Here is a 72,089-nt window from a genome sequence, read left to right on the forward strand (position 1 = left end):
TCAATGGTACCAGGATCGATTTTAACTTCTGCCAACCATCTGTACAAAGTAGCCCGACTCGGATAGGGAAGGCCTATTTTGTACAAATGGTTATAAGCTCGAGGTCCGGCGGCATGGAGACATATAACAGCCGATAAGTCTGCCGTGTTAAAATTCACTCTTTTTCCTCCACTTTTTAAAATTTTAATTTGTGTCTCAGTGAATATCTTCCCTAAACTGTTCTCCAATTTCCCAAGCTGCTCTCGTAATTCCTGAATTTCCTTTTCCATATTACACATTTTGTTTTTCAGTTCCTGGATTTCTACAGCCAGCGCATGAGTGAATTCTTCGTTCCTGAATTATAAATGCATTATTATTTGCATATACTTGCATACACTAGTTGGCAAAATTATTTTGACGACCCCTTATTACTACAATTTTTTTAACTGGTTGAGTTTTATAGAATTTAATATTAATATTTGTTGTAAAAAAAAAGTTTAAAAAATAAGCAACAAAAAAAAAATATATATAACGCCATTTAAATGTTCGTCAAAAAAATTATGTCAACTAGTGTAAATATGTAAACACAATTTAGCTTACTGTGTTTGTGAACTGGAATCCGCAAAGCATCGTTTAACTGTTTTTGTTTGGGGTTCCTCTTCGTCTCTTTGGGGGACAGCATCAGCGTTGAGACGCTTTCTTTTAAATATCAGTCCCCTTTTTTGGGACCGACTTCCACTGAGAAGCATCAAAGTGGGTTTCGCATATTTTGGCGCTTTTTTTCAGGCTGCACCGAAGAACATTTTCCCACAATGTTCTTCTTGTGTCACAAGTTGGCACTTTTATTAAATTAACGCCTTCAACAACCGCTTTGCAATAACTGCAATACTTCATTTTTCAACACACAAGGGTTAACGTTTTGAAAAATTCGTCCGCGGACAACCTCTCACTTCGAAATCCCGAGCGCACTGAACCATAGGGGAAAAAACCCGAACGATTTTGCAGCCGACGAGACTACCTTGTATAATTCTACCATGGCCAGGACGACCCCGTTACTCGGGAACATCAGCTAAACAACAAGACATTGCAACAACGGGAAACGCGTCTGCAGAGGAGGCTTCAGGAGCAAAGGATTCGCGAAATGGCGGAGGAACGACTCTCGACGTATAGGACCAGTTCTCAAAATCGACAGGCCGAATCTTCACGACAGTCCCAACGAAATATGGATGCTAGAGCTGAACTTTCCGCAGACGAAAGAAAGGATCAACGAGGACAACAACGGCGAAGGAGCCGAGCATCAGCAAAGGATCAATATCTCCAAAACATAAAGAACGGACCTACTGAATGCTGCATATGCTGTGGAGGGACATTACTTACATCTCAAGTGAGTGGTTTGAATAAATGTATTATATCGTCTAAGTTCCCAAACATGAATGTAGGCAACGCACTTTATTTAAGTAGTTAATTTCCCACTCCCTCCGGCAAATATAAATTTTGTAGAGGTGTCGCCAGGCCGTTTCCAAAGGTAGAATACCATCACTGTGTCTTGGTAATGGTTTTGATTTTCCAGAGATTCCCGAGTGTCTCAAAAATTTAACATGTCTTGAAGAGCGCCTCATTTCTCCCCGAATTCCCTTTATGCGCATTATATCCCTAGAATATGAAAGGCAATGCGGACTAAGACGCGCTGTAGTTAATGTCCCAATTTCTGTACCTGATACAGTAAGTGCGCTTTCCCGCTCTTTTGATTCTACACATGTTATCCAAATTCACTTAAAGAGAAAGTTAGAATACTCCCATAATTTTATGACAGAAACAATTCGTCCGGCGAGAGTTCTTGAAGCTGTGCGATATTTAGTAAACACAGAGCTGTACAGAATGCACAATATCTCACTAATTGGTGATTGGCTAAATGAAATGAGAGATAGGGAGTAGTACCATTCATCGCAGAGGAATCTGACCGAGAAGAAGTTGAACAGCTTTTGCGCCTACAACATTCTCAACCAAACGACCATCAGGATGAAAACTTAAATCCTACTGGTCACGAAACGCTATTAGAAAATAACGGGAACGATTTTTAGCAATTGCTTTGGCTCCCGGGGGAGGGCCGTCGTCCAACAAATTTAACCCTAGATGACGATGCTGAAGAACTTTAATTTCCAACCATATCTTGTGGTGAAATTTTTGAAGGCCAATACCACCTACGCAAAAGAGCCAGGTCTCAAATTCGATTTTACGATCGTCGCTGTGCAGTTGTACCTAAAGTTCTTTATATGTACAAATTTTATGAGATGCAACACATTCAAAACTCAATTTCCATTGCCTTACGAAAAAAATCTGGTGCGGTAACTGCTGCAAACGTAAGAGATGAATCCTTTGTCGATAGACTGGTTCAGCATGACGGCGGATACCGTATTTTAAAAGGTTTGCGTTCAGCCTCTGCACATTGGGAAGCAGAAAAAAAGGTTATTGTAATGATAAGACAATTTGGCTTGCCTACTTTTTTATCACCCTATTTTTATAAACACTTGCCATCCAGATAAAATAGTTCGCATTGTTCGATTCAATAGAGAACTAGAACAGCTTCCAGGAGACTCAACTGATATTTTTGAGCGAAATTTACTTGATCGATATGTGCAAAGGCATGAACTATTAGAGTCAGTATGCCTTACAGAATTTGCGGCTTGGTACAAATTTTCTAGATTAAATACACGAGCAAATCCTTCCAACGAAGATTATGAAGAGCCGATGGATTTGGAACCAGATGACGAAAATTTGGCAGGCGATCAAAGTTACCAACTGGTAGATGGGACTGGGTGTGTAAAAAAACGTAAGCATGCCCTAATCCTCCGATGGGTCCGATTTAGCTTAAATTTTTCCCCATCCGACTATTTTCGAGAGCACGTAATGCTTTTCTTTCCGTGGAGAAATGAAGATACTGAACTCATATCAAACGATAACGAGAGCACCTTCAGAAACAACTATGAGCTAATTAAACGCAACAAAGCGGAATACGATGTTTTTGATGATATGGATTTGGACAGAGTACTTGAAGAGCTGTAAAATTTTGATAGACAAGAAAGTGGTCCTCTACCTGACCAACCTGCTTCCCAATTCCTAGATAAAGAGTTCAGAGCTTTGGCAGTGCCAAACGTTGGCCAAAACTTAAATATGTTTCAGGATGATGATGCTGCTAACGTTGAAGAGGGCGAGCTTCAACTTATTAGACTTCCGCCGTTGGTATCAGAAGACAATCTTTGCTCGCTTACCCGGTCGCTCAATTCAAAACAGCGCCAGTATTATGCTCATGTTATGCATAATGTAGCAGCAAAAAAACGTTTTATGAATATGTTGGCGGAGGGGCTGGAGTAGGTAAAAGTAGATTTATTTCTAATATATATCAGTTTATAACTTGGCGAGCAAGTGAATTTCCTGGGGCAACTGATTCTCCAAAAGTATTACTAATAGTAGAACGATGCTTGGTACTGTATTTATGCATAACCTTATACGTGGTGAAATTGACAGTGCTTACTTGTTAAGTAGACTAAATTTCTCGGTTCTAAGTAGATTTACTCGAAATTATGCTCCTTTAGTTTTAAATCTTTGTAGATCTAATTATGACGTGCATGAGCCTTTCAGGGCACTTTATTCGGACTATAATAGACTTTATTCTATAGTATCGTCTTCTGACTCTTTGGAGCTCCTAGAACGATTAATACTAACATTTCTGGCACGATGTTGGATCGTTAAATTTAAATTAAAAATAAATTTAACTTTTCTTTCCTTATCTTTCGGTTTTTAATTTTTTTCTTTTAAAAATCGCGTTAAAATTATCGCGAATCGTGCCGTACGATACACGGCGGTCGCCCCTCGGTCGGTTGGGCGGGTAGTGGGCAAATGGTGCAACTGGCGACCTCATGCAAATTGACAGTTGCATGGTAAACGGTTCGCTTTTAGTTACATGGCTGTGTATTTAGTTTTCTGATCCAACGGTTGGAGCTATTGCCAGATCAAAAGTGAGAAGAAATGAGCATCCGGATTGGACTCCGATAAAAAAGGTTTCACGAGTATTTCGATGTGGAAATTCAGAGCATTCTACAGTAGATCGCAAGCAATTCCCAGTTGTTCCTGCTGAGGCTATTACCATCCACAAAAGCCAAGGAGCCACCTACAGCAAAGTCGCAGTGCACCTCAAAAGAGGCATTAAGCGAGCTTCGCTTTATGTAGCGTGTAGCTGGGCAACAAGCGCATCGGGTCTTTTCCTAATAGGCGACTTTGTTCCTCCTACTAGATTTGGAGCAACAAATGTCCAAACTGAACTTCAAAGTTTAAGAGAGGAAAAGACCTTGACTACGCGATACGAATTCTTGGCCAATGACAATATGATCTCATTATATTACCACAATGTTGAGTCTCTTCGTGCTCATCGCGAAGATATATCCAACGATAAAATTATTTGTTCCGCTGACTTCTTATGTTTTGTCGAAACCTGGTCTCTTCCAAGAGAAGAGTACAGCCTTATAGATTTCAACATCATAGGAAGAATTGACAGCAATGGATTGAATAATATTGGAAAGAATGGAATAATTATTTTTGCAAAGCAGAGTATCTTCCATAGAGAAGTCCTTCTGTTTGAGACAAATAAGTTTTTGGATTCAAGGGCCACTTATCAATCGATTGCTTTTAAACATCTTGATACATCATTTATCATTGTTTATAGGAGTCTAGGCTAACAAAGTTATGTTTTTAAATGAAAAAATATTTATTTCCATATTTTCGCCTTTTTTCCTATAAATCCATATTTTACACAATCACTTGAATAAATCCATATTTTGAACATCAAAGTGTCTGAAAACTTATAGAAAGATAGGTTTGGCTCAAATATTATGAAATTTCTGTCGTTTGCCTTATACTCGATAATAAATAATGTAAACAAAACATCGTTGCGTCGTTAATCAATCAAAATATGTATCATCGAATGTAACAATTATGATGCAGTTTATATTTTAAGATTCAGTTTTTATTCCATATTTCATGCTTTCAGTTCTTATGTCTCTTAAATTCTAGTTTTGTAAAGTTATTGATTAATTCTATATCTCATTGATAGTTCTACAGAAGGTGACGATCTTATCCTGAATTTATCACCTGCTGAACTGAATGCATATGCAAATGCTCCTGTTACATCTTGCGATGTTGAGCGTTAATTTTCATTATATAAACACATATTGAGTGACAAACGTCGTAGTTTTGTTTTTACCAATCTGACACAACATGTCATATTTTTCTGCAATGATCTTTGAGACAAACGGCGCACTTTTGTTTGTAGCGATTTCTAATTGTTCATTGTCATAAGAAGTTAATATGATCGATATAATCGTCTACGTTTATCCATTTTTATACCTAAATTTATCCCTTTTTCGTCTATACTACCTATATTTATCCATTTTTTTCTATATTTGTCAACTTTTTCGTCCATATTTCGTCCATATTTCTCTATTTTTTCGTCCATAAATCCATACATATTTTTACGTTTTTAAGAACATTACTCTGTTAGCCCTGGTCATCATGATGGTGTTTTCTTAAAAGTATAGCATACAAGAAATTTTGCATAAGTATATAATTAATTTCTTGGATAAGGTAGTTTTACTAATTGTACAAGTATGTTTAAGTTGTTATTTGTGTTTATTAAAGGTTATTTAGTTAAGTAATTTTATAAATAAATGGTATACATTTTTGTCTTGGTATAAAATAATGTGCAATATAATATGTAAGTAGTTAAAATTTCCCCCTCGTGGATTGAGACCTTGTCGTGGTGTGGGGGCGGAGTACGTGAATTTCGAAATAAATTTCACAGAAACAAGCAGCAATCCTTTAAAATTAAATATATATTACATTTTACACAAGTTCAAAAATTGCAATTATAAATATAGCCATCCGAAGGGATTAACCCTCTTTTGAAATATAACAATCTTTAAAGAACTTTATATTCCAACAAAAATCATGTTTGTATGACAAAAAAACCAAAAAAAATAAAAAACAACGACGTTATCATTTTATTTCCATAAATTTTATATATATTTTTCGATCTTTCCTATGGCAGCTTTATGATAACGTAGTCGGATTTTAATGAAATTTTTTTTCGATTTAAGGGTTATTAAAAAAGTCCATATTTTAAAAATCATGCTCGTGGGATTAAAAACCACGATGCTATAATTTTATTTCTGTTATTTCTATATAGTTTTTTCGATCTTTCCTATGGCAGCTATAAGATATAGTTGTCCGATTTTTATGAAACTTTTTTCTCAATATAAGGGTTGTTAAAAAACTTGATGTTCAAATAATCATGCTCGTGGGATAAACAACGATGCTATCAATTTATTTATATTAATTCTATATATATTTTTCGATCTCTCCTATGGCAGCTATATGATAGAGTTATCCGATTTTGTTCAAATTTAATCCGAAATTCAATAACAGTTAGAAAACGCCATCTTGAAGAAATATAGTCGATCTGATTAAAAACAACAGAGTAAGAGTTTTTTATTTCGTTCTCTTGTATTGGAGCTATCCGATATCGTCGGCCGATCCGGCCCGTTCCGACTTATATACTGCGTGCAACAACTGCACAACTTTTGGGAAAGTTTCAGCACGATAGCTTTAAAACTGAGAGACTAGTTTGCGCGGAAACGGACAGACGGACAGACGTACATACATATTTCGATTCTGCTCGTGATGCTGATCAAGAATATATATACTTTATGGGGTCTGAGGTGTCTCCTTCACTGCGTTGCAAACTTCTGACTGAAATTATAATACCCTTTTGCTCTGCAAGGGTATAAAAATACTAATACTCTGTTAGTATTGGGCAAATAGACAACGCAAACGGTTGGTCACACTGAGGTCGTCGGACCCTATATAAACACGCTCACGGGGGGCTCATTCAATCATTCTTAGGTCTTCGCCTGCGGGTTGGACTGGACATCCATTTAGTGTTGTCAGAATATTTTTTTTACTTTTAATTATAAATATAGTTTGTTTTTTGTCCTTAATGCCCTTCACAAATTCACCAATTCATTTCCTATCGCTAAGTTTACAATCTTTAATTTTAAGAAACCTGCCTTCTAACTTAATTTCTTCCCTTTCTGGAGCTACATACGTTTCCTCTACCGTTCTTCTATAAATTCGTTCTAGAATATTTGTTGGCTTTCGGACCACTTTTTTTAATAACTGCAAATAGTTCTTAAACGCGTAAGAGGAACCTGCAATCAGATTTCCGATTTGATTTACAGTCTCTCTTACATAGAGTAGGCCATGAACATTGTAGGTAACACTGTTTTCGCCGAAGACAATGGGAAAATTTTCACCAAATAAATTTAACATTTGTTGAGCAACTTCAACATTATTTTTTCGGTAGATATAACAAAAGTGCATTACTTTATTGATTTATCAATTCATTGTGATAAAAATCGTGTCATAAAATCTGGTCATTAAATGGTTACAGTAAAATTGATGCAAGTCAACCATTTACAAGAAGAAAAACTGGTTCTCCAGACCGGCTAAAGGTGCACGGTTAATACAAAAAAAAAATATAACAAATTTTTTGTTTTGTGATTTGTGATTGGTTTTAAACTGGTAATTTATTTTAAATTTATATGCCGTGACAATTATAAACATGATTTACCTTCTTTCAGAAATCAAAGCTTAAATGGATCGGTGGGATTGATTTCCCATTCTCCAGAATGCCCATTTAGTCAGTCATAGACGACAATTTGGCTATAAATATAACTTGGCGAGGGACGCCGGAAAAACCCAGTATACAATCTTGCTGTACCTATAATATAATTAAAGGTAAACCATAGAAGTTTTTTCGATGTACAAATGTAATATGTTAATAATTAAATTTTTTATATTCTTTCAGAGTTGGCACTGAATAAATTTCCAAATGGCACGGAAATTGAAATAAATAAAGTCGTCCAGCAACATCTACTTCATGCCAAAGACCGAGTCTTCAAACGGCAGAGAACAAATTAAATTAATGAAAATAAAAATGAATGAAAAGTAGAATAATTAAAGGAAAATTATATTGAACAAATTCTTTTAATAATTTCCAATTGGAAATCTCTTTTGGGTAACTTTTGGAAGTGTCGCGGAAGTCACTTCTGGAAGACACTTTTTAGTCACTTTGGGGGGTGACGCCGAAGTCACTTCTGGAAGTGTCGCGGATAGTAAAGGCTTGCAGGGTCTTTGCATGCTGCAGTGGAATCTGTGTGTTAGAACAAAACCATCAAAAAATTGTTAAAAACACATAGTGAGATGTTTACCCTGCACGTGAACTTTTCAGAGTGAATTTATCCACTCCGTGGACGTGCTTATATAGGGCCCAACGGTCTTAGTGTGGCAAACTGTTTGCGTTGCTTATTTGACCAAAACTTGTACCGCTTGTATCTGCGACGCTAAAATCGTATAGCGATGCCACCAACCGCCAACCCCTAGGGTGGAGGAACCGTAAGATGGTAAAAAGGAAAAATTTAATGAGAGCAATGGGGCTAAACGTCATCCGATTCTGGGGCATTATCTCACCTCGTGAGAGCCAACGATAGGGTTCGCGCCAAAAGGATGACGTCTGGTGGCACAGTCATACCAAGTTGGTCAGAGCGATAAGTTTAGTGTAATCAGCAATAATAAATAATAATTCAGAATAAGTTTAAAGTCTGAAACGCAAAGTGTGGTGACCAGTTTTTTTGTTACAACAGGCAGTTCTCCGATGGGTAGGTCGCAAAAAAGTCAAAGGGCAACCCTTGCAAAGGGTTACAAGCGAGGTTCGCTAGCAAACAAGCTCAAACCCATTGGTTAGTCCGCTTGCAACCGCGCTCGATGTCGAGCGGATTTCGGCTCTCCGTCCCCCTATGAGCGATTTTTCTGAGTGTGCGCAGCGGAAAAGGGCCCAAACGCGAAGTACGGGCCAAAAAGACAGGCGTCGGGGATCGCGGTTTTTCGGTTTCCCACCAGGCCTAGAACGACGCGTCAAAAGCCTGATCAGGAAAGAAAAGGCGGTCGATTACATAAGAGGAGAGGAAGAAGGAGCGCCACTATTATTCATACGAAACTGCCATAAATTAAAGTTTAGCTTGCATATCTTAGCATTTTTTTAAAATTTAAATTGACGTAGAGTAAAGATCGCAGACCATGCAAAAATAAAAAATAAATTACTCCTAACGCAGGCGATCGAGAGTCCAACGGAGTTCGTTTGGATGTTCGATTGGGCTTTTATATGTTCGAGTGCGCGTTTGTATGTTCGTTTTGCGTGTTCGATCGGACTTTTACATGTTCGACTGCCCATTTGCAAGTTTGATGTCCGAAATAATAATATCCGATTTTGTCCGCTGGCCTAAATAGGAAAATAATAAAAAAAAAACGACATATTTCTTTTTTAAAACTAATATAACTTTTTAAATTATACTCTTCCTCATTTACTTATTTGCATGGATATATTTTAGGTACATATTTATGTTTTGTGTAAGTTCATGAATTTTTACGTGTCTTTTAATTTAATGTTAGGTTTTAAAATCGTATTGTGTAGTATATAAATAAATTGTATAGTGTTCTAAAAACCCCCTTTGTCGACCTTTAGCAAACTTAACCCCGTGAGACCCTGAAACGCGTAGGGTCTACATACTTAAAAAAAAAAAAATAGTTTCTTTGGGATAAGGGCAACCAAAGGTCGGGCTTCTTCCCAGATACAAGGGAGTCCTTTCTCTTTATTTCTCTCTGATTTCCAGCAGATCTTGGTTCGAAGGATTGTGACCAATTTTATCTCTTGCCTTAGCACGCAGATTTTTTTTAGTCAATAATGGCCACAGGCATTCCGGGAGGAGGCGGCATGAACACCACCCCATTTGCTGGCGAGCGAGAGGCCGGAGAGTTTGTATTTCTGCGTGCGCCATCTCCCCCGACAACACCAGCTAACCTTATTCACATCATAGACGCACAGCTGAAGAGTGTGCGTAGCACACCGTACATGATGAATATTCGCCAAATCCAAATCATCCAGCTTACCCATCAAATTTTCCCCTTCTGTGTCATCTTCAAAAAGGAATTCCTCAGTGTAGTCATTTAGAATTTCTACGGCTTTGACCATGTTTCTCCCATTATCAGAGGTAACACTGTATGTATACATTATATTTTATTTAATAACGAACATATTAAAAACTAACCGAAAATACATTTTTACCTAAAGATTTGATCAAGAGTTATGACATATTCTTCAAGAACTTCCAAAATTTGTTCTTTGATGTATACCCCAATGCATTGGGGTTCTTCTATTTGAAGCCCTCTAGAGTTGTGCGAAGATGATCCCCACAATGAACTCCAAGCATTAAAATCGCCCACATATAGGATAGGCTTGCTTAAGAGATCTACTATTTTAAGAATTTCGTTGGCTGCTACTAATTGGGATGGAGGTATATATGTATTAAAAATGCAGATTTTGGGTTGCGCTAGGATTTCAATTCCTAAAGAGCAGGTATTGCTGTTGATTCCCTGCAGTTCCAAAAGTGGCTTGTCGTCGATGACATGGACGACGGCCCACCGATGCCAGTGTCCGTAGCACCTGGTGTCGCACTGATGTCATTTCATATAAAGTTTTGTATGGCATTCTAGGATTTGACATGCATGTCGCTCTCGATGACCATTTTGTCCGAGTCATCGAGCGAGGCATCGATGGCTTATACGAATTTTGTATGGAGAAAATTCGTATGAGACATCGATGATATCGTAGATGGCGTGGAGGCGATGTTGTCATCGATGGCTTTTGCGAGGGTGCCCTTAGTGAAATCATCTATGCCAATGTCTAAAATGTCATCCCAAAATTCATATGAAAAACAATATATAGGTATATATTTATTTTTTTTATTTTATTAATAAATCTTATTTTGTAACATAAGAGATAAGTACATAAATAATATGAAATTAGAAAGTTTTTGTTTACCATTTATGTGGAATATTTGCAGGACAACGGCTGTTTTGCGTCCATCTATGGTACAAAAAATATTTTTGTTATTAGGGGAGGGTGGCCCGATACCGACCCCCCTAAATGGCAAAGGCGATAAAGGTGAGAAAAATCAATTTTCCAGTTCAGTTCAAAAATTTACTATGTAGAGGGATCAGTTTACTATACATCTAATTGATTATATAAATATAAATATAAAACTCCACTTTTTGGTCGTACTCAAAAGTAGTGGTCCGAAACCGACCCCCTATTTCTTAACAGAAAAATTTAATAACATAAAATAGAATTTAATGATTTTGACGTTTATAAAGAAATATATTGAAGGTTCTTTCCAGAAAATAAAAATTAATGTATGAAATAAAGGGCACTGTAGTCAATTGATGAAGTCTGAGTTGTCCTCTTTCTCATAGTAAGTTTTCGCGTTGTTTTCGCGTTGTTTTTCGAAAGCCGCTCGTTGATGACTGTCTCTTCGCTTTCTTCTGATGTTTTTGCTGTTTCTGTTACTTTTCTTTACTGAATCTTGTTTACTTTTTCATATTTTCCCTCAAAAATACGCTATGACATATTAAGCTGCCAATAAATGGGGGTCGGTTTCGGACCATCACTTCGCGGTCGGTTTCGGACCACCACAACCTTTTCTAATTAACTGCTCGCCATTATCTAATGACGCAAAGAGCGATGTAATTCTAATAGCGTGAATGACAGCTAGGACTATCAACTATCAGAACTATCACAGGCGTTGAAACAAAACAAACGGAAAAATTGCAGTGAAACAAAAGAAGTCAAATTGGCTATCTATCTCCAAAATGTCTGTGTTATAACAGTTTTTCACTGAAGTTACCGGCAATTCGGCTAGCATTGCCATCTCTGAGAAACATGGGGGGGGGGTCGTTATGGTACGACCGGTCGGTATGGGACCACTCTCCCCTACATATTATATATGTATTACTTTTTTTAATTTAAAGCAAACTTACCTTTCAAACGAATTTATCGTACATACAGGCTGAATCCTAAAAAGATTTAAATAAGTTTGTAGTAAAAGACATAATATTTTTGTAATCTTAACGACACTTACATGATTTTTAAACAATTCCGCTGCCCGTTGCGCAAATTAAGTAATTTCACAACTAACTATCAACGCACAACGCAAAAGAATGAGCAGTTCAATTTTATTTTGCACCCTTTTAGTATACCCTTCTTTTTTGGGTATAACCGACCATAAATGACACGCGAGTTATATTATATCTATATTTGCAATCAATGTTATGTTATGGTTCAATAATTTAAATATTGTTGTATATAAAAAATATATTATACAGTAGAATCCTGTTATAACGACTCCGCTTATAGTGTCCGTCCGGGTTGTGCGTCGAAAACTCGATGGTTTGGTTGGTCCCCATACAAAATTATATGAAAGGGCCTCCGCTTAAAACGTTTCCGCTTTTAGCGACAAACCGCTTATAAGAATGAAATTTCTCAAGAAAATTTAAAAATTTAACCGGATATTGCGTCGTACCGGAAAAAATACAGTGCCATAGTTCCAAATTTAAGCATCAAAACACGCCGTTAGAAATGTATGTATTTGTCAGTGATCGGCACCCTTGCTTATGTGCGTAGCAGCGACACGAAGGATCTTGCACTGGCACAACTCTCTGTTAGTTTTAGCTGTCGCCTTAACAACGCTGCTGCGAGAGACAGTCGAAGTGCAATGCCGACGTCACACTGTGTGTGCGGACCTAATAGTCTATTCCATGAGATGTCCCGTTATATTTCTAGTTTTTTCTGCTTTTTTCCGAGTAAAACTGAATGTTTTAATTTGCCAAATGCAATATGTGCAAAAATAAGCTCATTCAGTTTTCAGTATTTAGAAAAACCTATGTTTTTGAATTTAATTTATTTAATTTTTCGTTTTAATTAAAAAATTAATTTGATTTATTTTAAAAACCTATTACAAACACAGCAACCATAAAAAAAAAAAAAAAAAAATTTTTGTTCCTCCTTTTGCTTAGTGCGTCTTCCGGTTATAACGACGAAAAATGGTCGGTCCCTTGAAAGTCGTTATAACCGGATTCTACTGTATATGTATATGTCGGATCATAAATTATGGTAGTCAGTGTATTGGGAACCAAATCAATTGTAACGATTCTTCTCGTTGCACTCTAACGATTGTTTGTTAGTGCGCGTTATTCTACCTATTCGCCAGGTGTTCAGAATAGTTCGATGCGAACATCTTGCGTGAGGTTAGAGGTTTGAAAAAGGGTTAAGCACTAGGCTATTGTCGTGCGTGTATGCTTGAGCCACTGCGAGAGACAGAGATGCCAGTATGTGCACTAGAACATTGGTGATGGTGCAGTTTTTGGAGATTCTGGAACAGTCTAAAACAGGCAGTGGAGCGCTCAAGTCTATTCGCCATCTTCAACCGTCAAATAATTTAACAAGACATGGACAAGGAGAATCATAACCCGACATCAGAAGTGGGATCAGTGCCAACTCCTGCATTTTCTGAAGACCAGTGGCGTGCTATTGTGGGACTACAGAATCGCAATTTCGTCGAAATGTGTAAAGTCATGCAAGCGTCTGGGCGTCCACAAAATCCCGTGGTTTTGCCAAATTTAATCCAGATTTGACTGGGACTGATGCGACTCAATGGTGTGCAACTGCAAGCATCATTATGGACGAACAGAAGATTGATGGCAGCGCACTTATCATGATGTTGAGTAGTTGTATGCAGGGTAGTGCTTTTGCGTGGCTTGCACAGGTCTGCTATCCAGGCATCAATTGGGAGCAGTTTAAAGAACTGTTTATACAGCGTTTCGAAATTAAAGAATCGTCGGCAGCTATGTTCTTGAATCTGCTCAATAGTCGTCCAGCCCACAACGAGTGCCCTGCAGTGTACGCAAGCCGTATGGTGACGTCATTGACCACAAAATGGCGAAATATGAGCAGCGAAGAAATTGCTGTGTCATCGGTACTTGCGCATATGGCCAATTTTGACAACCGTTTGCAGCGCATGGTGTTTTCGTCAAATGTACAAACAAGAAGTCAACTACAAATGGAACTGAAAGCATTTACATTTGATAAAAAGCGGAATGCCGGATGTACCGATGGTAATAGCGGTGACTGCAAACGAGCTAAAATTGTGTGTCACTTATGCAAGGAAACAGGACATAAAATGGCGGAGTGTAAATTCAAACGGTCTGGATCGGAAAACAAACAGCATCGTGACTTGCAGAATGTAACCTGTTACCGGTGTGGACAACTTGGGCATCTTGGGAATCGGTGTACAAACAATGCAACTAAATCTGGAGCAGTTACTGAGAAGAAATGAAATCAATGTTTTGTTCCTGAGCCAAAAGGACTTTTGTCATACCAAGGTGAGATCTTTCCGATTTGCTTTGACTCAGGGACGGAATGTTCGTTAATTCGAAGAAGCGTTCATAATCAGTGTGACCGGCCAGCGATGTTTCCCGTATTTTCTTTGCTCCCATCGATCGCACTATCGATCGACCGCCGTTATCGTGGCGACCCCATTCCCAATTTCCGCTGGCCTCGTGGTTTTGTTTTGGTAAGTACTTGAGGTTATTTTTTTTTTTTTTTTTTTTTTTAAATCTTTGCTTATTTATTGAATCTTTTCCTTACGAGACTAACAATAAGTGTATCAAATCTTATACTATAACTTAACTATCAGTCATATAGACTGGAACAGTAAAAATGGCCCTGACAATTTATGGCTGGGGCGGAAGGTCTTTACGTTGCAGGCGGGTTCTTCTGGAAACCCGAGTCAGATCCCTTGCGAGAAGATTTGGGTGGGCTGAGAGTTTTTCCTTGTATGACGCTTTTTGCTTCTCTATTTCATCTTTTACTGCGAGAATGCCAAGGTCCCTGTGGATGTTTTGGTTTCGAATATACCATGGGTCCCCAGTGATAATTCTCAGGATCTTTGCTTGAGCGCGCTGTATGATGTCTACCTATGTTAGTTTTGCTCGCGTTCCCCCAGAGCTGGGAGCCATACGTCCAGATTGGTTTAAGAGTGGAGTTGTAGAGCAGTACCTTGTAGTCCAGACACATGGGCGATCGGGCGTTTATAATCCAGTGGAGGCTGCTGGCTTTTAGTTTTAGATGTAGTTTCTTGCATTCGATGTGTCTACGCCATGTTAGACGTCTGTCGAGGTGGACACCGAGATACGTTACTTCGTTGACTTGGGGGATCTTTGTTCTATTCAAGTAGATCGGAGGGCAAGTTTGTCTGTTGAGAGTAAACGTTACGTGCTTACACTTCTGTTCGTTTATTTTGATACGCCAGTCGGATAGCCACTTCTCTATTACCGTGAGGTGGTTGGCTAATTGGGATGTTGCACGGACTGGGCATCTGGAGCGGCTGAGGATCGCAGTATCGTCAGCGAAGGTGGATGTTAGCAGTCGGTCGCTCGTGGGAATATCCGCTGTGTAAAGGACGAATAGAGTTGGTCCAAGTGCGCTTCCTTGTGGGACTCCAGCTTCGATTTTATAGTTTTCGGATGTTGTTGTGTTGCACCTCACTGCGAAGACTCTGTTGTAGAGATACGACTCGAGTAATTTGTGAGTGTACCCGGGAAAGTGTGTTTTGATTTTATGCATAAGACCGTTGAGCCAGACGCGGTCGAATGCTTGGGATACGTCGAGGAATATCGCGCTGCAGTATTCTCTATGTTCGAAGGCTGTGCGAATCTCTGATGTTATTCTGTTGACTTGCTCGATAGTTCCATGTTTTCTCTGAAGCCAAATTGATGGGCTGGAATAATATTATGAGCTCCCATATATGGTAATATGCGTGTTAGAAGGCATTTTTCGAACAGTTTGGACAGGCATGATAATAGACTTATTGGTCTGTAAGAGGACGGTATCGTGTGATCTTTTCCGGGCTTCGGTATCATTATAATTGTTGACTTTTTCCATTTTTTTGGGTAGTAGTCAAGACATATGATCCCATTGAAGAGCTTACAAATGACCTCAATAGCACAGTTTGGAAGTTCAATTATCATTTTTGGAGTTATTTGGTCACCGCCGGGAGCCTTTTTCGCTTTTAGCCCCCGAATGACTTTGGTGATCTCGTTCGGTCGAAATGGTGTTATTGTAGATTCACTTTCAGTTTGGATTTGCGGTAGAACAAAAGAACTTGCAGCGGGATTCGGTTGGAAGACGCCCCTGAGATGTGAGGCAAATGTTTCGGCTCTGTCTGTGTCGCTGCGCGCCCAGCCACCTGAAGAATTTCTTATCGGGGAGACGGTTTCGACCGGAGAGCTTAGGTTAGGGTGAGCCCTCCACAAAGGATGCTTTGTACTTGTTGGAGAGAGTTTCTCGATGTATCTCAGTTGTGCGTTTTCTGCGTCTTGCTTCAGAGCCCGGTTTAGTTTGCGGGTGGCTTCGTTTAGACGTTGCTTTGAGCATGGCGATCTGCTGGTTTGCCACGCCCGTCGCAGACGCCTCTTTTCAAGAACGAGCTGTTCAATTTGCAGGTTGGTTTTGAACTTCTTTATTTGCACATCATGTTGTTGTGGTGTTGAGATCCTGGCTGCTGTGACGAGTACCTCTTCCAGGGCGGCGGTAGAGTAGTCGATGTCCGCTTCGGTATTGAGCTGGGTGGTAAGCTCAATGTGGGAACTGACGTACTTCCTGTATTTCATCCAGTCAGTTCTGTGTGACGTCAGCCTGTAGGTCTGGTCGGTAATTTCTGGGCTTTGAAGAAGGGTTATCAACAATGGAGAGTGGTCTGATGAGAGATCCGGTAGGGCCTTGGCGCTTATTAGGTTGCGTGGGATGTTTTTTGTTACCGCGAAATCAATTAGATCTGGGATCTTTCTGGGATCTGCTGGCCAATATGTGGGGCTACCAGGAGAAACGTAGTCCAACTTATTTCTCACATTTATAAGTGCATTATAAAGTTGCCTTCCCTTGGGAGTAACAAGGCGTGATCCCCAGTGCGTATGCTTGGCGTTATAATCTCCAGCAGCTATGAAGCGATCCCCAAGTGAGTTGTAGAAATCCATGAATTGACCTTCAGAGATTGTAAAGCGAGGTGGGCAGTAGACAGCGGCGATGGAAAGGTTGTCGTTTCCTGACTGCACTTTTATGGATGTGGCTTGCAAGTAATTTGTTTCAAACCTTTGGTGAAAATGGTGTTTAATGCGCTCTCTAATTAAGATGCCGTTGCCGCCGTGGGCTTTACCATCGGGATGATCTGTGTGGTAGAAGGTATAACCCCGTATATGGAAGTTATATCTGCTTGTGAGGTGGGTTTCAACCAGCAGCATGGCGTCGATGTGGTTTACATTTAGGAATTGTGTTATTTCCAGTTTATGCCGTGAAATGCCGTTGGCATTCCACATGGATATTCGTAGTGTGACGGTGTGGCCGGATGACCGCAACGTCACAGCCAGCAGATGTTCACACCGACGGGGTTGGCAACCACACCCAATGACAACATTATTATGATTATTATTCATAAGGGAAAAGTATCTTGAAATATTGATTTGTTTATAGCTGTAAGAATTTATAATAGATTTAAGAGAATGACCCTGAAGTCGGCGGCAAGGAGCCAAATATATATATGTTTATGTTAAATCTAAATACTTGAGATTAGAATATTAAGCTGGGTCATCAACCCCGCCCGCGGTATCGATCCGGGATAAAATACCAGAAAGCGCGGAGAGGTGCCAGATAAGCTTAAGATAAGCGAGGGTTAAAAATAAGTATGCGGGCACATGGAAAAAGGGAGATCGAGGAGTTTCCGGCGAGGTGGAGTAGCGAACGGACGTGCACGAGAAAAACGCCAAGCGGGTGCGTTCTGGGAGAAAACACGTGGGATCCTAAGTGCAGGTTAGAGGAGTTCACTGTAATCGGTGCAGTAAAAATACTAATGAAATTGAATAAAGCAAGTAGACACTAACAAGTCGCCAACGATTTTCCTTGCGTAGTTTTGATAACACGAAACTCATCCCCCTTGTGATTTACCCCACGGGCACGGTGAATAAAACGTTTTGGGACGGACGATCCTCCCTGGTTAGGACGGTAAAGGGAAGGCGGATCCTCCCTCGCGCATAACTCGTTCTGGGACGGACGATCCTCCCCGAGTAGGCCGGGAAAAGGGAAGGTGGATCCTCCCTATAGGGTAATCGTTTTCGGGAAAGCCGATCCTCCCTAGGCAGGTCGGGAAGGTGGTGGCGGATCCCCCCCAGTGAACGAAACGTTTTGGGACGGACGATCCTCCCTAGGTAGGACGGTAAAGGGAAGGCGGATCCTCCCTATAGTAAACTCGTTTGGGGAAGGCCGATCCTCCCTAGGCAGTTCGGAGGAAGGGCGGCGGATCCCCCCTTAACGCACGCGAGTGATCTTCTGAGCCCCGAATTGTTCTGTCGGCTGCGGCCTCGCCCGAAGGTCCAGCCGGTGGGATTTTCCATCCCATCAGGTGAGAGCTAAACTTGAGCCCCGAAATCGTTCTGTCGGCTGCGGCCTCGCCCGAAGGTCCAGCCAGTGGAACTTTCCACCCCACCAGCGCAACGTCTTCCGATCGGCTGCGGCCTCGCCCGAAGGTCCAGCCCGTGGAATTTTTGGGTCTGAAGAACCCCTCCAAGACAGTCCGCAAACCTCTGTTCATCAAATGAACGGACCTCTCTAGTTCAGTGTCTCAGTGACTTACAAATTTTCTTGTAAAGGACCCCGGAATACGACTGAGATTCATATCCCGGCTAGAAAACTCCCTTACAAGTGGCGCCCGAACAGGGACACTGAGGCTAGCTAGAGCGACAAGAAAGTGGCGTAAAGACCCACTAAAGGATACAAACTGTCTTGTGAGGCGGATCGAAGAATCCAGCTAGCGCCCCGTACAAAGATTTACCAAGACAAGGGCAGCTAAAGATCAATTAAGCGAGTCATGGTCGACCCAAAGGAGTCGGATTGCGAGTATGAAGATGCGGATTTGACGAAGAATCCTGGAGTGGGTGTGCGGTGGATCTATGCCCGGCGTAAAGACGAGCTCGCGGCTCTAGCGCAGGAATTTGGGTTCAGTGCGGACGGCACGGTAGCAGACACGCAGAAGGCGTTTGCCACACTGGTGAGCAGAGGATCGTTTCCTGAGACAGTGTGGAAACGACTCATGGAATTACAAGAATTCTATGGCTCTCGCGCTCCGAGTCCCAACAGACAGGGGAAAAGCGTAGGCCTAGCACAAGGGGCCGAAACTTTTCCGGTTGGGCTGACAGCGACCTCCGCCGGCACTTCATCACCTGGAAACCGTACCACCCGACGCGGAGCTCATCCTAGCTCGACGATGGATACCTTGTTATTGCCGCCCGGACTCAGTAATGAGATGGGTGCACCCACACAGGAGGCATCATTAAGGGTCCCCCTTCCTCGACACTTGCTTCCGGAACGAATGCGCAAATGGAACTTAAGGTTCGACAGAGAGTCTGATCCGTTGATGCTGATCGCAGAGCTAGAGGAAAAAATAGCCACGTATGGGGTAAACCCAGAGGAAGTCCCCGGGCCATGTCCGAGATTCTCGAAGGAAGGGCAGCCCGTTGGTTACGAACGAGCCACTTGCAGACGGCCTCGTGGGCGACGTTCCGGCGAGAATTCTTGGAATTCTTCTTACCGCCTCGCTATTTCGAGCGTCTAGAAGACGAGATCAGGACCCATGTTCAAGGAGTGGGAGAAGGATTCAAAGATTACTTGGTCGAGTTGAGGACAAAGATGCAGCAGGCCGGTTACAGTGAGGAAGAGGAGGTGTATCGGGCCTACGAGAACATGGCGCCGGAATACCGGCTGTACATTAGACGCCATGAGTTCACGACCCTGGCCCAGTTGACACAGATGGCGACGGAACACGAGAACGTGAGACAACTGGAGTCAAGCCGCGTTAGGGGGTCGCGAAAGATGGTCCTGAGCAATGAGAGTCCCAATATGCGTCTCACCCCAAACCCGTTTCGGAATCCCGGAACACCCCATCATGACGTGGGTGCTACACACCGTATGCTCGTGCAGCCGAGGGCAACCATAGACGTGCAGCGCGCGTGCCGTCGATGCGGAGAAATGGGGCATTTCCGGCGGGAGTGTACTGGCCCACCAGTGGACTTTTGTTGGGATTGTGGCCGTAGAGGGATCTTGACCATCGAGTGTTGCCGACGAGTTGTACCGGGAAACGGACAACGTCTTCGCCGAGGCCCGGGAGCAGCGGAGACGTTCGGAGAGACAACCCGGCCACACACAAATCGCAGTTGAGGCTACACAATGGCCTGATCACGTCTACAGTGCGGATCCGTGGACGATGGGTGGACGCGACGATTGACACGGGAGCGTCCAGGAGTTTTGTCAGCGAGGAATTCGCCCGCATGGTGGCGAAACGAGAAGAGATTTATGGAATCACAACTACGATCGCGCTGGCGGACCGATCGAACTTAAAGGTGGAGGAGCTATGGCGCACTCGGGTGGAATTTGCTGGTAAACAGGTAATGATGCCGTTTTTGATTATGCCCACTATGTTAGACCGCATGGGGACACGAATACAATGCGGGACAGCGGCTCTGGCAATGACGTTGAGTCCGTCAGCGGAAGATGCCCGGCTACTCCCGAGTCAGGCAGAGTCGATCCCGGCCATGACGATAAACACAGGGAAGCTAGAAAGGAAAAGGAAAACAGCACAGACGAGGGAAGAATCTAACTTCAAGAGTCCGAAAATAGATCAGGCGGAGGAAAACGAGGCTCCGTCGAACAATAGGATCATGCATTCGGTAGTCAGTCCTGAGACGACAAGGTTCAACGAGCTACACGACCAGGAGGCGGTAGCACAGGAAAAGTTGTCAGAGATGCAGAGGCCCAACGAGGATTGCGAAACGGAAGGTGGCCAACCAGAGACGGGAACGGATGACTTAAGGCCCGACCAACGGGAATTCATCGCTCGTGAGTTGGCGCTCTTCGAGAAACTTCAAGGAGTATCCCACGTGGCAGAGCATCGGATAGTCATGCGCGACGACAAGCCCGTGAAACAGAGATATTACCCGAGGAACCCAGCGATGCAACAAGTGATCGACGCCCAAGTGGATGAACTTCTTCGCGCCGATGCTATTGAACCTTCGCGGAGTCCTCACAGTGCCCCGATTGTGTTAGTCAAGAAAAAGACAGGCGACTGGCGAATGTGTGTAGATTATCGGCAGTTAAACGCCCATTCGGTGCCGGACGCGTACCCAGTCCCAAGGATCAACCATATTCTGGAGAAATTGCGACAAGCGCGGTATATTTCGACGTTGGATCTCAAACACGGCTACTGGCAGATACCAATGGCTCGAGACAGTCGCCAATACACGGCCTTCACGGTCCCAGGTAGAGGCCTATTTCAATGGAAAGTCATGCCATTTGGACTCCACTCGGCCGGCGCAACTTTTCAACGAGCCTTAGATAGCGTTATCGGAGCGGACATGGACCCTTTCGCCTTCGCATATCTGGATGATATAATTGTCATAGGCGCCACAGAAGAGCAACATCTGGCTAACTTGGCCGAAGTCTTCCGAAGACTGCGAAGGGCTAATCTAAAGGTCAATCCCCAGAAGTGTGTTTTCTTCAGGCGGAAGTTGGTCTATTTGGGACACGTCATTAGCAGTGAAGGAGTACAGATGGATCCTGGGAAAGTTGCAGCTATCACCGGTTTGAAACCTCCAACCCACCTCAAGGAGCTCCGACAATGGCTGGGCATGGCGTCCTGGTACCGGCGGTTTGTACCGAATTTCGCAACGGTGGTACAACCCATGACCTCTCTGCTTAAAAAGGGGCAGAAATGGAATTGGGGTTCCGAACAGCAGGCAGCTCTCGAGAACATCAAACGCAGTTTAACCACGGCCCCGGTATTAGGGTGCCCGGATTTTGACAGGAAGTTCGTGTTACAAACGGACGCGAGCGACGTTGGACTGGGAGCAGTACTCTCACAAGACTTCGACGGTCAGGAAAAGGTTATCGCGTATGCCAGTCGGCGACTCACTGCTGCGGAGGGTAACTACACGACTACAGAGAAAGAGTGCTTGGCGATCATATGGGCCATCAGGAAAATGAGATGCTATTTGGAGGGCTACAGGTTCGAGGTAGTCACCGACCACTTAGCTCTGAAATGGTTGAATTCTATTGAAAGTCCGTCCGGTAGGATAGCACGGTGGGCTTTAGAATTACAACAATTTCAATTCGACGTGCGTTATCGACGAGGGAAGTTAAACACGGTGGCTGACGCGTTATCCCGGCAGCCGTACGAAGTCCTGCAACAGATGGTTGAGGTGGAGTCTCCTTGCAAGTGGATTCGAAACATGGAAAGCAAGATACGGGAACATCCTGAGAAGTTTGCGGACTACACCGTGGAGAATGGACAAATTTATCGTAATATTGGGCGGAGGATCGACGGCGAAGATTACTTTCAGTGGAAACTCTGTGTTCCTAGCCCACACAGAAGTCGGGTTCTACGAGAGTGTCACGATGCTCCGACGGCCGGACACCTCGGCGGGCGGAAGACGATCACCAGGTTAGCGCAAAGATACTTTTGGCCTGGAATGTTCAGGGATGCAAGGCGGTACGTGCAACACTGCGAGTCATGCCAAAAATTTAAGACATCTCAAACCAAGTCGGCGGGTAAGATGCTAACTCGGGTAACACAAGAGCCGTCCGAAGACAAAGCATGCCAACTGAGGGGAGTCTTCGACCTGGTGCGTGACAATCTACAACGATCGTCGCAGGAGCAAGCGAGGTATTATAATCTTCGCCGACGGGAATGGAGACCAAACCTTGGAGATCAGGTGTGGCTCCGCCAGCATCACCTCTCGAAAGCGGCCGAGGGATTTGCAGCTAAGCTAGCGCCTAAATTTGATGGGCCCTACGTCGTCTCAAAGTTCACATCACCAAACCTGGTTGTTCTACGACGCCGAGGGGAGAAGAAACGACGCACGGCCAACATCGCACAGCTCAAGCCGTATCACCCGGGAGAAGCTACCAACGAGGAGAGCGACGTCGATCACGAGAAGTAATGGTATGGGTAGATAGAAGAATAGAGTACTAAAAGCGATTAATGAAATTAACCATAAGTAAAGAAACTGTAACATGTAGCACTAAGTCTAAATATCACTGCACCGAAGTTAGGAATTCGTGGGGTCAGGTTGTTATAGCGATAAGCTAGTCTGTAATTTTAGATGGACCAAGTGATCGAGATTTCAGACAGCTCGGACGAGAGCGAAGACGCAGCCGGATACGACGAGTCGGGGCAAGAGGATGTAGATGGACCGGCCACAGACGAGGACGAGTCGGAAGTGTCTGGCGACCGTTTCGCGAGAGCACGCGAGAGCGCATGGAGCCCCCGGCCCGACGGCAACCGGCGCACACCTGGGTCGAGTTCGTTTCCCCGTCCCGATTACGTCCTTGAAGATGACTCGGACTCCGAAGACGAGGAGGACAGGTCGTGGGGTTACACGGGCGGACGTTGCCCGTCTCCCTACTACACGAAGACGCCGAACGACGGTGAGCGGGCGGGGTCGTGGGGTTACACGGGCGGACGTTGCCCGTCTCCCTACTACACGAAGACGCCGGACGACGGCGAGCAGGCGGGGCCATGGAGTCGGCGGGACCCCCGGGCAGGTCACCCGGGCTACTCGGGAGCACGCCGCGAGGTGGCCTTCGACCACAATTGTTTTCGGACGGTCGACCACCAGATCGCTCGCTTTCACGGCCACGTGACCCTGATGAGGATCGAGACTCGGTCGGTCGTGCTCCGGGTGCCCGGCCTGCAACCAGAGGGTCCGTATGTCGACGAGCCATTGTCACCAACACTCCCCACGCTGGAGGGACGTCGCCCAGGGCAGGACTCGCCAGATGTCGACGTGGGAAGGGAGTCGGAGGAGCTGAAAGGCTGCGGGACACGCCGACACTCATCCGGGCCATTCGAAGACGACCACACATCCCCGAACCGGCTCCGCACGCTCCAGAAGACATCCGACCACTCGTGCCAGACATCTCCAAGAGTCGCCACCCGGCCGCGGTCAGCCCAGACGTCGCCCGTCCAACTCCGCACGCTCCAGAAGACATCCGACCACTCGTGCCAGACATCTCCAAGAGTCGCCACCCGGCCGCGGTCAGCCCAGACGTCGCCCGTCCAACTCCGCACGCTCCAGAAGACATCCGACCACTCGTGCCAGACATCTCCAAGAGTCACCACCCGGCCGCGGTCAGCCCAGACGTCGCCCGTCCAACTCCGCACGCTCAAGAAAATGACGAACCGCTCGAGCCAGACGTCCCCTGCAGCCAGCCAGGCCGACCGAACGCGAGACGAGGCTGCACGGTCTCAGAACAAAAGACGCGGTCGGAGCCCGTCGGTCGAGGGACCCCGCACGAAGTTCTTCGCGGAGTACGAGGGGGCCACGGACAGCGACGACGTCGGTGAGGAGCGACCCCTGTTCAGACGGCTGTTTCCCCGAAGAGACGTGAACCAGGGGGTAGGGGTCGTCGATGATCTCCCCGGATTGCCCCAGCAACAACCGCAGGAGGGAACCACCGAATCCCAGAGGTCGCCGCAGTGTGCCGCTCCAGACCTACCGCTCTTCACTTGGGAAGACGAGGTGCTGGATCGAGTACTAGACGAGATCCAAGGAGCTGGCTGGATCGGGGGGTTTCAGCGACGACATCCCCGATGTGGCGATGGATGTGGACCCCCAAGGTTCACGGTGGACGAATGCGCAATACCCCGAGGGTGGTCCGTAGCGGGCGGAGCTACCACGCTGCCTCGGACAACGATTGCTCGAATCACGGAGAGGATTGACGGCTGGGCTGGAGCCGGCAGGCGAATACGATTCGCGATGGATGACGCGGGAATCCGCTACGTGGTCACTGGGAGGAGAAGCGGAGCCTTCTTCATCGACCCCCGGTGAGCAAGGGGAGAGTGTGACGGTGTGGCCGGATGACCGCAACGTCACAGCCAGCAGATGTTCACACCGACGGGGTTGGCAACCACACCCAATGACAACATTATTATGATTATTATTCATAAGGGAAAAGTATCTTGAAATATTGATTTGTTAGCTGTAAGAATTTATAATAGATTTAAGAGAATGACCCTGAAGTCGGCGGCAAGGAGCCAAATATATATATGTTTATGTTAAATCTAAATACTTGAGATTAGAATATTAAGCTGGGTCATCAACCCCGCCCGCGTATCGATCCGGGATAAAATACCAGAAAGCGCGGAGAGGTGCCAGATAAGCTTAAGATAAGCGAGGGTTAAAAATAAGTATGCGGGCACATGGAAAAAGGGAGATCGAGGAGTTTCCGGCGAGGTGGAGTAGCGAACGGACGTGCACGAGAAAAACGCCAAGCGGGTGCGTTCTGGGAGAAAACACGTGGGATCCTAAGTGCAGGTTAGAGGAGTTCACTGTAATCGGTGCAGTAAAAATACTAATGAAATTGAATAAAGCAAGTAGACACTAACAAGTCGCCAACGATTTTCCTTGCGTAGTTTTGATAACACGAAACTCATCCCCCTTGTGATTTACCCCACGGGCACGGTGAATAAAACGTTTTGGGACGGACGATCCTCCCTGGTTAGGACGGTAAAGGGAAGGCGGATCCTCCCTCGCGCATAACTCGTTCTGGGACGGACGATCCTCCCCGAGTAGGCCGGGAAAAGGGAAGGCGGATCCTCCCTATAGGGTAATCGTTTTCGGGAAGGCCGATCCTCCCTAGGCAGGTCGGGAAGGTGGTTGCGGATCCCCCCCCAGTGAACGAAACGTTTTGGGACGGACGATCCTCCCTAGTTAGGACGGTAAAGGGAAGGCGGATCCTCCCTATAGTAAACTCGTTTGGGGAAGGCCGATCCTCCCTAGGCAGTTCGGAGGAAGGGCGGCGGATCCCCCTTAACGCACGCGAGTGATCTTCTGAGCCCCGAATTGTTCTGTCGGCTGCGGCCTCGCCCGAAGGTCCAGCCGGTGGGATTTTCCACCCCATCAGGTGAGAGCTAAACTTGAGCCCCGAAATCGTTCTGTCGGCTGCGGCCTCGCCCGAAGGTCCAGCCGGTGGAATTTTCCGTCTCCGTTAGACGAGAGACTGTTTTCAGCCCGGGATCTTCTTATCGGCTGCGGCCTCGCCCGAAGGTCCAGCCAGTGGAACTTTCCACCCCACCAGCGCAACGTCTTCCGATCGGCTGCGGCCTCGCCCGAAGGTCCAGCCCGTGGAATTTTTGGGTCTGAAGAACCCCTCCAAGACAGTCCGCAAACCTCTGTTCATCAAATGAACGGACCTCTCTAGTTCAGTGTCTCAGTGACTTACAAATTTTCTTGTAAAGGACCCCGGAATACGACTGAGATTCATATCCCGGCTAGAAAACTCCCTTACAGTAGATTAGTCATTGATTATTTGGACTGTTGTGATACAAGCAGCTGCATCAACATATTCTGGTTCTGGACCAGCGTTTGCATGGTCGCTTTCATAAATGACATGAACTCCGTCATACTTTGTTGCATGGTAAACATCATAGTTTCCAAATTGCTTTGTGGCTGGACTGGGATCTGTTGAGCGTTTTCTGAGTGTGGCTGGGGTGGATTTTCTATACCCGTTCGTAGAGCATCAGCGTAGGAGATGCCGTTGGTGGTACTGAGCGGACCGAAAGATGATCTGGCTGCCTTAGCGAAAAATACGTCTGGCGTAGTTTTTGATTTAAAATACACATTTAGTGTATTTTGTTGACGCGTAGCTGTCGCTTGACGCATGCGACTCTTCAGCTCCTTGTGGACCAGACAGCCTCTGTAGTTTGACGTATGGTTTCCTCCGCAGTTCCCACATTTTTTTTTATGGGGGTCTTCTTTGTTAGCCGGGCAGTGTGCGGAATTGTGGAAGTCTCCGCAGACTACGCAGACTGACCGAAGTGTGCAGTAAGTCCTGGTGTGCCCAAACTCCTGGCAATTTGTGCATTGCACTGGTCCGTTCCGTTTGTGAGGTTCTTCCACTGTGATCCTCCGGTGCAGTAAGAACTGTAGCTTGTGGATCGGGTGCACTTCATTTTTCTTTAGGGTTTTGCCATCTGGCTCGAGCTCGACCTTAAAGAGTGGTTGCGGCTTTTTATTTTTGTTAATAATATTGCTAACATTCTTAGCAGAGAATCCCTTGCCTTTAAGGGCTTCTAGTATCTCAGAGGGGGCGACGTCGGGTTCGATTCCTTTTAGTACTACCTGCAGCCCTTTGCTGCTTTTTAGTTGGTAGGTGTAAAAATTCTTTTTCGTTTCCTCCAGGTATTTGGAAACAGCTCGGAAGTGTTCTTCATATTTCGTCTGATCTTTAGTTTCGTGGATGTTCCCTTTAATAAGCGGAACAACATGCAAATTTTCGTCCCCGACCAGCGCAACAATTTTGTTGACCAGGGCGTTTGAGCTTTTTTCCCTAATATAAATAGGTGGGGGCTTTGGTTTCTTTTGAGTCACTTGCTCCGGCTCAGCTTGGATCTCACCATCTGCTAAGGGGGAAAATCTGTTGCTATTGTTAAAAATCATGGTTTTATCTTTGATTTGGATTGTACGGTTGATCTTTGGTTTGTTACCAACCGTGTTTTGCGGACTAAGCTTACGCTTAATCTGGATGTAGCGATCCATACCGGTCTGTATGGCCGGAACCGCTTGTTGCTTATCGTGGCTCACGGTTTTTGTTGCCGTTGCAGTTGGCGATGGAGCCGTTGACACCGTTTTCGCAATATTGGTCGTTGCTTTAGTTGTTGTCTTTACTTTTGCTGAGGTAGCAGAAATTGAAGCACTGCTTGTTGTTGGTGCGTCACCCGGTGGTGGTGGGGTCTGGCATTGATAACTCCAAGATGTAGGAGTTGGAATAAGTAGGGCTGGTGATAGAGAGCGAGCTCTCGAGCTTTCGACGGCCAGTAGGGCCGGGTTGCTCTTTGTAGACGTTTTCTCTACTTCGGTATCGCGAGTTGAGAAATAAGCATAACAAGCTTTTCTTTGGTTAAAGGAGCTTCTACGCTCATTATTTTGCTCGCCGCTCATTTATTTGAGCTAATCGCGCGTGGCAATATTTGTGAAAAACTGTATTTTATCACTTATATAAGTAATTATATATAGGGAACATGAGCAGGAGCACCCACGCGTACCCTGAGCGTCTTTTCGCGAGATAAATTTGGGGTACTCGGCGGAGCGATATAAAAACACGTCTGTTGTCATTGACAGTTGAATTCCATACTTATTCCGTTTTTTTATTTCTCACCATTTTCGTCCTTTTCTTTCAGCATGCACCTTTGCCGGGTTGAGCTGCGAACGCCTCCCCGATGAATGTGTGCCGGGGCGCCCACCAAGATGCAGCGCGTCCCGACAGACCCTCCTTTGGGCCTTTCTTCCCCTCCATCGCCCCCTCCACCCCGAGCAGCCCCTTTGGACTGGCCGCCCGGGCCTGCTTCCAGGTAAGTTCGTGATATATTTCCACTGTTCCTTGGCTTACCCTTTTTCCTTTTCTTTCAGCACGTCCAGGCTGCCAGTCGACGCTTCCTCTTTATGCGCCGGGCGCCATCCTTAGCCCGTCGCGCCCGGCAGATGGTCCTCGGGCGGACGACTATGGAGTCGTTGGGTCCATCGCTGACCCCCTCTCGCTTTGCTCCTCGCCGGCCCGCGCGCCTGGCTCCCGCCCCTCGCGGGGTCATTGACCAGTCCGGCCCATATATACAAGTATTGTATTTTTTTTCTGTGTTTGCATATATTTTTTTGTGTGTGTTTTATTGACCGGTCCACCTCCGACACTACCCGCCCCTGTCCCCAAAACATACAGCCGAATATTATACCTGAATGGGCACTTATTTCGTCTTGAAGACCCTGGCCCGCCCGCCCGCCATCTTGATGCGGTAGCGGGCCCCTTCCGACCACATTAACTTCGCCCACCGATGGGTCCTCCCTCGCTGAGCCTGCCTCTCCGCCTCGGCCCTCACCGCATCTGGGCATTCCGCGATGGCTATCTCCTGCCCGGCGGCCTCCACCGACACCGTCCTCCGCAAGGTGGGTCTCCTTGGTGCCTGGGCCTCAGGACATGACACCTGAAGGAGCAGCTTCGGCGGTCGTGGCGGCGGCCCTTGCGGCAGCGGCGGTTGCGGCGACGACGGCGGCGGCCCTTGCGGCAGCGGCGGCGTGCTCCTTGCCGCTGGCGACCCCGGTGGCGGCGGCCCTCGCGGCAGTAGTGGCAACTTCACCCACGTCGGCGGAGGAGGCGGCGGCGACGACAACGGCAATGGTGATGCCCTCGGCGGGGCCTCCCTCGACGGAGACGGTGGCCGTGCTTCTCTCGGCGGTGACCCCTTCGGTGGCGGCGGCGGGGACGGCAGTTTCGGCGGCGGCGATGACGACGATGACGACGACGATGATGATGACGACGACGACGTTGGAGACGGCATCCACAACTCGGCCTCCGCTTGCTGGAGTCGCAATTGCCACGCCTCCCACGCCGCCACCCTTTCCCTCTGCTGCTCCTGCAACTTCCGCAATGTCCATTGGCGCCTGGCCATGATGGCTGCCACTTCCGCGGGGTTCCCCGACGGAGCCTCCGTTCCGCACCGGATGAAGTCGCCACCCGCCACGGCCCGCCTGAGCTGCCGGTAACTCCTCCTTGCCTTTGCCGCCCGCCTGTCGTTGTCCTCGTCCGACGAGACCACGGGGGTCACGGTTTCACCGCCGCTGTCCTCTTCCGTCGACGACGGCTCCACCGTGACCATCTCCGCCGTCGACCTCCTCGTCGGAGGACATCTCCCTCTCCGACATCTCGCACCAGGCTGGCGACGAGGACCGCGATACCAGCGGGGACGCCAGCAGCTGGAGGGCCGACGACGAGCGCCGACGCCCCCACTTCGCCCCTGGCTGTTGCCGCTGGTCGCGGCCCTCCGCGCCGACCTTGCGCTTGCGCAGCTGCTGCAGCGGCAACGGCTGCTGCTGCTGCTGTTGCTGTTGCTGTTGTTGCGCCTGCCCTTGCTGTCGCTGCAGTTTCTGCTGCTGCCCTTGCTGGGGCTTCTGCTGCTGCTTACTTTGAGAAGTACGTCCGGCCATCTTGATCAAAATTTTGAAAGACCGAGTCTTCCCGCGTGGTTCCCCATGACAGCTCGGTTTCCTCCTTTTCGCCACTCCCGTTATTTGCTGGATTTGTACCGGTAACGGGATCCTTCCCGCCGCTCTCTCTCGGTTTATTAATGTGTATGATCCGTTCTGTGCGTACGGCTGTGTACCCTCCTCGCGCTCCAAAGTATACGTGTGTGTGGGTGGGCAATTTTTGATACTCCGTATCGTCCTCTCCCTTTCTCGCGAAACACACGTACAGTGCGCCCCCAGTATGACGGTCACCCCAATTTTTCCCCCTCGGTTGTGCTCGGCTTCAGCTCGCTAACGTGAGCCCTCTTTTCTTTGCCATTCTGGCTGTGCCGTAAATTACAAATTTCCGGGGAAATAAAATTAGTGATTGTGAATGGCCCGTCATATCTGGGGGCCAATTTCGCCGCGAAGCCTTCCACCGCTTTGGACAGGTGGTGCTCCTTGGCCCAGACCTTATCACCAATCCTTGGCGTCCATGGTCTCCTCCGCAGGTTGTAATGCCTTGCCTGATCCTGCGCTGCCTTCTCCATATTACGTCTGACGAGTTCGAAAATTTCCGACAGTTTTTGTGCATTTTCCTTCGGTGTTTGTGTCGCCTTTCCGGTCCCGATTGTGTGCTTGTCGAAAAGAGCTTTTGGCAGCCTAGGTTCTCGACCCTGGGTGACGAACGCTGGCGAGTACCCGGTGGACTCCGCCACACTGGTATTCACTGCCAGCTGTAGTTCTGGCCATTTGTCGTCCCAGGTCCTCTGGTCGGCCCCCGCGAACTGGGCGATCATCGTCTTAACTGTCCTGTTTGCTCTTTCTGTCGGGCTTTCCTGAGGCGTGTATGGTGCAGTGAATTGGTGTCGCACCCCCAATTCTTCCAGAAATCTTTTAAACGCCCTGCTTGTAAATTGTACCCCGTTGTCCGTGATTAAAACTTTAGGGACGCCGTACCGCGAGACGATTCTCTCCCTTATCGCCTTCTGTAGAGATTCCGTGGTCGCCTTCCGCATCGGCACCAACTCGGTCCACTTCGAGAATCGGTCCACCAGCACGAGCAGCATAGCATTGCCGTGTTTTGACCGCGGCAGTGGCCCGACGAAATCGGCACACACTGTCGCCCACGGCTCCTCGGGAATCTGCGTCAACATCTTGCCTGCAGCTGATTCGGCTTGTACTTCATGCAGCTCTCACAGCTACGCACGTAGGCTCTGATGTCCCTGTGCATGCCCGGCCAGTGGTACCTCGCAGCCACTCTTGCGATCGTTTTCCTGCTGCCCAAGTAACCAGCTGTTGGTGCGTCGTGATTTTCTGATATCACTCTCTGCCTTGATCCTCTGGGTATGCATAGCTTCCAGGCAACCACGTCCGCGCCGCCCTGTGGGGTATGTGGCGATACATCTGATCGCCTTCCAGCATTTAATCCGGGTATTTGTGCGGGCTTTGCTCCACCTTGTTCCTCATCTCTGCTATCCAATCGCGTCCCTGTTCCGCTGTCTTCGGGTCTGCCTTCTTTGTCTTCATGCGGCGGCATTCCGCTGGCAATGGCTGTCTTGACAGGGCGTCCGCCACGACATTAAGTTGACCTTTTCGGTAGGATATCTCAAAGTCATACTGCTGGAGTTCCAGCGCCCATCTCGCAATCCTTCCTGATGGGCTCTCGATACTGTTGAGCCATTTTAGTGCCATGTGATCCGTGATTACTTTGAAATGGTATCCCTCTAGGTACGGTCGCAACTTCCTTATGGCCCATACTATCGCCAAGCATTCTTTTTCAGTTGCGGAGTAATTTCTTTCCGCTCCATTTAGGGAGCGACTTGAATATGAAATTACTCTCTCGACTTGATCTGAATGCTGAGTGAGTATGGCGCCAAACCCGTAGTCGCTGGCGTCTGTCTACAGGATGAATGTCTTTGTGAAGTCTGGGCATGCCAGTATTGGATCTGCGACCAGCCTGGCCTTGACTGCCTCGAATGCCTTCTGGTGGTCGTCGGTCCACTCCCATTTCACCTTCTTCCGGAGTAGGGCATTTAGTGGCTGGACTAGTGTGGCGAAGTCGGGTACAAAGCGTCGGTACCATGATGCCACTCCCAGGTATTGCCTCAGCTCCTTAACGTTGGCTGGGGGTTCCAGCAACGCTATCGCCGCTACCTTCTCCGGATCAGTTCCAATTCCTTGGTCGGTGATGCGATGTCCCAAGTACTGCAGCTCCTTTCTGAAGAACTTGCACTTCTCCACATTTACCTTTAGGTTCGCTGCTCGCAGTCTTCGGAACACCTCCCTCAGGTTTCTTTTATGCTCCTCCAGCGTCCGTCCGATGACGATAATATCGTCCTCGTACGCAAAGGCGTGCGGCATCATCTCAGGCCCTATGACCTGATCGAGCGCCCTTTGAAACGTTGCCGACGCTGAGTGCAGCCCGAATGGGATCACCTTCCATTGGAACAGTCCTTTTCCTGGGACGGTGAACGCGGTATACTGCCTGCTCTTCTCTTCCAGCGGTATTTGCCAGTATCCATCCTTTAAGTCCAGGCTGCTGATGTATCGTGCCTCCCTTAATTGATCCAGGATGTAATTGATCATAGGCATCGGGTACGCATCCTTTACCGACTTTGCGTTGATTTGTCGGAAATCTACGCACAGCCTCCATTTTCCCGTCTTCTTCTTTACCATGACGATCGGAGAGCTGTACGGGCTTCTTGACGGCTCGATGCATCCTTTTTCCAGCAGCTCGTCTACCTTTTCGTTTATTTCCCCCTGCATTTTGGGGTTTTTTGGGTAGTACCGCTGCTTCACTGGCTGGTCGTCCTTCATCGTGATCTTGTGGACGGCTATGTTTGATGCTCCGCTTGAACCTTCTAAAGCTTTCAGCTCCTCCTTCAGGAATTTGGCGATGTCCTCTTCCGAAAACTGTTCTGATGTTTCTACCACTGCCACCGACAGTTTTTCTTCCAGCATTCCTAGTCTGCGCTTCCTTGCTGGTATCGCCACCTCGAGTCCTGGGCATTTTACCTCCGCTCCTATTTTTGTGAGGAAACCCCAGCCCAACACTAGGGCGTCTATCACTCTTGGGAGGATTAATAACTGCATCAACACCTTTCTCGTCCCGAGACCAACCACTATCTCCAGCTGTGATTGGATGCTCCCGCATCTTCCGTCTGCCATGCGCACCTGCCTTCTCGTCGGTACGACCTTACCGGCGGCCTGCAGCCTGTCCGCCAACTCTTCGCTTATAAAGCTTGCCGTGGCGCCAATGTCCACCGTGGCCTTCACTTTTCGTTTTTTTATGAGCACTGTGGCGGACAGCTGCATCTCTTCCGCCTTCAGGTCGCCCATTAGTTTCGAGAGGCAGCACCTTGCGATCCCTGGCCGCCCTCGGTGGCTGAGGTCGCTTGGCGTTTCCCACTCGTGCGCAGCATTCGCCGTTTATGACGCCTATCTTCCCGCATCTCCAACAGAATGCGATTCTTCTGTTTCGGCATTCTTTCGCCCAGTGGTCTTGGCTTCCGCATCTCCGGCATGCCTGGGATGGATTATTCACATACCCCGGCCGTGCGTTACGCTCGTCTGGCTCCTCCTGACAGTGCCTGCACGTTGCTGCTGATTCCCTCCTCGTGGCCGGCGCATGGTATTGGGCTTTTGTGACATTTTCTTGCTCGAACCGTTCCCGCTGCTGGTCGAGCTTCTCAAATTCGTCCGCTAGTGCCATCAGGGTATCCAGGTTCTGGCACCTGTAGGGGCGGATAAACAGCCGTAGTGTCGGGGTGCTGTTTTCCTTAATCCGCTCCAAGATTTCGTCCTTGTTCAAGCCCAGGGGTCGCATCAATGTCTGCATGTCTACCATGTAGTCCTTGAAGCTTTCGCCGTAGTTCTGCTTAGAGCTGGAAAAACATCGATGTTCACCTACATCGATGTTTCGATGTTTTTCAGAAAAAAACATCGATGTATCGCGATACATCGAAGTTTTTTAGCGTCTACTTAAAAATTTTTTTTTACTAATATCAAATATTAAAATAATATATTTAATATTTAATATATTAAAATAATTTATTTATTTAATTTAAATAAATAAATAAAATGTAAAAAAGTTGTTTTTTAATAAAAAAAAGACGCTTTGGTTGAGATCCATCGTTTTCATTATTATTTTTTCAAATTTAAAAACGAAGCTTTAACATTATCTAATATTAAAAATAAAACTGAAAATGAAACTGAAAATGAAACTTAAAACTAGTTTTTCCTTAAACGCAAAACTTAAAATAAAATAACAATTCAATAAAAAAAAAAACAAAAATTCAAAAACAACTTTGAGTTCTACTCGAAACAAAATCAAAAAAAAAAAAAAAAATTTAAATTAAACTATCCAGTCATTTTTGTTCAGGAACAAAATCATGTTTACGTTTTTTTGTTTTAGCGAGCTTCGCTTGTCGCTTACAAGAAGACCTGCCTTGCTAAACATCCTTTCACTTTCTGTGGAGGTGGCCGGTACGCAAAAATATTTTATAATGCACATTTTAAATGCGTTGTCATTTGATATCTGTGGAAAGAAAAAATTGGATTTTTAAGTTGGTTACAATCTAAATTATTATTTTTTTGTACCTTCCAAAAATCTAAGGGATTTTGTGTAGGCTCCGAATTAGAAGCATTTAAATAATGCCGTAATGCTAATATCGAATCCACGCGTGGTGTTTGTATTTTTTGGGATTTTTTGGATTTCAGGAAGCTGAATAATACATTTGACTCTGCTGCGGGTTCTGGTGTTGGCGGGCTAGAAGATGTAGAAGGTTTGCTTAGGGCATTGATGTGCGTCAGTTCCTCCTCTAACGATTTCACCCCTTGGGATGAATTGAAAGGGTTCCAAAATCCTTCCTTCTTGAACCGAGGGTCAAGCAGTGTGGTCATTCTAGTAACACTTCGACTTTCGAATGGGACCAATCTTTTGTTGACCCTTTGAAGAAGATCGTCGCAGAGATCTTGACCCACCGTGGTCTGAAGCTTCGGTTTAAGGGCCGTTAAGTTGTGCAAAATCCCACAAACCACTGGAATCACCGACGACACAGTTACTGATGAACTGGATGAGGTGTGTGTTGTCGCATGCTCAAACGGTGATAATACTGCCTTCAAGTCCTCCAGAACGGATACATCATCGTCCGTAAGCGGCATTAACCCTTTGGGCGTGTTAAGCAGCACACTTGCGATGGCAACCTTTGTTGAAAGTATCCGCTCAACCATGTAGAAGGCGCTGTTCCACCTTGTGGGCCACTCTTGCTTCAGACTGTAAGGACGTTCGCATGCCTGGGCCTCTTTTAATTTAGCATACGCAATTGTGCTACTTTTAAAAAAAGACACAATCCGTTTACACTTGTCCAGAATGGGCTTAATTTTTTCTGTTGCCAAACTGTCCTGGACGGTCAAATTAATAGAGTGGGCAAAGCATGGAATATGTCTAATTTGCAGTATCTCACATGCTTTAATCATATTTTTTGCATTGTCTGTGACGATTGCAGTTACCTTTCCAACAATTCTCCATTCCTCGAGAACTTTGCGTATCGAATTCGCAATGTTTTCCGACGAATGGTTTGTTTCGTCGAGGAGCTTTTCTGTTGACAAAACAGCGTTGCGCAATTCGAAGTCCGCTGTTACGAAATGGCACGTCACAGTGATGTAGCCCTCGTTGGCCCTTGACGTCCAACAATCCGAAGTAATAGCACAGTGCTCTACCTTTCTAAGAAAACGGATAACTTTGCCTTCTTGTCTGCGTATGCATTTGCTAAAAGGACATTTCCTATAGTGGTTCGAGAAGGCAATTCATACCGTGGATCCAGTATGTTAACAAAATTGCGGAAGCCTTTATTTTCGACCACTGACAAAGGACGCAAGTCGGAGCAAATATAATCACATAAGGCACTGTCCAATTTTTGTTTCCGATTGGACGTCACGTCATATTTTTTGTCCATGAATGACAAAACGGATTGTGGTTGCCTTTGTGGCAAATCGCTTACTGTCAAATTAGGGTGCATCCTCTTCAAGTGGCAAGACAAGTTGGTTGTATTGCTACTTGTTTGGTACGTTTTGCCACATTTGATACATTTGGCTGTCTTGCCATCAGCCGATTTGTCAAAATAGTTCCATACGGAAGACTGCCCATATTTCGTCCGCTTATTTGGCACCGGGCTATCGACATCAATTACCTCCTGACACGCAACTATATTGGGCAAAAAGGTCATTACAAATCATATGCTCGTAACTTATTACTCTAATTACCATTCCTGTTCTGCTCTTTCAAAGTCTTCTCCATTTCTGAGCGCCGCCAACACCAATATGAATCAAATCACTCTAAAATCTATAATAATTTTATTGTTAAGTTTATTTTATTTAATTGACAAAAATTTTTTATGCGCTTACCCAATTTGTTTACCAGCCGAGTAGTGATGAGTAAAGAGGAAACATCGAACATCGATGTTTGAAAACTTCGATGTTTCCAAACTTTGGAAAACATCGATGTATCGATACATCGTCGATGTTTTCTCCAGCTCTAGTTCTGCCTCCTCTGCCTGACCTGATCTGCGAGTTTGTTCATGAATCCCCTGGGCAAGAAAAACTCCTGGAAGCTCTGGCTAAATCCGCCCCAGGTCTCCCAGAACCTGTTGTTGGCGATGAACCATTTGAGCGCTCTGCCCTGAAGCAGTTCCGGCATCGCCCTCGGAATTTGGTTGATGTCTAACCCGTATGTCATGGCCGACCACTCCAATTGTTCGAGGAACTCCAGGGGCTTCTCATTCCCGTCGTAACGGAAACTCCACTCCCTGACTTGTTTTGCGATCTTGGCATAATCCTGTCCGGGTTTGCCATTCTCCGCACGTTGTTCGCGGTTGTCGCTCTTCCTCTCCCTGCTGCTCTCTCGTCGGTCGTGGATGCTGCTCCTGCCGGCGTTCTGCATGCTGCTCACGTCCAGGCTGTGCACCAGGCCCTCGGCTCCGGTGACTTTCAGGCCGACCGACGGGTACTTGGCGTAATCCCTTTCCAGGGCCGCCAGAATTGCCAGCGCTTCATGATCATGCTCGGAATGGTCGATGAATTCGGCCAGTGTCCGCCTCATGTCCTCTACAAGGCCCTCTAGCTCGATGCCTAGGGCGATTGCGATCGCCGGGAAATCCTCCTTTTTAAGGTTGTATAACCAGGACTTTCCCATTCTAAACCTATAATATTTTCTGGTCTCTTTGGTCTGAGTATCACGCTTGGGCGCCAGATGTAACGAACTGCTTTTTATGTCTCCGCTCGCTACGTAACGTGCGGCTAGCTCAGCTGAGTTTGTGTGTTCGTCCCACCAAATTTATTGTAGCATGACCCCGAAACCAAAGAAGAACGCAGAAGTATGTTAGATTTTAGAATACGTGTTGGGTTTATTACATGTAGATTTATAATCGGTTGTTCGATTTCTGGCTCGGCTCGCTGATGAAGATGATGCCCTCGGTGACGCCGATAGTGGCTCCCACGTCGACTCTACGGCGGCACGCCTGTCGTGCGTCCTCTGCCTTGCCGAGTCTTTTGGGCACCGATCGCATACTAGGCTCGCTACGAGTCTCTCAAAACCTTGGAGGATGTTAAGCAGAACCCCCTAGCGGGGCTAAGCAGTGATGCCTGCAGTCACCACTCTTCGCTCCACCCCGGAGTTCGGTCGGGACTTCCTCGGCCTGGCCCTTGGCAGGTCCTCACTCTCGTGTGAACCGACACCGGGTACCTTTCGCACAACTCCACTGGATCTTCGTCGGCCTGGCCCTCAGCAGGTTCTCAATCTCTCATGGGAACCGACGCTGGGTACCTTTCGCACAACATCCACTGCCAAGACTCCGCCAACTTCGTCGATTTCGAGACTCGTAGATGCACCCTACAACTTACCTTGTACCCTCGGGATCTCAGCTTGGCAGTCTCAGCTTATGTTGACGTAACCGTCGTTGGGCTTCTCGACTCGGCGATCTTGATTCCGGGTATCCTGGCACTTGTTGTTCACTTGGGCTTTCACTCGCGTTGGTACGATCTCTTGCACGACTTTCACTTGACTGTCCAGAAATTTGCGCGCTTTCTCCTTTTATACGCCATCCTGGTCCCGCAATTTCCCTTTCTTGGTGGCGTGATCGGGTCCAAAGTGCAGGACAAGTGGCGTGATCGGGTCCAAAGTGCAGGACCAGTCCCGTTAGTTCACGGTCCTTCCCTTTTGTGCTGGTCCAAAGTCCGCCGACTTCACCGTTATACGGGTGCAAAGTCCAGGACTTCACCGTTATAACGGGTACAAAGTCCGCCGCGGTACCGTTAATTCACGGTCTCTCCTCTTTGCGCGGGTCCGAAGTCCGCAGACTTGCTGTTGTTGGGTCCAAAGTCTGCCGACTCACCGCAGCATTGAGTCCAAAGTCCTTGGAGCCGTTATTTCCCTATTTCCCACTGCACACAGCGCATCCCGCTGTTGCCATGCAGCTCCGCTGCACTCAAAATTGTAAGGAGATTTACAACTCCTTATAATATAATCCTTTCTAAATAAATTTATTTACCATTTCAGAACAAAAAAATTTTATTGCGGAGCAGAATGCGGCTCTGCACCGCAAGGTTGACCTCTTAGCCGAAAAGCTGGCGGAGACCACCGCACTTTTCAAGGTCAAATTGAAGGAGGAAGAGAAGTCGGAGCAGACAGGGGTTCCCTTCCCCCTAAAGACGGAGTACGATATAGAGCTCTTCGAGAGCTCTATGACTCCTGAGCTGCGAGAGTTTTACGTAAGTTTTTTTATATTGTAAGAGTAAAGATTTTAACTTTTTGTCATTATAGAAAGCAAAAATAACAAACGTGACCACCAAATACTCGTTTACCAAAGCCATTCGGTACGTCTTGGACGACGACTTGGTCACAAGTCACAACCTAGACGGCACCAGCGGGAAAAAAGCCTAAAAAGGTTTTCTAACCTGGATAGTATTTTGATAGGTAAGCAAATGAACAATATTTTTCATTTATTTTAATATATTATTCAAAATAGCCAATTTAAGAAATATCTGTTTATATTTTCAGAGGTATCAGAGAAGGCATTCCCATTGGAAGAAGCAAACAAAAACCTTCGGAAATCGATTCACAATATTAAGAATAGTATAATTTAAAAAAAAGTAGGGAAAATTTTAAGTTTAATATTACTTTTTAAGAATAATAACAGTAATAATAGTAATAATTATAATAATATTAATATAATACGTATAAAATTAAATACGTCGTTGGCCGTGTTTCCACCTCGGAAAAGCTTTCGCATTACTTCGAGGTGGCGCCAGTTAAGCGCTATGCGCTCTCATCTTCTTCTGCGTCCAGGTCACCCAGCTGTCTCATGCAGATCAGGCTTCTTCGCCCTGAGGATGTTCTCAACTAATCTTGCAATGAGTTTCCACGCTGCTTCGCTGTCTATCATCTTCGTGATGATGTTTTCCGGTGTTATTATCCCAACAACTTCTTCCAGGCAAATGCGCGCCGGTCCGAACTTTTCACATTGAAAGATGGTGTGTTCAGCACTGTCGATCTCTGCATCTCCGTATATACATCTGGCGTCATTTCTTTTTCCTATCGAGTATAGAAAGGCGGCAAAGTAGCCATGGCCAGTCAGCATCTGGGTAACGTAGTAATCCACGTCTCCGTGTTTCCTTGTAGACCATGCTACCAGGTTTGGTAGCAGCCTAGCTGTCCATCTTCCTCGTTCTTCAGCTGCCCATAACAAAAATAATAATTATTGTTTGGTCATGCCGCAGCCTAAATCCAATCACTAAATTCAAATCGTAACGTAGAACTAAATTCTCGATGTTTGCTTTGTTTTTGCTATTTGCCCTGCGCGGCAACACTGTTCTAATTGTCATTTCTAACTACTTTTGCACTTTTTCGCCTATCGCTTCCTGGCCTGAGTCCACGGCAAGCTTCAACACAGTTCGATTTTGGTACTCGCTTACACAAGGCACGATCGCTGATCGCCCGCCAAATCTCGGCTTATATACTTTCGCAAAAAGGCACAGACAAATCGGTCTGGCTGCCCAACATACTTTGTCGCTGTAAAAAGGCACAGACAATTCGGTCTGCCTGCCTAACCAAATCTACTACAAACAATAATTTTATATATTTAAGGCCTTGGTGCCATTGAAATAAATAAGTGCATTATTTAAGAGAAATTTGTGCGGACTATTTTATTTGGGCACCGACAAGGTAATGGTTAGTGAAAAAGCTCACTGACCCAACAAATTATAATAATAACAATAATTATTATAATAATAATAATAATAATTATAATAATAATAATAATTACAATAAAAAGAAAATGTTTTAAAACTGTATTGAAAACGTGTTTTTTTCCAAAAAAAAATGTATTGGTGAATTAATATAGGACATTGTTTAAAAAGACACCGATGAATGCACCAACGACATATTCATAAAGACATCGCTGATTTCACTAAAAGTATCTCGCAAAAGCCATCGATTTCAACATCGCCTCCACGTCAGCAACGAAAGCATCAATAGCTTATACGAATTTTCTCTATACAAAATTCGTATAAGCCATCGATGCCTCGCTCGATGACTCGGACAAAATGGTCATCGAGAGCGACATGCATGTCAAATCCTTAAATGTCATACAACAACTTTATATGAAATGACATCAGTGCGGATCCAGGTGCTTCGGACACTGACATCAGTGGGTAGTCGTCCATGTCATCCACGACAAGGCACTTTTGGAACTGCAGGGAGCTTTAAGTAGAACGGGAAAGATCGTGTGCATTAATAAGAAACAGCATAGGCAGCTGCACGCTCTCTGTACTCTTGCTCTCACTCTCTCTCTCGTGCGCTCTTGCCTCTCGCTAAAACGAGGGTTGATCGGGATCATGGTACAACTACACTGGTCGGCATATATATTTTGACAATAATCAAAGTGAAATATACTCGAAACTTGAACTCGCTTCTTTTAACTTTTGGTATCAATGGAAAGGTAATTTAAATGCCGTTTGAATGTTACCATACTTTTCTTAACTCATTCAAAATATATATGCCGACCAGTGTACATATAATTGTACCATGATCGGGATCGCAAGAGTGGAGAAGAGTCAGTCGAACACCAGTAGTTGAACCATCGAGACGTTATAAAGTCAAATAAAGAATATTAAAAGTGAACTTGACTGCGTTGGTGTTTTACTGGGATATACATTCACATCCCTACAAAATCAGAAGTGGGCCGATCACGAGCCAATATCAAAGAGAAAAACATTAAATAAAATAAAAAAAAATGAATTTTGACAATGCATCAATTGCACAACTAAAAAAGTGGTTAAGTGTATTAGACTTACCAACAACGGGTTCAAAGCGAGAACTTATTTTGCGTTTAAATAATTCGCCAAAAGAAATGCAAAAGAAATTTGAAAGTTCGAAAAATGGAGAAGACGGAAACGAAGATAATGAGAATGATGGTGAAATCGAAAATACAGAGGACAGTTACGAAGAAGCTGACGAAGATGGAGATGGTGCAAATTTCAAGGAAAAAGACGGAGAAGGTGACGAAGACGGCGATAACAACGGCAGAAAAGGCGGCGAAGAAGACGAAGACGGCGATAATAACGATGGAAAAGGCGGCGAAGAAGACGAAGACGGCGATAATAACGATGGAAAAGGCGGCAAAAAGAACGAAGATGGTGATAACAACGATGGCAAACGCGGCAAAAGTTATAAAGATGGAGACGGCAACACTGGAAAAGGCGGCAAAATTTACGAAGACGGCGACAACGGAGAACTTGGAGAAGAGAAGGAGATAAGGAATTCCAGTCAGATTTAAGATATTTCGTTGCGAATGGCAACAGAAGTTTTAAATGAATTTTCGGGAGAAACCTGTGCTCGAAAATGGATTACGCAGATGTTTAATATTGGAAGTATTTATGGTATTAGTGGCCAATATATAAAAATGCTTATGATTATCAAAATTAAAGGCAAAGCTAAGTTATGGCTGCATGCAAATCCTGGACGCATACTATTACCAATGGAGGACCTGATTGATGACCTGATCGGAATGTTTGGCGAGAAAGCATCCAAGTTAGAAACAAGGCGCAAATTCGAAGAACGGAAGTGGAGTGCTGGAGAAAGTTTTGGAAGTTATGTTGATGACAAGGTGATGCTGGCTCAGGGCATAAATATAGACGCTGAAGAACTGCTGAGCGTAGTCATCGAGGGCATTCCCAACATGGGGCTGCGTATTCAGGCACGAATTCAATGCTTTGACGATGTTAAGCAGTTGAAACGTGCATTTGCTGAGGTTGGATTACCCAAACCTTACGGAGCTAAGAAGGAGGCGACTTCGTTGCAGAGCAAGGACAACAATATTATGCGCTGCTTTAACTGCAACGCTAGAGGACACTGGGCGAAGGACTGCAGGAAACCAAAGCGGGAGAAAGGATCGTGCTACGCATGCGGTGAGATGGGGCACTTTGTGGAGCAGTGCCTGAAAAACAAAACTAAAGGTGTGGGCGACAACAATTATGTAAGAAATTTTAAAATTAATTTTATGAATAGTTCTAATAGTAAGTTGATTACAGAATGCCTCATAGATACAGGAAGCCCAATTTCGTTCATCAAAATTTCAAAAGTACCGAAAGATGTTTGCAAGTTACCAGTTTTAAGTTTATATCATGGATTAAACAAAAGTTATTTAGAAACGTATGGAAAAATATTATGTTAAGTCTTAAAGAATTTAAATAAAATACATTTTCATTTGGTTATTGTGGCAAACAAATCTATGAGTCATGATGTAATCCTAGGTAGAGATTTTATGGAGGCATGCGATTTAAAATTGAATCTGGACACTTTGAAAATGGTTACGTTGGAGAAAGTTGAAAAGCAGATAATTAGTAATGTTAGAAATCAAAAGCAGATAGTTAGTGATATTAGTAATGAAAAGCAGATAGTTAGTAATGTTAGTAATGAAAGTCAGATAGTTAGTGATGTTAGTAGTAAAAATCAGATAGTTAGAAATAATTAACTAAAATTGGAGAAGAAAATTATTTAGTTAGTGATGTTAGAAGAATTACGAATGGGGAAAACGTTAGTAATCAAAATTATACTATGGACGAGATTATGTTAAAAAATACTAAGGAATCGGAAATAAATATAGTGGAAAAGGAATTATTTAATATTAATATAGAAGATAAATCTGTTGAATATGAAATTAAAAATCAAGTGGACTATAATGGTAGGCGACAATTTATCAAAATGGTAGGACGTTGTTATGTAAATAAAGAAAGGCCAAAGGAACCAGAGATTAGATGTGAAATAAAACTGAGGTTAGAAGATTCGAAACCCTTTAGTTGTTCGCCCAGACGATTAGCTTACACAGAAAAAGAAAAATTGCAGTTCATATTAGATGAATATTTAGAGAAAGGAATTATTAGATCCAGTGAATCGGAGTATGCATCTCCAATAGTGTTAGTGAAAAAGAAATCAGGAGATCTAAGGTTATGTGTGGATTATAGGAAGCTTAATAAGACAATGATTAAAGATAATTATCCTCTACCGTTAATAGATGATTTATTAGATAAATTGGTAAATAAAAAAATATTTTCAAAATTAGATCTTAAGCATGGATACTTTCATGTGTTTGTTGAAAAGGAATCAATTAAATACACCTCATTTATGACGCCGTTAGGACAGTTTGAGTTTATGCGGATGCCAATGGGGCTTAAAAATGCTCCGGCGGTTTTTTAAAGGTTTATCAATAAAATATTTGCAGTTATGATAAGGGAAGACAAGGTAGTTATTTATATGGACGACATTATGATTGCGAGTAAAGAAATACAGGAACATTTGGATGTACTACAGGAGGTTTTTGACAGATTAGCAAGGAACAAACTAGAGTTAAGAATGGATAAGTGTGAATTTTTGCAAGAAAGTGTAGAATATTTAGGCTTTGTAGTAACGGGCAAAGGAATAAAAGCTAATGACAAGGAAGAAGTGCTGTATGTTAACGTTGCATCTATTTTGCGTTCCACCTAAGTGCATTTGGTACAGCCATAACTGGATGTATGTCCAGTTGTGCCTGTAACAAATGCCCTTGCAGGAGTGTCGCTCACAAGAGCTCTAAGATCAATTTTAAAATTTTTATTTAAAATGGTTAGACCATTTTTCATCAAATCGGACAACTCCCTAGTGAATCTGGACAAATACTCATCTGAATTGGATGGCTTATTTTGACCCAAACATTTTTTAAATTGTTTTAAAAGGCCAATATGCAAATAGGAACAACCTCCAACTTGCATAATATTTGGCTTTTCAATACAATTAAATTTGTAAAATGGCCTAATATTTAAATTTTCTTTATTCAAAATTTTGATTAATTCTATTACCCAGCTACGCTTGGGCTTGTGTTTAACAAACCACTTTCTAAGCTTATAATTAAGATCCTACATGCTTTCAATTCCTTCCTGACTTGGTTCTTCACTTAAACTTTCTAGCTCTACATCTTCCTGCGTAAAATTCTCATAGCCCTGAGCGCTAACTTCAACATTTTCTTCTACCAGACTTCCTTCTGCTTATCTTAGCCTTCTAGCTAATTCTTCTTTTTCCTTTTTAACTTGGTAATAAAGCTGATAATATTTAACCATTTTTTTTAATCTAACAAATTTTCTAATAAAAAAGAACGCTGAAAATTGAGAACAATTTTTTTAGTTTAATAATTAATTAATAAAAATATATTATTTTTTTTTAATTTTAGCTTATTCTAGCTTATTCGGACGCTCATCACCTGGCAACACTTCTCGTACAGTTGATGCAAAAAAAAAACCCATAAGGAGTCGATTTGGATCGGCTTAAACTGCATAGGGCCCAGTTTAGAATTGCGCCCAGCTTACGTTTGGGCCCAGCTTACGATTGGGACCACTTTATTAACTGTACGCCGGCGAACATAAAAGGGTTTTTTTTTAAACACAATTCAATTTCACTTTGTTTATTTTTTAAAAGCCCCGCAGCGCCTTATGGTTTTTTTAATAACTAAAAAAAAAAATAGCTCTTAAACATAATTCAAGCACTTACCTGGGTTTTTTATTAAATGAACTCCACAAAGTTTTACTTTTACTTGACTCACTTTAAATAATTTCGCTTCACGCTTCGGTGACGAACAACGATGGAATGACGTCGTCCCTTTTGTTTCGTCTTAGACTTTTTGGCGCGTGCCTTGTTGGCATACCCTTTAGATTTAAAGTCATACCGTACTATATGTATATGCAACGCGCATTAAAATAAGGGCAAGATTCTTAATACTAATATTAGAAATCTCTTTTTTTTAACTAAAAAAAAAATAAGTTAATATTGATTTATAATTTGACTAATAAATTTAATTAAAATATTATTCCCAGACAATAGCTGGTATATGAAATTGTATAATAATATTGTATATAATTATATTTATTTTAAGTAAATTCTGTTAAAAAAAACTTTAAAACCCCTAAGTATACATAAGTCGAGCATGCCTCAGCCGTGGTTTCCACCGAAAATCAGTGGATCTCTAGCTGCTGAATACAGGCAAAAATCCACTGGTTTTTGTACTGAAAAAACCTGTGGATCTCTTGCTGCTGAATGCAGGCAAAAATCCACTAGATTTTCCACCAATCCCTCCCTAATTTACAAAAACAATACCTTTTAATTTCGTATATTTATTTATTTATATATTTATTTAATTTTTTAAAGCGTTTATGCTTTTAGCAGCATAGATATGTATGTTTTCAACAAAACTGATAAAATACATAAAACGAAACTCATAAAATACATATGAACGAAACTTTAAAAAATGCATATGAAAAAAAGGAAAACAAATTTTCAGGACTAATAAAAATTAAGACTAATAAAAATTTAGTCCTGAAAATTTGTTTTTCTTTTTTCTCATATGCATTTTTGTACATCTTATTTTTTGCTTTCAAAAACGAAGAACGCAGGTCATTCTCGAACTGCCGAAAAGAGTAGTGCTCGTTTCTAAGTGACTCTGGAAATCAAAACCATAATATATTAATACATTGCATATTAATACAAATAATAAATATATAAACAGTAAGGGGCATTTAGAAAACTTTAGGAAAATATCTATAATTACCATGTAAAGCGTTAGTGAAGTTTGTATATTTTATCTTATATTTTACAATCATCTTATAAAGAAGTTCATCTGATATCAGACGGCGTAGTCCTGCACCAACGCCGTCCCCTCCGAGCATGTTTTTGAATAAGCTGATCTGCAAAAAATAAACCATAAAATTATTTTGAAAACATAATATATTTAAAACTGCATGAATTTTAACAAATCTAATTACATAGTAGCAAGCATTGTGTTTCCATGCTTGTTACTATGGGCTATTGAAACTTTTTAAAAATTTAGTGAGTACTTACAATTGCATCTGGGCTGGTTTCGGCATCGGAGTCCAACTGTTTCAGTTCCTCGAATGAACTAATCGGAAATTTTCGTCTGCCCACGTTCATGTTTTTTGTTAATACTGAAACGTGGGCCAGAATCTTTGCACCGAGCTCTATTATAAAATCAAAAAAATAAATAAATTTGTTTGATCTTGAAAAATTTAAAAATGAATTTAAATAAAAAACTTACTTTCCAAGTTATTGAGATTTTGCTCGATCTGGATTAACTGTGGACAATGTTCGTGGTGATCCATTCTGAAATATCAAAACATTTTAAAATTAATAGGTACCTGAGACTTGTACATTTAGGGATCTTATACCCAATACCTTATTGCGCAATCCTGCAAGGTTCAAACCTAAGAGGTCTACTAGTAACCAAAAGGTTAAATATTTAGTTATTTTGTATTCCTTTTTACCTGGCAGGTAGCTTTGTAGTTGGTTAGGTAAGTCATTTATACCTTTATACCCAAGTTAGGAATACAAGGAGGTCTAAACAGGTGTTGCGAAAAAGGTAAGTAAGTAAGGTGCAGGGTAGTTATTACTTTATGGAGTAACACAGCGGGAAAAAACCTGTGGAAAATTTTTCAGTGGTTTCTTCATACAAGCGGAAGGGCAAAAACCTCATTCACCCCTTACATTTCTTCCATATCTCCATTCTCTCCTTTCCTGAAAAAACCAGTGGAAATCTTGCTGCTGAACGCAGGCCAAAATCCACTGGTATGCAAAAACCAATTGCAATAGCTGATTTTCCACAAATCCCTCCCTAATTTTCAAAAACAATACTTTTTAATTTCGTCCATGCATTATTATAACTTTTTATTTTTTAAAGCTTTTATGCTTTTAGCAGCATAGGTCTGTTTTTAACGATACTGATAAAAATACATATGAAAAACAAGGAAAACTAATTTTCAGGACTAATAAAAATGTAGTCCTGAAACTTTGTTTTCCTTTTTTTGTCATATGCATTTTTGTACTTTTTATTTTTGGCTTTCGCGAACGAGGTACGCAGGTCATCCTGGAACTGCCGAAAGGCGTAGTGCTCGTTTCTGAGTGACTCTGGAAATAAAAACCATAATATATTAAAACATTGCATATTAATACAAATAATAAATATATAAACAGTAACGCTAAAAATATATTTTAAACAGAGAATTTAGATAAATATGTATAATTACCATAAAGAACGTTGGTAAATTTTGAAAATTTGATAAGGCCGACCTGTCCCATCATTCCAGAATAGTTCATTTGGAACAAGAGGTCATCTTAAATTAGACGGCGCCTTCCCCACCGAGCATGTTTTTGAATAAGGTTATCTGCAAAAAATAAACCGTAAAATTATTTTGAAAATAAAATATATTAATAACTGCATGAATAAAAGAAATCTTATTACATAGTAACAAGCATGGAAACACAAGGCAATTGAAACTTATTAAAAATTTAGTGAGTTCTTACCAATGCTTCGGCATCGTTCTCCAATTGGTCGAGCTCTTCGAATGAGGAAATAGGAAATTTCCTCTTGCGCACGTTCATGTTAGCTGAAAAAACTTACTTTCCAAGTTATTCAGTCGCTGCTCGATCTTGATCCATTGAGGACAATTTTCGTGGTGGTCCATTCTGAAATATCAAAACATTTTAATAATAATGTTACAACATATTCTGGCAGTGTGGGAACTATTATGTCTAATATTGATTTTAGAAATAGAGTTTATTCCGATCATCACTTTCCTTTTTTTAAAAAGATTCCTCTTATTCTAGAAAGACTAGATTTTGATATGATTAAAGGATTTCCTATTGATCCAACGCATTTATTAGACTTAGGAGTATGCAAGAAAATTCTAACATTTATTATTGATAAAAAAAACCGTAGGTTTTAAATTATCTAAAGAACTTTTAGAATTAATATCAACAAGAAAGGAAGCTAGCTTCGGCTTGCCGAAATTGTTATTAATTTAATGAGTCGAACTAATGTCCCGTCCGTTGACTAAGGACAACGCTAAGAAGAATAAATTAACGAATATTTAGTTTCACGTCTTTATTCAAATGAACTCAGCTTAAGACTAATTTCTTGTGACAAAAGTCTTTCTTGTGCTGCCCTTTGTTTACAAAAGTTTGGGAGCGATTGGGATATGGATTGAACATAAGTTTGGGAGTAAGAGTGCCGCTCAGGGTGCGACACTTATTGATTGCAAGAATTGTTTATGTTATTGAACAGCGGCGTTGCCTGCTCCGGATGTGGATTGTTTACATTGATTCAGCGTGGGATCGCCTACGGTGCATATTCTTATTTTTTGGTACATAACTGAATATGTGAATATGTCACTATATAGCTGCTATAGGAAAGATCGAAATAAAATGATAACATCGTTGTTTTTCATCAGGCAATCATGATTTTTGGAATATAGAGTTTTCTAAAGATTCTTGAATAACGAATTAAATTTAATTTAAATTCGTCATAGCTTCGATGTTGTTTAGGCTTTATGTATTTTGTTCGACATATTTAATGACTGCAAGGGTATATAAGCTTCGGCTTGCTACTAGCTTTCTTTCTTGTTCCTTTTTACCATCCTACGGTTCCTCCACCCTTGGGGTTGGTGGTTGGTGGCATCGCTATACGAATTTAGCGACGCAGATACAAGCGTTACAAGTTTTGGTCAAATAAGCAACGCAAACAGTTGGCCGCACTAAGACCGTTGGGCTCTATATAACCACGTCCACGGAGTGGATAAAATCACTCTGAAAAGTTCACGTGCAGGGCAAACATCTCACTATGTGTTTTTACCAATTTTTTTTATGGTTTTATTCTAACACACAGATTCCACTGCAGCATGCAAAGAGCTTGTCGTGTTAGGAATGCCGCGGTCTTATTTGTTTTAAAATTCCTGAACATCAATTACACATCCAATATCAGGTGACTGGATTAGAAATGGTGTTTCCGATGCTAAATCAATAATTTCGGCATTTCCCGTTTCAATTGCAATTTCATTTTAATATTTTTCTGAATTAATATGTGTTATTTTTACTGATTCAGTGAAAATCGGATGCTTGCAGATTATCGTTTAAGGCTTCCGTTGAGTATTTATCATAAGAAAAAGTAATTTTCTTTTACAGGCATCGCCCGCAAACGAAACCAGTGGTTTTGATTTAATGAGTTCGATAAAATCGTTGTAAAACGAAAAAAATATGGTTAGAAAAAACGACGGTGTAGACTCGGAACTGCGAGCTGTGCATCGATACTAAGTTTTTTTCTTTACGAAATTATTGGATTTAAACTTCATTAATGTGTTCCGAAGTCCACACTTCACTTTAAGCAAATAACAACGCAGGATCGATTAGATTTTCTTTAATTTTAATTTGTATCATTTCTTTAAGTTGCAACACCATCACCACACCAACCGGAAAGACCAACTATAAGTGTGTCCATCGTACGTTTACATTAATAACTTAAATACTTTGTATAGGAATAGGGGAATTCCAACAGCAATGGATTAAAATTCAACATTTTAAAAATGCACAACTTCACTTATCAAAAGTCAAAATCGTGTTATTACCATGGCCACTTTTGTACTAAAAACAGAAGATTCTGATTATGTCACAACTTGTATATGCATATTCTTCTAAAGCATAATGCATCCTTACCCCGCCAGAATATAAGATTACTATACCCATAAATAAAAAGAAATATCAAATATTGTATATAATAAATTGTATTTTTATTTAAAATTCTATTTTTATAAATGTAAGTTAGACAATTCCTCATTTCATTCATCGTTTATAAGATTAAGATACGGGTTCGTATCCACCAAATTAAAAATATCATCGTCATCCGGAAAAGTTATCTCATCCTCGTCGAGTTTTATCTCCTGGGCGAATATCGAATTCAACCAAGTCGTTGTGGACTCACTTAGTTCCTCGTGGATCATCTTGAGTTTCTGGGTTGACAAAACTTTTGTGTAGTCCCAGGCTCCAGGGAATCCAATTCTCTAGGCATCCCTTGTGTTGAGCACAGACATTGTTTCGTGTCACAGACAAATGGTTTGCGTGTGTATGTGTGTGTGTGTGTTTTTTTTTTTTTTTTTTTTTTTTTTTGTATAGGGGGAAAAGCTTGAAAAGCCGAACTCGGGTGAAAGACCAACTAAAACCCTGAACCTACTCTCCGCTTCCCTCTCAGGATACAACCGCAGGGGTTAACCTTGGGTATTACTTCGCGAGGGGGGAGATGGCCTGAAAAGCCGCATCTTGTAATTAAACTAGGTTTGAAGACGATTGCTGAAGTTCAGCGCGACGCATGGATTTCATGACAAAGACTATCATTTTGCTTACGGCATCCCAATTGTTTTGTGAGCCCAGTAAGGTATCCATCAGGTCAGAGACCGTGAACGGCTTCCCAATCGCTAAGCTGAGCTCATGCCTTATAGCTTCGAATCTCGGACAGACAAATAAAACGTGTTCTGCGTCTTCGATTGCCCCCGCACAGTGTGTGCAATAAGGATCTGTCTCGTGCCCAAACCTATGAAGATAGGATTAGAAGCATCCATGTCCTGGCAATAGTTGCGTCATGTAGAAGTCAACTTGTCCGTGCTTTCTTTCTGTCCAACGCTCCACATCGGGCAGAAACTTGAATGTCCACCTACCTTTTGAGCTGCCACTCCATCGACTTTGCCACGCTGGGACCACGCGGGCTCTGGTCTCCTCCATCGATGCATTCCCGCCGGCCAGATCCTGGGCCTGTTTTGCGAGCAGGTCCAGGGGCGTCATGGCGGCTAGGAACAACGCACTTTCCTCGGAAATGGTCCGAAAGCCGCATATAACTCGCAGTGCGGCGCGTCTGTATGCCGCCCAGCATGAGCGGCTATATGTAGGCGAGGTCATGGCCGGAGCCCAGATCGGTGCCGCAAACATAATTGTGGATTTTACCACATTTGCCAGAAGGCGCCTATTCTGCCGTTACCGTTCCCTAACATTCTAGCTAGGGACGTGGCAACTCTAGCAGCTTTGTTGCCCGACACTTCTAAGTGGAATTTGTACGTAAGCCGGTGGTCCAGCATTACGCCAAGGTATCTAACGAAGGGCTTGGACCGTATAATTGGCCTACCCACTATTATTTGGGCGGTTTCTACCGCCTTCCTGCTGCTAATCAAGACGGTTTCCGTCTTGTGCTCGGCGAGCTTCAAGCCATTAGCACACAGCCAGTGGGAAGCTTGCTCGATAGTCGCATTAGTTACCGCTTCGGCTTCATTTAGGTGCTTCGCTACTGCGACGACAGCAATTTCGTCTGCGAAGCCAACAATCGTAGCTCCTTCAGGGAGCTGTAGGCTGAGTATTCCGTCGTACATGCAGTTCCAGAGGGTAGGGCCCAGGACCGAACCCTGAAGAACCCCTGCTGAAACTGTATAGCTTCGCCGGCCTTCCTCAGCTGTCTTTTGCTAAGATACTCTGAGACTATGTCCACCAGATAGCTGGGGACATGTAAACGACTCAGGGCCGAAAGTATCTGCACCCAGTTTGGTGTGTTTAATGCGTTCTTAATATCCAAAGTAGTCACAAGGCAGAATTTTTTGCTACCACCTCGCCAATGTGCTCCCTGGATTGCCTGAAAGGCCAGTTTGTGCACCAGCCCGATCGCGTCTACTGTGGAGCGCTTCTTCCTAAATCCAAATTGATTATGGGATGAGCCCGGACCCTCGGAAAGTGCAACTTCGATGCGGTTGCAGATGAGCCTCTTATATACCTTTGCCACTATATCAAGAATGCAGAGTGGTCTGTAGGCCGCAAGGTTATCATTTTGATTGCCCTTGGGTAAAAGTACCAGTCTCTGCATTTTCCAGGCTTCAAACAGGCATTGAAGAGCCTGACGAAGATCTCTAATCTCTCCGTCATTAAGATCTTTAATGCCCTGTTAGGAATCATATCTGGGCCAGGGGCCTTTTTGACTTTGATTCTCCTAACTTCAGCCAAGACTTCCGCAGCATTTTGTGAGGAGTTGGATAACTCCCCACAAATAATCACGTGCTGGATAAAAGGATATCGTGGCCGCGGTGGACCTTGGACCCGGTCACGCCATCCAGCCAAAGAAGTAACGGGATCGCTGTGGACCTTGGACCCGGTCACGCGATCCAACCGAATAAGTAACGGGATCGCCGCTGGACCTTGGACCCGGATGAAAAGGAGACGCCGAGGATTAACGGGACCAGGGGGCCCTATATAAGCGGGGCCCGCAGTTCAGCCTGGATCAGTCAAAAAGAAGTGAAACTCAAGTACACATCAGACAAGCGAGGATACAAGCAAGGATACAAGCGAGGACGAACAGGAAGAGCAGGGCGAGGAAGGATCAACGGCGTGGACGAAGGACACGAGGATCTCAAGCAAGCAGTCTACCAGGAGCAAGATCGCTACGTCGAGACGTTCGGGACTGTAAGTTGCAAGTCTCCGAATTGAGACACAGGTAGCTAAGGTCCTTTAGGCAGCACACAACTCGAATTAGGCGCCTGTGACGACCACTAGTTGGAGACATTGAGCCCGGCGTATTGCCTGGCGGGTCCTGACTAAGTCTACACATACGAGTCCTTAATCGAGTAAACGTGTCCTCGGTGGGGGAAAAGTCAAGAACCAGACGCATACTGTAGAGTCTACCAGACCGTGATCCGGCGTACGCTTGGTCAGTCTCGTGGCGTGGGGTGTCGTCCTCTAGCATCATCCAGAATTTCGTCGACAATGCTGCCAAATGTCTGGGAGTCGACGCTGGGTGCAATGTAGTACGAATAGATGGTAAGGCTACCCACCTTCGCACTAACAAAACCTCTGCCTGAATGTCGGCATTGGATCTGCAGTGGTCTCGGACTGCAGCTCCAAATTGCTGCACCACCTTGGGTGTTTTGAAACCAAATCCCATCGTGCTTACTTGCGTATGGCTCACTCAAAATGGCCAGGTCTGTTTTTAAGCCTCGCACTGTTTGCAATGGTTTAAATTCAATTGCAGAATTTTCATTTCCTATTTGTTTTGAGAGCCTGTGCGTGTGGTGTTTGCAGTTTGCGCCATGGGTTTTTGCGCATAGTATGCAGCGTGCCTCTTTGCTGCAGCTTTTGGACACGTGATCGAGCCCACCGCAGTTAAAACACGCTTTAGCCAAGTCCACCTTGCTACGGCAGTGCAAGGCCATGTGACCCAATGCGAGGCATTTGAGGCATCGCTTTGGCTCTACTGTCTTACGCACTCTACAGTGCGCCCAATCGATGCGAATTTTTCCTTCCGCTAGGATCTTCTCCGCAATAACGGGCGGGATGCTGATCTTGGCTATAAGCGTGCCCCCGTATGCCTTCCTTAGGGAAGGGATGGCCGCTGGTGGAATATAGCCTTCGTAGTTGGCGAAAACCGCCTGAATAATGTCGTCCTTCGACGAGAACTCTGCTATGTCCCTAATCTCAACCTGGACTAGCTCCTTTAGTTCTTTGACCTCTGCATTATCAGACAGAGTCTCCTGCATTGCCTTCTGTAGCCTGGATGTGGCTGGGTCGGCCGTCTTCATCATTTTGATGAGGAGCTCGCCCCTAACAGTCATCCGTATGCCTTTGTCGCAATATTTGTTTTTTTTTTTTTTTTTTTTTTTTTTGCGCGTAGTCCCACGGCCCACTTACCCGCCCAACCGACCGAGGGGCGACCGCCGTGTATCGTACGGCACGATTCGCGATAATTTTGACGCGATTATTAAAACGAGGTTCACGAGAGAAGAGTCGCGACTTAGAAAAATAAGAAAAAAGGCCGAGGAAAATGAGGAGGAAGACAATAAGATCTAATTATGAGCCAAAAAAGTCAGAAGGGATCGCTTTAAGAGCGGCAGAGAGTCAGAAATAGATATAATAGGATAAAGTCTATTATAGTCAGAACACAATACTCTGTAGGGATCATGCAGTTCATAGTTAGATTTACATTGATTTAAAATTAGGGGGATGTAATTTCTGGTTAATCTACTTGGAACAGAAAAGTTTAGCCTGCTAACTAAGTCGGGGCTATCAATTTTACCACAAATAAGATTAAACATAAAAACTGTTCCAAGCATCGTTCTACGGTTGGCTAGGGAGGGTAAATTAATTATAAGTAGTCTACTAGAGTAGGAGGGTAATAAAAGGTTTGCATCCCAATTTAGGCGTCGTAGGGCAAAAAGTAAAAAATTTTTTTGGACCGATTCAATACGATCCGAATGAACTCCATATTGGGGACTCCAGACCGGTGATCCATATTCAAGAATTGCACGGACAAGCGAAATAAATAAATTTTTAGTTATGTAAGGGTCGTCAAATTCCTTTGACCACCTTTTTATAAATCCAAGCACACTCCTGGCTTTATTCACCATAAAATATGGATAGAAAATTTTAATTTTGGGTCCAGAAGAACACCAAGGTCATCCACCTGAGTTATTCTGTCCAAAGAGCATCCACTTAAAGTGTCAGCCCCCCGTATCGGGTCAGTTCGACAAAAGGTCATAAGCTTACACTTTGAGCCGTTTAAGTTGAGTAAGTTATCACTGCACCATTTTTTGAAAGCTATCTAGATCGGATTGTAAATTCGAACGGCAAGAAATGTCCTTATACTGCAAGCACAATTTAACATCATCTGCGTACATAAGTACACGAGAGTGTGTTATTACTAATGGAAGGTCATTAATAAATAAGGTAAATAGTAGCGGGCCAAGGTGGCTCCCTTGAGGGACGCCGGAGGTGACTCGGAGAACACAAGAAAGTGAATTCTTAAAAAGGACCCTTTGTGTCCTGCCATTCAGATAACTTAAGATCCATTCTAGAAGATCAACTGGGAAACCTAATAAGTCAAGTTTCCTTATAAGAAGTGAATGAAAAGTTGGGTTATTTTTTACCAACTTCAAGACTTCGGCATACTGCATACCTTCGCCACACTTGACGACTAATGCGTCTGTGCGTGGCGGGAGTTTCTTCTGCGGCTGCTGCTTTTTCGGTTTCTTGGTAACCGTCGACCATTTAGCTGCGCCCTCCGTCGCGCCCTTGACCGCATGGATCGGCGGAAGAGGACCACAGCTTTTTTTTTCTGCACTGGCGTAGGTGATGGAATTCACCACCTTATTGCTCGTGCCGCAAGGCTGAGGCTCCTTCTGCCTTTTTGGCGCACAGAGCTTACCGGCTCTAGGGCTCTCTCGTTGCCTCTTAGGTGTGGGCTTTTGCTCACTTGGATAAATAGGGGCCGTCTCCAGTATCTTTACAGCTGACTTCTGGAGGGCGATGATCTGCTGGACGAGTTGCTTCATCGAAATCGTCACCATCACCCTTGTCTTGCCTACCATCATACCATTTAATTGGGACAATTTCGCACCGATCGTGCCAATGACTCCGTCTATGTCGCCATTGGCGATAAGCGGAGCTAGTCCCTGCTTTGATATTGCACTAAAATGGAAGATCCCAGCTATTGTGGGGCCTCCAGCCTGAGCCGTTTCCGGCTATTCCTGCTCAAATGCAGGCGAGAAGATGGGTGGAGATTTCGGCACCTTCGTCGGTGATCTCCCCATCTTGATGCTCCTCTTAAATGGGTCAGCTTCTGGCGCAACAATGCTCTTGGCTGTTGTGCTTTCAGCCTTGCCCTGAGGCGCCTCCTTGATCATGCTAACCGGGCCAGAGTCACGGCTCGCCATCCTTTCATATTTTGTTTACTTTTTTGTATTCCTAAATGCAACGCTTAAAGTCAGCTTAGCTAAAGCTTACTTTAAAGCTTTCCCCGCGGATTGACAGCTCAGCTTACGCTCGCGAAGAGTTGGTAGCTCTGCAGCGCAGCTGATCAGTCAACTGACCACGAAGATGGCAGACCTAGCCCAATTTGGGAAAAATTGAGTGAAAACGACTTTCCACTCACCCGCAGGGGGGTATCACCCCTGTGCCCAGGTTCCGGGCCGACGCTTTGGAACCAGAGGATTCTGGGGTCCAATGCAGAGCTCCGCACGCTGGTAAATTGTAGCCTTCAACACTTCGGGACACTACAACCCCACTTCTTCAGTTCCAGGTAACGCCCCCGCGATTTTCTTCGGGAAAACTTGTTTTCACGAACTCGGATATAAAAACACGTCCGGCTCGTAGCAACTCGTGTGTGCGTGTGTGTATACGCTCGTCTGGGATTTCTTATTTTTGTGTTTTTTTTCTTTTTTTTTTCACATAGACGTTGACGTCCCGCAGTACGCGTTCAAGTGGTCTTGCGAAACCAGGACTACGCCTGTTTATTACTTTAATACCCTTGGGATGAGCTTGAACGTCCAACTGCGCCTAGCGGAGCAGTGCCATCTTCGCTGCCACTCGGCAAGGGATCTTTTTCTGCTTTCCTCTAGGGAAACCTCGTGTGCGCATGCATGCTCGCGTATGCTTACGTCGAATGGCATCATTCCGGCCAGAACCTCGGCTGCATCTCCTGAGACCGTACGAAACGCGCTGACGATTCTCAGGGCACAGGTTCTGGAGACCGCTCTTACCTCTTTCGTGTAGATCTTGTTTGCTGTGGCGTCTGCCCAAATTGGTGCTGCATAGGTCGTTATCGACTTAAAAACGCTGCTCAGTTAGCCGTCTACCCAGCTCTTTGGGTCCCCTCGTGTTTGGCATGATGCGGGCCAGTGCTGAACAGGCTGTCGAGGCCTTCTCGGCTGTATACTTCATGTGCTCCTTGAAGGAGAGCCTATGGTCCAGGATTATTCCTAGATAGCGGAGATGGGGTCGGGATCTTATGGCTGTGCCGCCCACTGTGAGCGTCACGCTCTCCACGATCTTCCTGGAGCTTATAAGCACCGCCTCCATCTTATGCTCTGCAAGGCTAAGTCCGGCATTTACTAGCCATTCCTTCGCCTGTCTGATCGCCTCATTGGTAATAGGCTCCAGCTCGTGCGTGTGTTTAGCAACTGCTACAATGGCAACGTCATCTCCGAAGCCGATCATCTTTACGGCAGATGGGAGTATCACTGGAAGGATCCCGTCATACATGAGGTTCCACAGCGTTGGCCCGAGGACCGATCTCTGACGAACTCCTCCCGTGACTCTGTATGCTTTTATTTCTTCATTGGTCTCGTAGCGTAGCACTCGGTGGCTAAGGTAGCTTTCTATAATTCGGGTTAGGGCTGGATCAATACCCTTGCTAACCAGGCATTCTAGGATCCTGGCCCAGCTCGCCGAATTAAAAGCATTTTTTCGTCTAGCATCACCACCAGGCAGTACTCCTTGGTATCCCACCGCCACCGTTTACCTTCAATCGCTCTAGCAGCTAGAATTATGACTTCTTGGATAGCTTCCTGAGTAGACTTAGCTTTCCTGAAGCTGAACTGGGAGTCGGAGAGACCTCCTGAGCTGTTGATTGAGGCTTCTAGTCGGGAGCATATGACCCGTTCTAAGGCTTTGCCAGCGGTGTCTAGCAAGCAGATCGGTCGGTATCCAGAGGGATCTTCAGGCACTTTACCTCCGCTTGGGATCAAAACTAGGTTCTGTCTCTTCCAGCACTTGGGTAACACCCCTTTCGAGATGCACCTGCTGAATAGAGAAGCAAAATAGCTTGGTTGAAGCTCAATGGCCTTCCTCATGACCGCGCTCGGAATTCCGTCGGGGCCGGGAGCTTTCCCTGGTTTTATTCGCCGCGCTGCTAGCAGGACCTATTCTTTCGTCACACAATCGGGGGAGGTATCTGTCCAATTCCCGTTTGCCAACCTGTCTATCCTTCTGAGCGGTTGGTGTGGGAATAGGTGGACTACTATTTTTCCCAACAGATCCGGGCATTTTGGGCTAGCTGGCCTGAATGCGTGCAGCCTCTTCATCGCTATTTGGTATGCTGTGCCCCAGGGGTCCGAGTCAGCCTGATCGCACAGTTCCAGGAACAGCCGTTTCTTGCTCTCTTTTATCAGGACTTTGAGCGCTCGCCTCTTCTCCTTGAAGGTGCACTGTTGGGCGGCGGCGCGGGTAACCCCACGTCTTAGTGCTCTCTGGTATGCTCGTCTGGCCCGAAAGCATTCTTTCCGAGCTCTGGCAATGTCATCGTTCCACTAGTAAACCTGATGGGTCACGTATGCCATGACCTGGCTCACCATGTCTGTGTCTGTGCCACTTGGGTGCAGTCCTTGGAGCATATACTCGAAGACATCCTTATCGAGGCCTTCTGCTTTGTATCTAATGACTCTGGTGTTTGCTGTGGGTGTAGCTTGGTGGTCACTATGGGTGTAGCAATTGCTTACATTCCGGGACGTTCTGGGTACGAGCGTGCTGCTTACAAACGTTAGGTCTGTGGCAGATCCTGCATTTCCTCTTCTGAACGTGTTTTCCAACGCCGCAAACGCGTCATGAACTGCTCTTCCTTTCGAGTTTGGGCTGACGCTACCCCAGTTGGTCGCGTCGAAATCGCCGGTTATTAAGCATGGTGACTTGTCTCTCGCGTCCCTGAACAGTAAGTCAAGTATACCTGTGAACTCCTCCAGGCTTAGCGATAGAGGGAAGTAGGAAGTAGTAGCCAGCCTACTTTAGCTCTTATAAATCCATTTTCTGACATGATGTCTATGAGTGGAGAGGTGTGTTGTCCACAGCTCCATGTTGCAGCCTTTCGCAGTTTGTCCCCTGTCCACGTATTGGAGGGATTTATGCGATAAGGTTCACTCAGGATGGTAATGTCAGACCTATTCTCCCGGAGACTCTGTTCTAGCAGATCTTGCACAGCTTCACAGTGATTTGTGTTCAGCTGGTAGATGCGGATCATCGTTGTCGGATTTGGGTCAGCGCCTTTTTAAGGTATGGACACCTGCCACTAGTAGCAGTGTGGTCCGTCTCCTTTTCACCCTTCCTGGCGCATAGTATACATTTCGGACTCTTCTTACAGTCCCTGGCTTTGTGACCAGATTTGCCACAATTGAAGCAGTTGTCTCTGCAGTTGGCCTGTTCAGGACATCTGCTAGCCATGTGACCGTAGTCCATGCACTTCTAGCAGCGAACTGCCTGCACTTTTCTCCTTATCCGGCATATCACCCAGCCCACCCGAACTTTTCCCGCCTCCACCAGTTTGTTCACCGTGTCTGCTGGGAGTTTAAGCGGTCTGTGTGCCGCCGTATGCCTTCCTGAATGACACAATAGAGGACCTGGTGACTTGGATTTCACCAAACTGGGTTATCAATGCCTCCAGCAATTCCTCCTCTGTCGTGACCTCATCAATGTCCCTGACCTCGACCAGCGATGTCTCAGTCAGGGTCCTTACCTCCGCTTTCGATCCCAGAAAGCCTTTTACGGCTTCTTTCAGCGCCCTTGTGTTCGGGTCTGACGGCCTTGAGAGCTCAAAGAGCAGATCTCCCTTTGCCGTCTTCCGAATTCCTCTTACATGTTGCGCGAGGCTTTTTAGCGATGGCTCGCTTTTAACTGAGCGCAGCATGTCCGCGTAGGAGGTGTTTTCCGTCCCCTTCACCACAATCGCATCCCGCCTAGCGGGTTTGCTTCTCGCCGTATTGGTATTGGCGGTTTTGGCGGATTTGGCTTTTGCCTTCCTTCTTTCCACCTTCTTCCACTTATCCTCTCCCGTCGGCTCATCTGCCGGGGATGGCCTAGACGGCGCTTTCTGGGAGGGTGCCTTCTCTTCCGTCTTTGTTTTGGGCTCTGTATGGCCTCTGGGCTTCTTCGATCTCTGTGGCGGGGATGTGTTTTCACCCCTCTCGTTTCTTGCCCTTTTGCCCTCGGATAGCTTGGGTTTTACAGGCGATGCGTCAATTGGCATCTCTTCGTCTGCCGTCGTGTAAAGGGCCATGATGCTATCGATCAGAATCCTCATTGGCTGGTGGATCGATCGCCACCCTTCCAGCATTTGGCTGAGCGCTCTAATTTTTTTCTCCCAGAACTTTGAAACTTTTTTTAGATGGTTGGGCTGTTCTCTTTGGGGGGGGGTCCCCTGGCGCTTAGCATCTAAATTGGCTTCCACCAATGCTCGCCTTGGTGACTGCTGTCCTGCTCTCTTGCAGTGAGTTGAAGATGGCCTCCAAGCTATACTCACCCTCATCCTTTTGCTTATTAATAGCTTGCATCTCAGCCACAGCGGCCACGTTGGCCGGTGCCGGGCCCGTGTTCTGGGTAGGCTTAGTACCCGGTGCGCACGTTTTTGCCCCTGCTCGGGGGGCCTGCTCGCCCACTGGCGATCTCAGAAGTCTCCTTCCGCATGCGAACTCCTCCTCATTATTCATCTCGGTTGTTGTTGTTTGCTTGTTTACACTCATGCTTATGAGTCCCAACTCCTAGTCGTTGTCTCTAATCGTTGCGCAGTCGCGTTTAGTGATTCCATAGTTATCTTTGCAAAGCAGAGAGGCCATGCTAGGGTTGACATCTGCCCTTTTGGGGTTAGATGTACAGAGCCGAATCCGCGTAGATCAGGAATGTTCCATCTGAGCCTGCGCCGCCAAGTGAATGGTGTCGAGTTAGAGAGCGTTCTAGGAGATTTGCCGGGACGGGGGCGGTAGCAGCATTAGCCTAACAGCCATTTCGGGAGGATTTCAGTCCGCTTACTAAGGTGCTAGAATACTGCTATCGTCAGCTCATGGGTTGTCTTTCGATGTAGGGAGTCCAGTTGTCAATCCTAGGGCCTTACTGGTCTCGGCTTAGTCGCCTTTTCGTATTTGTTAGACGCATCACAGTGAGAATTGTCTGTCCGGGGATACCTGACGCCTTGTCGAAGGTTACTAGCTGCTTTAACTGCACCAGAGAAGAGTTGATCCGACCGTTACCAAGTTAGTGGAGCTCAGAATCGTGCCACCATAGGGGGGCTCTCTGGGCAGAAACATCCCCTTGCGCAATTGCTTGTACGTCACTCAAATATTTCATGCACCGGATAGCCAAAAAAAGGCGCAGTGCCGTATGTAACCGTATTCAATTGATAAGTTTGCAATTGATCTTTCGGGTTCTCTCTCCAGATGATTAATTGAAACATCTCTGGGTCTCGTAGATGTTCAAACGAAAAAGAAGCAAAGTTGCATAGAGAGATAGTTGTATCATTGGACCAACCATACGAGTCTTATTAAGCAACATTTGTGATGACGTTTTGCTTGACGCATCGAAAACGACTAGCAACTTTGTTAAAGAGTTTTGCGACACACTTGGTGTTTTAACATTTTCCACAAGCCTTTCGGGTTGATAGGACGTGACAGATTTTTAAATTCTTAATTGAGTCATTGTTTCAAAGGAATTTAAACGAGAGGCATTATCAGTTTGAACGGCATGCTGAATGACAGATTTTGTCTTGCCTATACCTACTAAATTTATGTCTTTGCGAGATTTGGGTAATTTCAAAATATTAGCAAGGTTTTCGGTGATAAAATTGACCTGGGACCCAGAGTCTAAGAGCCCTCTGGCCATATGGTAAGATCTTTTATTTTTACTTTGCATTAGCTAATACGATTTGATCAGAATCACTAGCAGCGAGATTGGCGGATGATAATTGACTAGATGTCGAAGTTTCTGCAGGTGGAGTTTGTCTAGTGGATTCCGTTTGAAATTCTATTGCATACCTATGCAGTAAAGTATGTAGCGGCTTTGAACAGACTCTGCAAGTGCTCGACTTGCAGGTAGTAACTGTGTGGCCTTTTCGTGGGCAATTTATACACAGAGGAAACGATTTGACAAACTTAAAAAGATTATTGCATGGGATAGCAGCAAAAAGAGGAACAAGATTGAATGAAGTGATCATCCGATTTGCAAAACGAGCATTTTGGATTATGCTGTTCATTTGGCTTAGCCACTGTTAGTGAATTTTTTCCAAAGTAAAGTTTCATAACTAAGTGTATGAGCATAGCATTGGAGATCTGTTTGTCATTTCCCAAAGACAACAATGACTCATACACAGCTCTTACTGTGTCTATCAAAGAACGTAGTGAAGATGCAGATGCTCCATGCATTTTTGGAAGCTCGAATAACTTTGAAATACTCTCAAACACAATAAAGCGTAAACGTTTTTTAAGGCAGCTAATGCTTCTGGGTAATTAGCATTGGTTACTTGATACGATTTCACCGTGCCTTAAGCCTCTTTCTCTAACCAAGACAACAAACGAGGTTTTCGAAAAGTCCCATAAAATTCTTGTATTCAGAATACTCTCCACCAAACCTTGGCAGTTTCATATGGGGCATGTTTTTGCTCTGAACAGAAGTTGAGCCTACCATGGTTGAATTTGCCTGAATATTCTTAATGATGTGGTGACTAGTGCCTTTGCTTTAAGCAGAGCCGTTGTAGGTCTTCTAGGTCAACTCGAGAAACAAGATCTGTATTAATGTCATCCAAATCTAGTTGAATATTAAAGGCTTTCTCTAGATATCAATCAAGCATTTCCCAGCGGCAACCAATTTCAATTGGGTCGACGTACCCTGAGTAATTTTGAACTGTAGTTTTAATACGTTCAATATTAGTAACAACATGTATCAAGGCGACTGTTCAGACGAACACTATTGAGATCTATGTGCATCAGGCTTGAGCCGTAAACAACTATCAATAAGTGAGTGCTGCTGACACTCATAGTTTTAAGTACAGGCTATTTTAGTCTAAGAATACACTTATCACTTATAAGATTTGTATACACCAATAGGTTGCTGTGCGGGGGTTAAAGATAACCCTCCCGCTTTGATAGCAAACGCGGCCTTTGCGTAGGTCATAGACTCATACAAATATTGCCTATATAAACCGAACACAAGAAAGAATAAAATCAGTTTCCGACAAAGTTTCTTATTTCGGAGCCTTACATTTTGGTCCATCGAGGCACCCTGCAGTTTTCCCCCACCAGTGGTGAGAGACTCAGGATTAAGACCAGCACCTTCATGCAAAATCTGTAAAACTTACAGTTTTCTTAAAGGCTGCAAAATAATTGACTCTAGTATTCCCCGACCAGTGGTAAGAAACGGAGTATAAATAAAAGCAAAAGGATAACAAAAGAGACCTTATTATTTTAATTATAAAAAAAAATAATTCTTAAAAAAAAAATAAAAATAATTAAAAAATTAAAAAAATACAGTTGAAATTGCCATCGGCAACTGTATTTGGGCGTTTTCGAGGCCCTAGGAGAAACATCGAAAGTGCACAAACTTAAAATCAGTGACATTAGTGGATATTAAAGTATATGTGAAAAGTATAAAATCTCTAATTTATCGATACCTCAATAAAAATCAGTGACATCAGTGAATTCTCTATATGATCTAATTCATAAAAAAAAAAATCAGTGACCACAGTGATTTTTATATATTAATATATGTACAAGGTTATGAGCATTTAGATTTTCCTCTAAGAAATCAGTTCGTGTGGACCTGCATACGTAAATCTCCTAATATAATATAACCACTTTATTATTTTCCATTCTGCGTACTCTTTCAACGTCATTTATAACTTAATTTTAAAATCTTGTAATAGGAAATCCGGGACTCCTATAAACAATGATAAATGATGTATCAAGATATTTAAAAGCAATCGATTGATAAGTGGCCCTTGAATTCAAAAACTTATTTGTCTCAAACAGAAGGACTTCTCTATGGAAGATACTCTGCTTTGCAAAAATAATTATTCCATTCTTTCCAATATTATTCAATCCATTGCTGTCAATTCTTCCTATGATGTTGAAATCTATAAGGCTGTACTCTTCTCTTGGAAGAGACCAGGTTTCGACAAAACATAAGAAGTCAGCGGAACAAATAATTTTATCGTTGGATATATCTTCGCGATGAGCACGAAGAGACTCAACATTGTGGTAATATAATGAGATCATATTGTCATTGGCCAAGAATTCGTATCGCGTAGTCAAGGTCTTTTCCTCTCTTAAACTTTGAAGTTCAGTTTGGACATTTGTTGCTCCAAATCTAGTAGGAGGAACAAAGTCGCCTATTAGGAAAAGACCCGATGCGCTTGTTGCCCAGCTACACGCTACATAAAGCGAAGCTCGCTTAATGCCTCTTTTGAGGTGCACTGCGACTTTGCTGTAGGTGGCTCCTTGGCTTTTGTGGATGGTAATAGCCTCAGCAGGAACAACTGGGAATTGCTTGCGATCTACTGTAGAATGCTCTGAATTTCCACATCGAAATACTCGTGAAACCTTTTTTATCGGTGTCCAATTTGGATGCTCATTTCTTCTCACTTTTGATCTGGCAATAGCTCCAACCGTTGGATCAGAAAACTTAATCTCCCTGTAACTAAAAGCGAACCGTTTACCATACAACTGTCAATTTGCATGAGGTCGCCAGTTGCACCATTTACCAGTCCATCATTGGTGTCTATATTAACGGTTACCATATACTTTGCAGTTCTTTTTAGATGAAGAATATATGATAAACCTTGAGTTTCCGACGTTTTCATATTTTTTGCACTTCTAAGAGTTCTTTCCCTATGACTCTGCTGCATGTTTGCCGATTTAATAGTATCCTGCGCAGTTGAAATAAACTCTTCTGTGTTAATTTGGGCAAGTTTTAAGGTGTTATAGCGATCCACCTCATCGTTTGAGAAAAACAGGTGGATGGCATCGTCGGGAACCTCAGTTGGGGGAACTACTCTCTACCTAAGGAGTTCTATGTCTGCGACCGACATGTTGGCTTCAGACATGTTATTTAGGGCTAGCGCAAATGCGTGGTTGTCGCGTTGCCGCATTATTTCGGTCAGCTCAAAAAATTTAAAATTATCCCAAAAGATTAGTTCCAGCGATAATGTTATAAGGATTGTTGGAATTTTCTAAGAATATCCAACGATCGCCAACTGGAGAAAGCTGCTTGAGATCTCCAAACACAATTATTGATTTGCCACCGAATATTACATCTTTGCTTCTAAAAATTTGTCTTAGTCTTTGATCCAAATACCAAAGCATTTTGGTCGGTTCCATTGAAATTTCATCAATAATTATTAGTTGTAGGTCCATTAACTTGCAATGAATTGTATTGCAATTGTCAATGCTTAACAGCCTTAATGGACCAGATGACTGGTTGACTGGAAGGGAGAAAATGGAGTGAAGGGTGAGTCCTCTTATTCCAAAAGCAGCTTTTCCGGTCGGAGGACATAGGAATGCTTTTGGAGAATCAGTTGCCCCAGGAAATTTACTTGCTCGCCAAGTTATAGACTGATAAATGGTCGAAATCAATCTACTTTTGCCTACTCCTGCCCCTCCGCCAACATATTCATAAAATGTTTGTTTTGCTGCTACATTACGCATTACATGGTCATAATACTGGCGCTGTTTTGAATTTAGCGACCGGGTAAGCGAGCAAATATTGTCTTCTGACACCAACGGCGGAAGTCTAATAAGTTGAAGCTCGCCCTCTTCAACGTTAGCAGCATCATCGTCTTGAAATATACTCTATTTAAGTTTTGGCCAACGTTTGGCACTCCCAGAGCATTGAACTCTTTATCTAGGAATTGGGAAGCAGGTTGGTCAGGTAGAGGACCACTTTCTTGTCTATCAAAATTTTGCAGCTCTTCAAGTACTCTGTCCAATTCCATATCATCAAAAACATCGTCTTCCGCTTTTTTGCGTTTAATTAGCTCAGAGTTGTTTCTGAAGGTGCTCTCGTTATCGTTTGGGATGAGTTCAGTATCTTCATTTCTCCATGGAAAGAAAAGCATTACGTGCTTTCGAAAATAGTCGGATGGGGAAGAATTTAAGCTAAATCGGACCCATCGGAGGATTAGGGCACGCTTAAGTTTTTTTACACACCCAGTCCCATCTACCAGTTGGTAACTTTGATCGCCTGCCAAATTTTCGTCATCTGGTTCCAAATCCATCGGCTCTTCATAATCTTCGTTGGAAGGATTTGCTCGTGTATTTAACCTAGAAAATTTGTACCAAGCCGCAAATTCTGTAAGGCATACTGACTCTAATAGTTCATGCCTTTGCACATATCGATCGAGTAAATTTCGCTCAAATATATCAATTGAGTCTCCTGGAAGCTGTTGTAGTTCTCTGTTGAATTGACCTATGCGAACTCTTTTATCTGGATGGCAAGTGTTTATAAAAACATTTCCTTCACTAGCCTCAGACATGTGTAAGCCTAAAATATTGTAGGCAGCTTCTTGGGCTGATATCTCCGTAGCGTTTATAAATTTGCTCCCTAGGTGTTGCAACTTTCTTTTAATTGAAATGTTTCCGTGTTGCATTTCAGTCATTGCTTCCCACATTAGATGAGACACGCCGCGGTTGGATTTGTTAATGTAGTTAATTATGTAACTACAACAGGCATAAGCGTCTAAGATAAATTGAATATCCATGTTCGATTTATGTAATTCTAGGATACTCCTGTTATACGCATTTAACAACCTATCAGAAAACTGTCGAAGTAGAAATAACCGGGACTTTTTGAAGCTGGATCTAATTGCAAGCTTATACTCCCCAAATATTTCGGAGCTTTTAAATAATTTCAATAATTGATGGAACCTGTAGTCAAAGTAACGGGAGCACGTTACTGGGTCAGATCGGATTAGTCGAGCTTTTTCGGTACTGGATAGGGATGCAGCTTCCTCCTCATTTATGTTTTTGTTATATTAAGGGAGTCCTAAGATATTAAATTACTATTGTTGATAATTCGAAAACCGTCATAGCTTCGACGTTGTTAGCCTTTATGTATTTTGTTCGAGATATTTGATGTCTGCAAGGGTATATAAGTTTCGTGCCTGTACAACCGGCTTATCATTACCGCGAACTTGCCATTTTTTATTTTGAAGCCGATAAGAAAAGTGTAAAACATTTGAAAATCGTACCCAGGTATGAAGGGTTGATAGCCCGTATTTAAATGAGTCGGCATCAACTTCATAACTTTTCACCAAATCAAAATTATTCATATTTTTTGGTGCTGCTCGACAAAGTTCAAATATTTGCGAAGAGGCTTCTGCAAGGACACTAAAAGTTTTTCCATCCAATTTAAATTTATGGAAAATTGTATATGAATCGGTTATTGTTGGTTTAATTGCTAATATATGACTATTTATATTTTCAGTCTCAGAAATAATTTATTCAGTCGATTCCTTTTGGCAAATTAGCTTAATGGGCCGACAATATCGAGTTGATGAGGGTCTATCGTTCTTCCACAAAATTTTAACTCCAAGCTGCACTTGCAAAGGAACAAGACAGACAGAAAATAGGTGCTGATCGACCATACTCATTTCACTATCATTAAACTTTTGGCGATAGGTTGAGTGACCACTGCTGCCATCGCATCCCCGGCATTCCGGACTTGTACAAACGGCTACTTGTTGCTACCAACAACTGTTCACAAGTCGATTTCTGAACTAAGTTAGCTACTTATTTAACTTGGGCTTTCGGGCACAGATCACCAAAATTCTTCCTTGGTCTGCCAATATTAACAGTTGACGTTACATTGGGTAAGGCGGCTAACGAAATTTGACAATTTCTTTTTAATTTCTTGTTGTTCAACTTTAGATAAACAGCTGCTTTTTGGAGTTTGCCCCAACACATATTCGGTAAGCACCAAAATTTTTGTTTCTGTTTCACTTTCGCTAAGCCCCAAGGCAAAAAGACGTCTCCTAGAGACTGACATTTCACATATAAAGTGTAATAGACTTAGGGGGGGGTAAGGTCAAATCATGCGAAAAATGCCATGTTTTTGTGATTTTTTTCCTGACGACACAGTTAACATTTATTTATTCAACCAACGGTATATTAAAGTATGACATTAGAAGAATGTTTTATCAAATTTTTACAAAAAAATATTAAAAAATATGGCAATGGTAGCAATTGTCCGGACGTGTCGCCAAAAAAGTTGAATTGCGGTGCCCCTCATAACTCGGTGCTGGATCATCCGAAATCAAAAAATGAAAGTTCATTCGTTAGATAATAGTTCGCCCCAGGTAACGCTGTGAAGGTTTTTTGAAAATTGCAATTTTTTAATTTTTTCGAAGACTTTGAAGTGAAAAACACAATTTTTTGGAAAAAAAACCGGTTAATTTGTCATTGCGAAATCAAAATTATGAACAAAAAAAAAAAAACTCGACAGCGTTACCTCGTAAAATATGTACAGAAATAGTGTTTAAAATTTCAAAAGGATCGGTGCAGTAGTTTTGAAGTTATGAGGGGCACCGACTTTGAAAATAGCGTGTTCGGCAAAATCGATTCAAAGTATTTTTATACGTGAAAATACGCCCAAATACGGTTGTTTAAAACGCTGTAACTCCGTTAGTTTGACTTTAATTGACTCAAAACTTTTACACAATGTTCTCGACATATTAATCTTTCAGAAAAAAAATGAAAAAAAATATTAAAAAAAATGTTTAAAAATGTTAAAAACACAGCGGCAGGCAGGCCTGGCCAAGAGAAATTAGACGAACAAAGAAAAGCAAAAACAAATAATAGATAATTCGAACACAGAACAACGTCATCCAGCAAGAAGAACGACAAGCACGAGCCAGGAACAAGATGGCACTGCTGCAAGAACCGTAGAAACAGGAGAAAGAAAGCTTACGGTTTCTTCCCGAGGAAAGAGAGAGGACGGCACTCTTAAGTCAAGGTGCCGTAAGAGAGCGACTCCGAGGGAAATAACGGGACCGTCGAAAAGGAGATGGCGAAGGACCCGTGTATAAAAGCGGGACAGGCGGCAGGGAGCGGACATTCGAAACACAACGGAAAGATGAGCACGATCGTAACACGCGCAGAGGCACGAGGCGGAGGCGGCGGAGCGAGAGAAAGGAGCGGGCGCTGTGGGACAGTCCAGTGATGGTGAGGGGAGGTGCCGCTGCCGACGCCAGGCATGACCGTGCCCCCAACCCCCAGGCACTGGGTGGAGGAGGTCGAGGAGTTGGAGCTGGCACCAGAAGCCAGACCCGAGTCGCCGCAGTGGGTGCCGGCACGGCCGCCGACGCCAGGAGAACGAATTTGGGACGAGGAACCAGAGGCGGGATGGGAACCCAACTGGGAGACCACGCCCTCACCCCCGCAGTGGGTGCCAGCGCGGCCCCCGACGCCGCATCCAGGGAGAATGGAGGCAGCGGAGGCTCGACCGTCGCCGAGGAGGTCGCCATCGCCGATGGAGCAGCAGTCGCCGAAGGAGGCAGACGCAAGCGCGGGGCCGCTGCGGCCAGAGTGGGGGCCGAAATACCGGAGGCACGGGTCTCGCACTCCCTCAAGGAGTACGTGGAGGAGGGAGTGCGGTGGTGCCAGCACACGGTGGAGTGAAGGTGGCCCACGGAAGCGCCACCAGGGGTGAAGGAATCCCCGAAGGAGCCACCCATGGAGGAAGAATCCCCGAGGGAGCCCGCGGAAGCACCCGAGGACGTGGCCGAAGAACCCGAACCGTGGGAAAGGAGGCCATGGGTGTGGCCCGAGGCGGCCGCCGTGGAGCAGAGGCCGGGCTTCAGACGCCAAGTGTCCTTGCCCGTTGCCAGGACGGGACCACCAGAGTGGCGTCGGCAGGTGTCGGCGCCAGAAGAGCGCAGGTGGCTGGAGGTGCCGAGGGCGCAGTGGCCCGCGGAGATCGAGGCGTGCGGAGCAGTCGAAGCCGCTCGGAGGCGCGGTGGCCGGGGTGCAGAAATTCCGGGTCCGAGTGGGCCGGGAGGCCTTAGGGTATATACCCAATAATAAAAAAAAGATGAAATTATTTTTAAAAAAGAACGAAAAAAAGGGAAAGTCTGGAGGAAAAAAAAATGCAGATAAGAAAAAAGAAACAGAAAAGGGTTAAGCCCAAGATCTCAAAAAAAAAAAAAAAAACAACGGTAGCACTCCGGGAGTGCCGGCAGAAGTGAAAACTTCAATATTAACGTTGTGTTTTATTATAAGTATAAAAGTACTATCATTTATGAGAGAGGTAGAATACAATGTTTATTTATTGCGCTATCGTACACAAATATGGCAATTTATATGTTGTTATTTATAATATTATATCGTTATTTATATATTACATTAAATTTTATCTCTCAGAAAAATCAACTTCCATTCATAATTTCGACGACTTTTACACCATCGCTATTATCAGAATCATCATCGCAAATTTTTACAACTGATGCAATTGGTTTATGATAACTGAAGTAAGAAACAAACAGTTTTGATTCGAACCTATTTAAGTGTAAGTACAAGGTAGTCTCGTCGGCTTTTTTTTTCCCCCTATTGGGCACTACAATGAGTACGAGTGAGAGGGTGTTTTCCCGTAAGTGCGAAAGAAACAGAAGAAGATGATGTCGTTTTCCCCTTTGCTGTGCACGGGGTTTAAAAAGGACTGTGATATGACCATGAGTATTAATTTTTCCGAAATTTTTGGTTTTTACACAAAGCTGCCCTTCAGGACTCGCTCCCATATTGTTCACATTTCAAAATATTTTTCTGCAATATTACATGTTACGCCTTGTATGTGCTTGCTGCAATAATTGCAACAAGTATTTTTCACAAGCACACAAGGGTTAACGTTTTCAGAAAAAAATCGTCCGCGGACAACCTCTCACTTCGAAATCCCGAGCGCACTGATCCATAGGGGGAAAAACCCGAGCGATTTTGCAGCCGACGAGACTACCTTGTATAATTGTACCATGACTCAGGCACGGTAGAAAGAGTGGGAGATACTAGTTCCTCTCCCTTTCCCACGATCTTACGCTTTTTCGATCAGCATAACGGGACCCTGACGCGAGTTTGAATGTTTTTACCCTGCTCAGCGCCGCAAAAGAAGTTTTCACTTCAAAAAGGTAAACAAAAAAAGAATGTCTTGTAATCAAAAGAAAAGAATGGGAAAGTCTAAAAAAAAAAAAATGCAAATGAAAAAAAAAACAGGAAAGCCCAAGATCTCAAAAAAAAAAAAAAAAAGAGCGAGAAACAAAAACCCTCAGCAAAAATTTAATGGTCAAAAAAAAAAACTAATCGAAAACAAAAGGTAAACAGAAAAGAAAGGGGGGCCAGCTCAACGGGGAAAAAAAGGGGGAGTTTAGGCGATCACATGGAAATGCACTTTCACAGAAAAAAAACACCCAGTAGCACAGTCAGCACTTAAAAAAAATATATAGAAAAAAAGGGGTTTGTTTTGATGATAGTAGCTGCAAGAAGAAGAAGGGCAATTAGCGTGGGCGGCTAAGTGTCGGCATGTACTTGCGGTTTAGTGGGGGCATTGGCCTTTTCCACCCGAGGTCCAGTGTGAAGGGCAGATCAAGGGCATGGAGAGCTGTAGGGGAAAACGGAAGAAAACATGAAAAAAGAGAAAATTGAAAGAGTAAACTTCCTTGGGAATTTTTCCATGCGGGTGTGGACCTCGGGGTAGGAAGGTTTCGATAAAGTATGATCGGCAGGTGAAGCTATCGATAGGCTGAGTGTCGATGCATGATGGGTCACACTGCACCACGATCAAGTGGCAGCCCCGCGTTAGAGATGGGCAGGTGGAAACAGATCAACCAGCTGACAGTGTGACCAGAGGAAACATCGAGAAGGCGTGCAAATTCAAATTTGCAGAAGGCGCGCGGATTCAAATTATCAGTTGCATCAGAAGGCGCGCAAATTCAAATTTGCGGGTCACATCAAGAAGGCGCGTAATTTCAAAAATGGAAGTTTAAGGAGGGAAGCGTCTACGAGAGAAACGAAAGCGTCTACGAGGGAAACGAAACGTCTATGAGGGAAATGAAACGTCTACGAGG

The 72,089-nt window shown here is 44.2% G+C and overlaps 1 protein-coding gene across 1 annotated transcript; it reads right to left on the reverse strand.

Annotated features, from left to right (window-relative positions):
* Nucleotides 1-28,817: 28,817 nt before the first annotated feature.
* LOC122320913 (YLP motif-containing protein 1-like) lies at nucleotides 28,818-29,726 on the reverse strand. Its single transcript, XM_043209556.1, has one exon. It carries the CDS (start codon nucleotides 29,724-29,726, stop codon nucleotides 28,818-28,820), a length of 909 nt encoding a protein of 302 aa, XP_043065491.1.
* Between the last annotated feature and the right edge of the window lie 42,363 nt (nucleotides 29,727-72,089).

The sequence above is a fragment of the Drosophila ficusphila genome, unplaced genomic scaffold (genome assembly GCF_018152265.1).
Source record: "Drosophila ficusphila isolate 14025-0441.05 unplaced genomic scaffold, ASM1815226v1 contig_197, whole genome shotgun sequence".
NCBI classification, from domain to species: domain Eukaryota; kingdom Metazoa; phylum Arthropoda; class Insecta; order Diptera; family Drosophilidae; genus Drosophila; species Drosophila ficusphila.

Bases quoted from the DNA above. Each gene is read 5' to 3' on its own strand.
- LOC122320913 (XM_043209556.1), bottom strand. From the start codon at position 29,726: ATGGTCACGGTGGAGCCGTCGTCGACGGAAGAGGACAGCGGCGGTGAA.